Here is a 72089-nt window from a genome sequence, read left to right on the forward strand (position 1 = left end):
GCACTTCTTTATAAACTCCGCAGTCCGCAGGACAAGGGAAGAGAATTCTAACTATCAAAAGGTGTTGATATATGCAGATAACTATTTCATATATAGACGAGGACCTTCCTTTTGAAGAGAGACAGGCATTACTCGCAGACTATGGTTTTAGATGTCGATGCTCCAAGTGTCTAGAGGAAGCCTAATTAAAGATTAAAGGCAGCTTCTTTGAGAGAATTTCGTATAGTCTAAGGGTATTTTTTACCCTTTCCCATTAAACAATTTGTCCTTGATATAACTAGTTAAGCATAAAACTTGATTAACCTATTGTTTGTTTCCTGAGAAAATTGAAAGGGTAGACTGAAGAAAATTTTGTCGAATGAGTTGATTGCAGGAAAGCATATTGGCTAGAAAAATTCCATGAAATTGTAGTAAAACTGTCCGGCTAAAGTTAAGAGAAGATTACAAAGATGTAAGACCCCGGATTTCGTGATTCTTTCTTATGAAATGCATTATTTTTTCGTCACTTGTACTAAATGAATAAAAACTACAGTTTAGAGGCGCAAAATAATAGTTGACCAATTATTTAAGGCACAATAGCTTAGTAGATACTCATACTTGCACCGTTTTGACATCCCGGCCCTCATACTTTACGAGTTTTCATCTAGACACTTTCACTTGATCAAAACCAATTCTTTAAACACCTCTAATCGAGTGTGTTCCTCAATTGCGCCGAGTGTATAACACATTAGCATCCACCTCAGCAAAAAATTATGCCATGTTTAACCCAAAAATAGATTTCTCAGTCAAAGTCAATATCTAGAAGAAATTGGGTTATTGATAACCAAGATTTACTTCACTTTCTCAACAATTTGAAGAATAAATCGAGGAATTGAAATAATTGACAAAGAAAATATGAAATAGATTGGTAATCACTCCCAAAATTACGGTTTAAAACTTTGAGAATAAAGTAAAGAATGATTGCATAAATTTCAATAAATGTCTAATGCCATTACAAATGAGATTTCAGTCCTTATATAGGAGCATACAATTATAACGATTCCCGTACTTAATTCAGGCTCACTAATGGTATTAATTGCCTTGATTGCCCGTTACCATATACAACTGTAACAGAAATATTTATGATTAAAGATTTCTTGTAACCGTACCGATTTTCCTTCCTTATTTATGACAGGTTTGTGTATCTTTCCTTCTTTACAGCCTTATTCATTTCGTTCATGTTTCCCCTTTTACAGCTGTCATGTGGTTTTTTCCTTAGTATAACCCCGTGGGTGTTTCTCCCGTGCCTTTTTCGCATTCTTTAACTTATCTAATTAAGAACGCCACTTGTCATTATATCGATGTTCCATGTACCATGCCCTGTCACCTTGTTGATAGTCCACGCGTCATGTCTTTTTTTCACCAATACAGATAGTCCCCCTACTTTCTGAATATTCAAGAAGTGGTAACTGGTAAGTATTTATGGCGGGAATTCTTTGCTGCCGTTTCTCGAGTATCATTATGCCCTCTTCAGAATCGATGCGATATATGTAACATTCATTTAATTCACATGCCACGTGGCTTCACATGATTGGTTCTGCAGTTTCTCAACGCTTTTTTAGGGTTTTTTCTGCGGCTGCGACTGCGTCAGTCACGAAGTGACGGTTCTATTATGACACTTCATAATGATCAATTTTGATGGCAGTCGCATCTTCTTATAAATAATTCATCCTCTTTGATTTCTTGAAACCTTCTTCCTTCTTCTCTGTATCCATCATCTTAATCTTCCTTTGTAGTTTTGTACCTTTCCTCTGTATTTTCTTTGTTAAACATGTCTTCTTCAACACCAGACCCTCGCAAAGTTGTGATCGTCGATGAGCTTGCTCCTTCTACTGCCCCTACTAGGAGTAGGAAATGTGGTAGACTCCGCAGCCTTGGTTCGTTATCTACTCGTAATTCTACTTCTCAAAGTAGTTCCACTAGGCCATCTTCTTCTAGACCTAGAGCTCCTTTGACCCCCTAGATCTTTCTCTAAAAATAGGGACCAGAATGAACCCATGCGTGAGCCTACGGTTTCTGAGATTGTTCCTCAAGAGTTTTCTTTTGTATCAGATCGTGAAACCATGAAAAATCAAATTTCTTCTATAGCTTCCCTTAACCCTGCTGAACTCAACCCAAGTTTGATCACTCCTGGTCTTCTTTCTTTGGTTCGTCGAGAATGTCACTGGAAACCAAATTTTCCCTTTTTAATTCCTGGTGCCAACCAAAGAATCACTTCTTACCATGCTGGCTTTTCTTTTGTTTATACCTACCCCTTTACTTTAGGGTTTAAACCTCCCAATGACCCAGTGATCATCGAGTTTTGTCGCTATTTTAATATTTGCCTTGGTCAAATTGGTCCCATTGTTTGGAGGGCAATAGCATGCCTTCGCTATTTGTCGGATTTAGTTTTCGCTCCTTTTACCTTTCGTCACTTACTTCATCTTTACTCTCCCAAGTTGTTTCGTGAAGGGGTCTTTTCCCTCTTGGCTAAAAGTAAAAGGGTTTTAGTTAGCCCCGAGGATGACCGTGACCGTGGCTGGTGATAAGTGGGCATTTTGGCTACTTATTAGCACCTTTTTGCTTTTGTTTTAGTCCGAAAGTATTGATTTATATTCCCAAAACTAATGAAAGTGTGCAAATTGCATGAATGTTGGAAGTTTGGTCTTCCATGATGAATTCCGACTCAAAAAAGAGTGTTCTTAATCACAAGGCAAGAAAGGGCGCAAGATTAAAGAAGTGCGGTCCACAGAAGAAAGTGTGGACCGCAGAATTCCATCCGCGGACGCAGATCAAGTGAAAGAACCCAACAGGAATATGGCCAATGTGCGGACCGCAGATGAATTGTGCGGCCGCAGAATAGGGTCTGCACTGACAAATGATTCGAAGTTCAGAGAGTGTGCAAAAGACCAAGTCCTGAAGCCTTGTTGAAGTGCGGACCACACAAGAATTGTGCGGCCGCATAAGATGCTTCGCAGCCGCAATCCAGAATTGTGCGGCTGTGGAATCCAAGATCTTGCAACTGAAGAAATCTGCGGATCGCACATGGAATTGTGCGGTCGCAGAACCTCCCGAGGGGCATTTTTGTTAGCAATTTTGGGCCACTATAAATAGACGAGTTTCACATTTTTAGGTCAAGTTTTGAAATTTGAGCTGCTGTAGCCGTTACATTTTTTCATTTTAGGAAGTTTGTGACTATTTTAGTATTTAAACATTATATTTTATCAATTTAATCTTAGATTATGAGTTTAATTAGCATTTCTTCTTTATTTTCTTCAATTCCACTATGAGTAGCTAGATTTTTACTAGGGTTTTGACCCAACGCTAGTGTGTAACTCTTATGGGTACTTAATTTAATGCTTGTTTATGATTGGGTGTTGATTATTTAGCTTAGTTTATGCTTTAATTTTAGAATTAATGATTGCAAACATTGATTCATTCCTTTTTGACTTAGTTTCTACTTGAAAAAGAGGGACCCAGTCTAGGATAACTTGGCTAATAAGGAATTGGGCTAATTGAGGGTTTGATTAGCCTAATTAAAGGGTTCAAACTAGAGATAGTGAGAACCCGACTTGACCTCATATCAACTATTTTGTTTGATACCCATTTGGACTTAAGAAAGCCAAATTGGGCAAAATCACTTTGACCAAGAGGTATTGAGCGGGTAATGTTGAGTTGAGAGCTATACACCCCAATCAACAAAACAAGTATTAACGTATTTTACCCATTAGGCGAGCACCTAGGTTACGGTCACATCCCTAGGCTTTTTAATTATTTGGAAAAACACCAAAAATACTGATTCGCTTCTAGTTTCTTTTCTTAGTTTATAATTGCTAGAGTAAAATTAGAATTAGAAATCAAAACCTTTTGTGAAAGTGCAATTTAGCTATTCCTTTCTCTTTCGTCAAGTGTATACACCTAACACCCCTAGTAACTCCCTGTGGAAATCGACCCCGACTCTTATTATGTAATATTCCTCCAATGACCGTTTCCACTCATTATTGAGTGCGAATTGGACGTGGATCAGCTGGTACACCCATTTTGTTGCTGCCCCCACTAGTAGATTAATGGGTGAAAAAATATGTCTTTTCCAGAAAAATGAAACTTTGCACGTAAGTCTTTTTTTTTTCTTTGATATCTTGAGTTCCTTTATGTAAACACATATTCATTTTTTCAGCAACTATGAAAGTCTTTGAAGAAATTCCTGATTTTCGTGCTTGGGTAGAAAAAATGTTGACTGTTGCTCCCATGGACAAAGATCTTGGAAATTTCTTTCACAGAAATTTGCTTGGAAAGTGAAGACTCACGGTCCTCTTCATTCTCGCACTTCCTTTCCTTCTTTACTTGTTCATGTATAAGTTTTTTCATCATCCCTTTTTTTGTTAGAGTTTGTTATTCGTGGCATTAGTCCCACATCTGTTCCATCAACCAGGATTTCTTTAAGTCTTGCTCAAGAACGGATTTTGAGTGCTTCTTCCTCCAAGAGAAAGATTGTTGAAGCCAGTGGGTCTGATGACGAAGGAGATGCAGAAGAAGGTTCTTTGGTGAGAAAACCGCGTGTCAGAAGACGCGTGGTTTCAGCTGATGAAACCCATGTCTCTCATGATCCCCCCATCAAGTTCGATTCCCTTCAGACTCATTGATGAGCCAGAGAATGCTCATATAGAAATTTCTGATGAAGATGTTGGTAATTCAGCTAATCCCCTCCCCCCCCAAGTCCTGTTGAAAGGTTATTCGCCCATGGCTTTGAGGGTGAAGAAGGCTTCGAGCCAGTTTCTGAAGAACTGCCACTTGTTTCCCTTCCAATTTTACCTGTTGTTAACCCCCTTGTGTCTTTACCTGGTGTTACCCCAATGTTTTCTCCCGCTACTGCTCCTTATGTAGAAGATGAGCCTTCTAGCAGCAGCCGGGAAATGAAAATAATTGTAATTGAAGTCCCCGAGGGTGGAAATTTGTTGAGGAAGTGTGGACAAATTGATGTGTGGCTGAAGCCGTTGTTAGGATCCGTAGAGAAGAATAAGTTGGAGGGTCACAGTTCCTTGACCTTAATGAATGACATTGTTCATTCTTCTCTTAAGGTATAAATTTACTTACATTTCCTTCCTTACTTTTCCTCATTCATGACTCTTTTTCTTTTGCCTTTTTTGTTGATTAATTTGATAGGCACTGAGCTTATGAAAAGGATCTCTTGGACTGACCAACAACTAATTGAATTGCATACCGAGGCTGTTAACTGGAGAGAAAAATTTGAAGGTCTTCAATTGGAAAAAGACGTTCTTGTAGAGGAGAAAAGAGATTTGGAATAACAAATGAGAATGGTATCCGCTGAGTTAGCGGTTCTAAAAGCTTCTTCTAGTCAAGTTGAGAAGGATAAGGGTAGACTGGAATCCTCTTTTGCTAAACAACTTTCCAAGGCTACTGAAGAGATAAGGAGTTTGAAAGAGCTACTTAATCAAAAAGAGGTTTACGCGGGTGAACTGGTTCAGACGCTTACCCAAGCTCAAGAAGATCTCCGCGCCTCTACAGGTAAAATTCAAATCCTGAAAAGTTCTCTTGCTCCTTTGAAGACAGCTTATGAAGCCTCAGAAGCAGAAAAAGAAGAGTTAAAAGCTGAAATTGAACAGTGGGAGAAGGATTATGAATACATCGAGGATAAGTCATCACTGGATGTTAGTTGGGATTTTTTGAACACTTGCCTCGAGACTTTAACTGAAGCCAGCCATGAAGGTTTTGACCTTAATATTGAGATTGCTAAATCCAGAGAAACAATTGAACAAACTCAGCAACGTCAAAGCTTTTCCACACCCGAAGGCGAAGGTTCTAAGGGTGATGGAGATGGACTTGCTCCTGGTGAAGCTGATGTTCAACCCTCCTCTCCCCAAGTTGATCCTTCTTCTCCCGTTGATGATGTTCCTTAGCTTTTCCCATTTCTAGACTTTATCTGTTGAAAATGTTTGTTTGTTGGTTTTTGTTTGGAACTCCCTTGTGTTTTTTGGACAACTTTTGGAAAGTTTTTCCGCCCATGTCCTTTTTGGGGTTATGATATAAATAGCGTCCATGTTCGTTGGGGTTATAAATATCTTTATTGCTTTTGTCGCATATTATGCTTTCTGCCCTTTTAATATTTGAGCTTATACTTGCACTTAAAGTGCTTTAACAGACCGTGACTTCGATATACATGGGTTTTTATAAAAGAGGGCCCTTTTATATACACTGATGGAGATGACGTCTCATCTTCATATTGGTGCAAATATATGAAACGTGAAGTAGATATGGAAAGAGAAATAATTTGAGGAGGTTTTATTTTTTGAACTCTCAAATGAAAAATTTTGTACATCATTTTCATAATTGTTCATACAACACTTTCATAACTGCTTTCATTATAGCAGGTTTACAAATTCGGGTTTATTTTTCCGCTACTAAATTTATGGACTTAACCTAGAAGCTCGTGGGAATATCTTGCATCCTTTTTGCGAGTTCGAACTCTTTTGAAAACTTTTCAAGGGTTTCTTCAAGGTTTTGATCAGGCTGAACTATGCCCTTGATATACATTTTCCTTCCTTGTGTAACCTTTTATATGCATAGTCCCCCCAGTGTTGGAGTATTGAAGTATGAAATCTCGAACATTGGATCAACTTATTTCTTTTTGTCCTTTCCCAGAAAAGGAAAATACAAACAGAACTCGGAGATAATTTCTTAGATGATGACTGCATAACCCTTTTTCCATCAGAAAAGTTGTAACCTAGACCGGAAATAATTCAGTATTCCGCGTGTCTTTCAGGTCTAATATCATCATTTGGTACGAGCCAGATTTTTTCCTATCATCTAAAATGGTTAGTAAAATTCAAAAGAACAAAATAAAATTGAACTTGCGTGATACCTGACCGTGGGTATTATCCTCGTTTAGAAGTAATACTTCTTCAAATGGACTGTATTCCAGTTCGACGGTAATACCTTGCCATCCATGGTTCTAACTCGTATGCTCCTTTTCCAGTGATGCCTCGAACCCTATATGGGCCTTCCCAATTTGGATTCGATTTTCCTGCATTTGCCGCTTTTGTTGACAATAAAACCTTTTTGAGGACGGAGTCCCCGATCTTGAAATATCTCAAATTCGCTTTATTGTTATAATATCGTTCAATCATCTGTATTTGAGCCGCCATTCGAATTAATGTTGCTTCTCTCCTTTCTTCTAACAAATCCAAATTTACCCCTAGCTCTTCCTCATTTTTCGCTTCAGTGGCATGCGTGTACCTCGTACTTGGTTCACCTATCTCCACCGGAATCAAAGCTTCTGCACCGTATACAAGTGAAAACGGAGTCTCACCCATACTAGTTTTTGCTGTTGTTCGGTAAGCCCATAGCACCCTAATAATACCTCTGGCCATTTGCCTTTGAATCTTCCAATCTCTTCTTTAAGTTATTTATGATAACTTTATTTGTCGATTCGACCTGTCCGTTGGTCGCAGGGTGATAAGGTGTGGATGTAATTCGTTTTACCTGCCAACTTTGGAAGAACTCTGTGATTTTTGCGCCTATGAATTGTGGGCCATTGCCACATACAATCTTCTTTGGAACTCCAAATCAACATATAATATTTCGCCAAATGAAATCCCTAACTTCTTTTTCTCGCACATGTTTAAAAGCACATGTTTCTACCCATTTTGAGAAATAATCTATTAAAACTAACAGAAACCGTACCTTTCCTTTAGCTTGAGGCAACGTACCTACGATGGCCATGCCCCATTTCATGAAGGGCCATGGTGAAATAACTGAATGCAACAGCTCTGCCGGTCGGTGCATATTATTGGCATATTGTTAAAATTTATCGCACATGGCTGCAAAGTTTTCTGCTTCTTCTTCCATTTTTGGTTAATAATATCCTGCCTTTATTAATGTTTTCACCAACGATCTTCCCCAGGCATGATTTCCGCAATGCCCCTCATGTACTTCTCTCATTACATACTCTGTTTGTGATTGATGTCGCCCAAATGCACACCACTGATTGGGATTGTGAAGCGGTCGATGCAATTATAATTACCCAATGTGAGTCGGGGTCGATTCCACAGAGAGCTTATATTGTATCAGGTATATATCTAGACTAGGTGTATGACGTGCCCAAATTGCACTTCCACATAATTGGTTGTTTCTTCCTACTTCTAAAAAGTATACTATTGTTTGTAAATGAAAATCTAAGGAACGATATTTTTGGTATTGTTGTTTTTCAAGTTGATAAAAGATCTAGGGTCGTGACTTCCACCTAGGTGGTTACCTAACGGATTGTGGGCTTTAGGGAAGGTTTGATTGATCGGGGTGTAATATAGCAATCACACGCAATTACCCACTCTATACCTCTTTGTAGTTTGAGTGGTTTTGCCCAATTTAGATTTCTCAAGTCCAAATGGGTAATTCACAAAACTAATGATAGATGTTTAAGTCGGGTCTTACTATCTCTAGATTTGACCCTTTAATTGGGGCTATCAGTTTCTTGAGTTTACCCCAATTCCTTGTTAGCCAAGTTTTCTTAGACTTAGTCTTTCTTTCTCAAGTAGAGACTAGGTCAATTAGGCTTGAATCAATATTTGCAGCCATTAATTCTTAAATTCAAGCAAGAACTAGGCTAAATATCATACACCCAATCACAAACAAGCCCCAAATTAAACACCCATTAGGCACCCATACTAGGGTTGGGTCACAACCCTAGCTAAGAATTTAGCTACTCATAGGCAAAATTGAAGAAACTAAAGAAGAAACTAAGATTAAACTCATAATAGATGATTAAGGGAAGAAAATCTAATGTTAAAATGATAAACTATTACAAAGTTACCCAAAACAGTAAGGAAAAAACAACTATCTACTTTCAGGTGTTCAAACTTGACCTAAATTTGACAAAAAGATCTATTTATACCCAGCTGAAATTATCGGACAAAATTACCCCTGCGGAGATTGTGCGGCCGCACAATTCTATGTGCGGTCCGCACTTTGAAGCTAGCTTGACAAGATGGACTTCTGCGGCCGCACAATTCTGGGGTGCGGCCGCACTTCTTCAGATTTTGCGTACCGCACATTTCTGAGTTCGGCTGCACTCTTGGACTTGAGCTGGACATGGGAGATTTCTTCGGACCGTACACTTATGAGTGCGGCCGCACTTTTGCATTCTGCGGCTGCACAATAATAGTGTGGTCCGTACTTCTTCAGGGTCCCAAAACACTATCTCTCTGAACCTCGTCTTCTGCGGCCGTACAATAATTGTGCGGTCCGCACTTTGCGAAGGGAATTTGTCAGTGATTCTTCATAGTCTGCGGCCACACACAGTATTGTGCGGTCTGCACTTTGCTCTTTTCTGCTTTGTTTTGGTCCTTGTCTAATTTTACTCCTTCTTGAGTTGATTTTCATCTCTTTGGCTCATTTCCCAATATTCCTGCAAGAAAGCACATTTCATTAGTTCTCGGGAATACCTTTAAGCATTTTTTAGCTAAAACGAAAGTAAAAGAGTGCAAATAAGTGGTCAAAATCCCTACTAATCAGTGATGGTCCGAGGCACCATGCTAAAGGTCCACCAAATATTTTACGATATAAATTTCCACGAATTAAGCAGTACCAAGCAGCTTTCTGCCGTAGCAATTGTGATTTCTTCTTATCTTCAGGCAAGATACCATACTGCAAAAAGTTCACAAATTCGTTTCTCCAATCCTAAGTTAAATTATTAAAATTTACCTCACTCTTGGTTTGATCGAGTGCTGAATGAAACAAATGTATCACAATGGCATTTTCTACATTTGTTACATCCACGACAGACGCGAGATTTGCCAACGCGTCTGCTTTTGCATTTTCCTCCCTGGGTATGTGCACGGCTTTCCACATTTGAAATTGTCTAAGCAATGCTCGTACCTTTTCTAGGTATTGCTGCATTCACGTCTCTCTTGCAACGTAAGTCCCCTGCATTTGATTAACCACCAGCTGCGAGTCACTTTTGATCACAATTTGTTAGATACCAAGTTCTCGTGCCAGTTCCAAGCCTGCAATCACAGCTTCATACTCTGACTCATTGTTAGTGATGGGATAATATTTTATTGTTTGTCTTATGACTTCACCTAAGAGTGGAATTAAAATAATTCCTAAACCTGCTCCTTTAATATTTGAGGAACCGTCAGTAAATAGGGTCCAAGTCCCCGGATTAGCTATGGTAAACACCTGCAGTTCCTTCTCTGCCTCAGGAACTAAATTCGTGCTAAAATTCACTACAAAATCTGCTAACACCTGCGATTTTATTGCAGTTCTAGGTTGATATATGATATCATACTCACCGATTTTTATTGCCCATTTAGCTAATCTACCTGATAATTCATGTTTATGCAGTATGTTTCTTAAGGGGGAAAAGCAGTTATAACAGAAGTAGGATGACATTGAAAGTAAGGTCGTAACTTCCTAGATGCCATAATTAACGCTAAAGCAAGCTTTTCTAGGTGCGGATACTATGTCTCAGCATCAAGTAAAGACTTACTAATATAATAAATTGGGGATTGTTTACCTTTATTTTCTCGTACCAACATCGCACTCGTCAGTCCATTCAAACTAATTTTGCATTTTTAGCACTGAAAAGAATTTAAAACTTTTTTCTGATGACTTTGATATAAAGCTCCCCAGAGTTGCTATCATGCATGTTAATCTTTGCACCTCTTTCTTGCTCGTGAGTATATCTGGTATTTCTTCACTAGCTTTGATCTATGCGGGATTCACTTCAATACCTCTGTTAGAAACAAGAAAACCTAAATTCTTACCTGATGCCACACCAAAAGCATATTTCTTTGGGTTTAACTTCATATTGTACTTGCGGAGAATCTCAAAAGTGTCTGACAAGTGTTGAAAATGATCCCCCGTCTGTGTTGACTTGACCAACATATCGTATATGTAGACTTCCATGGTTTTTTCCATATGTTCTTGAAACATTTTAGTCACCAATCTTTGATATGTGGCTCCAGCATTTTTCAAGTCAAATGGCATGACTTTGTAACAATAAGTCCCCATGTCTGTGATAAATAAAGTTTTTCTTCATCTAGAGGGTCCATTTTTATTTGGTTATATCCTGAATATGTATCTAAAAAACTTAAAAGTTCATGACCTGCAGTAGAATCAATTAATTGATCTATATGCGGTAAAGAAAATGAATCTTTAGGACAAGCCTTATTTAAATCAGTATAATCTACGCAAACTCGCCATTTTCCATTCTTTTTTGGAACCACAACGGTATTAGCTAACCAGTCAGGGTACTTTACCTCTCGTATTAAACTAACTTTTAAAAGTTTTTGTACCTTATCCTGGATCACTTGATTTTTGAAGGACCATTGCTTCATTTTCTTCTACTTGACAGGTGGGTGTAATGGATCTTCATTCAGCTTCTGAGTCATCACCTCCGGTGGTATACCTGTCATATCTGAGTGCGACCAAGAAAAGCAATCTATATTAGCACGTAAAATTCAATTAACTTACCTTTCAATTCTGGGCTCAAATTTGCTCCGATGTAAACTTTTTTGTCTGGCTAGTGGACAAATAATATTATAACTTCGAGCTCCTCGGTAGTTGTTTAATATTTTAATTTTATTATGGCTCTTGAATCATATCGGGTCTCGAGTCGACATCAGTTTGTCCTTGCGTGTCTTCAGTTGAGGTTTTCGCAGTAGTGTCCTCAACTAAATTCTGTAATTGTTATTTCGCATCTGCATTATAGGCTACCTTGCTTGCAATCACCATTGAGTTGATACTTCATGAAGCTTCTTGATCTCTACAGATTTGACAGATTCCCCACTATGAAGGAAATTTGATAACTTGATACAATGTGGATGAGACGACTTCCATATCATGAATCCACGGTCTTCCCAGAATTATATTATAGGCCATGTCCGCATCTATCACCTGTTGTATCCTTGATGACCCCTTCTGCAAATGTGGTAAGTACAACTTCCCCTTTTGTAACAACGCTTGAATTATCAAACCCCAAAAAGGACCGTGCTGTGAGACCCCAGGTGTTTCTCTCTTCTCTTACGTAATATACGTAACGTGGCGTGGTTATATTAGGTATATATGATTGGGTATAGCACATTGGGAGAATAAGACTGAAAATGTGTGGTAATATCAAGGAACTAAACTAAAGCTTTAAGTCAAAGGAATCCCTTAAACAAAGGTTCATGGTTAAAGAAATGGCTCGGGTAGCACCCCGCGCGTTCGGAAGGTTTAAGTTAACTTGCACCTATGGGATAAGACTAAGAGTGTATAATATGCTAAGAATAATGTGTTATGAGGTATTATAATATCACACTGGTCACATGTTAAGTTTTGGAGTCAAGCAAGTTGCGAAATAAAGGTCGGCAAAAGTTATCGTAAATTTCTCTAATAAATTTTCTAAACTTTGGGTCAAATGTATCAGATCATTTCTCCCAATATATAAAGATTTATGGGACCCACAACTAACCAAATCGAAGGTCTACGAGTCTAGTTTGCAACCAAAGAAATCTCACATCAAACCGATATTGGAGTAAAAAGTTATGACTGTTTTACCGCGGACTGTCCGGGCTGAAATCGGGTCGCGAACCGGGTGGGGTCAAACAAGTGGTATAAGTCGGAAAATCCGACTTTTAAGACCCCAAAATATTTCATCTTCGTCCCAAAACAGTGAGAAAACTTAAGAGAGGGTTTCATGGTGTTCTTGAGTGATTAAGGTGCGCTTTTAATGATTTCTATTGTTAAAGTTTACCCCCGTGCCTAGAAGCGTAATCTCTACGCTTTGCAATCGTTTTTCCCTTCTATTAGCTGTGTTTGGAGCTATTTTTGGAAGATAGGAAATTGTTGTTCTTTCTGGTTCTTCAGGATTTATACTTGGTTTGCCAAGGTAATCATCTTGGGACTCTTTTATGATTATTTTTACAAAGTTCTACGGGCGTTTCGTCAAGTTAGGGTCATATGGCAAATCTGCCGATTTAAACTCATTTATGAACTGTTTATATGTGCGTATAAGCTGCATATATATATAGTGGTTTCGAAGCTTAGGACGTAAGAAACAACTTTTGTGAAGGATTTACAGGCATTCGGACGTTCGTTGGAGAGGTATGTTAAGGCGAAGCTTCGTCCTTCCTTTTAGCACGAATTTTGGGAAATTCCTAAGACGCCAAATGTGATATTTTACTATTCTGTTGCTAGAAAGACCTTCTGTGAAAGGCATTGGTATCGTAGCTGAAGTATTTTTATGATGCTATTAGGTTGATACTCCACTCGTTCGGTTAAAAAGGGTATTCGACATCTATATATGTCATTTTATCGGCTTTCTTAAATATATGTCCATATATATAAATTCTTATTCGTCTTTGGGTTGTGTGACTTAAAAATAAAGGCATTTAGTATTTGCGATCAGTCCTTCTTCCTTGTTAAAGTGTATTTTAAAATCTCTAAAGTGACACGTCGATTTCAAAATTTTCAAATATAATTTTTATGTTTAAACTACTAAAACATTTGATTTTTTTTTTGAAATACTTTCTTTTACTAATTATCAAGAAATCAGGTATAAGGACTAAGTGAAGCACCTTAAGCTTTTTATGAACATATTCAGAGTTAAGTTATCTTTCTAAAAGTCGAGTTAAATTTTCAAACTTATTAAAAAAGATATGAGGTTCCACGAGACATTTGTATGCGATACGAAGGTGATTATGAGATTATGAGAATAAGAGTACCAATGAGCCAAGGTTGGCTAAGTTCTTGTTATGGCCTATTATGTGAATTCAAAGTTCATATCATACATGACATATTATGCATGGACTTCGAGCTATAATCGGAGGTAAGGGGCCTATTTGCCCGAAAGACTATATATATTGTACAGATGGCCACAGGTTGGCAATATGATACCGGTTAGCTACCGGGAGAGACCGCCATTGCTAGCATTTGGTTGGGTATGTCATGCATTTACATCAATATATATGTATTCACGACATACGATTACACGAGCATACCATGCATATTTTATTACTATGAGGTCGGATGTCGGCCATGGAGGCTATCAGAGTTTCAGTGTCAGGTGGTATCTTTATTACCTTTTTATATCAGCTATGTATGATTCTACTTTCTGCCTTACATACTAGTACATTTTTATTCGTACTGATGTTCCGTTGCCTGGGGACACTGCATTTTTGTTTCGTGCATGCAGGTCCAGGTAAGGACTCTGATCGACCCCTCCACTAGGATTTCGGGGTTCAGCTGTGAGTTGGTAAGCTCCACCTCTTCCTGGAGCTTTCATAGGATGGTTACTTTTGTTGTACAGTTTGGGTATAGTTGGGGCCTTATCCCGACAGTGCTTATGACACTCTTAGAGGCTATTGTGGACACAATATTCTGGGTTTCTTTTTTTGCTGCTTTCAGTCTCCAGCCCATAGGCTTGGCATGTATATATAGGTGTGTAGGCATGTATGTCTTCAGTCGCGGCCTCGTCGGCCAGCTAGTATTTTATTATTTTGGCTTGTCTACCTATGTTTATATGGCTTATTGTTATTCATGTCATAAGCTTACGGTCCAGGCTTAGTATTTCAGATGTTGTGCTGCCCGATCTGTTGGGCCCCCAGTCTAGTTAGCTAGTATATTTAGTGGCTAACTCGATCGAATACAGTATCGAGTGCCAGTCGTGCCTCCCCTAGTTTGGGGCGTGACAATCATTGCTGTGCCCGGAAACCTTGTTTCATTCAACACCCTCATTAAAATGATGTTCATTGAGCTACCTGGATCAATCAAAACTCATTTTACATTCATATCATGTACAAGTAAAGATATTACTAGTGTATTATTGTGAGGAATCATCAAGCCGTCCGCGTCTTCATCGTCGAATGTTATACTGTCGCCATCCAAGACTTGGCGAACTCGATTTCCATGAGTGACTATGATTTTTGATGTCTTTTTCGCGGTTGTATATGTTACTCCATTGACCTTATCTCCTCCAGTTATAACGTTGATTGTTCTTTTTGGTGATGGAGGTTTTGGGGGTTCCTGTCTGTTCTTCATGTATGATTGTCTCCGTTTCTCACTGAACAGATCAGTAAGATAGCCCTGCTTCAATAAATGTTCGACCTCTCCTTGCAAAAGCCTACAATCTGTTGTTCTATGGCCATGATTATTATGAAACTCGCACCAGAAATATGGGTTTCTTTTGTTCGGATCTGATTTCATTTCTTTTGGCCATCGCACCTTATTTCCCATACCTCTTCAAACAACCACTAATTCAGAGGTGTTGATGTTAAAGTTGTAATCCCCTATTCTTGCTTGCGTATTGGAATCATTGCTTCGGGCATCCCGCTCCTTTTTGAATCTGGATGAAGAACTCGCGTCTTTTTGCCTTGATCTTGAATTAAATCATACATTCTCTTGTTTAGATCAAGAGTCTCGCCCTGCAGGTCCCATGTATGGCTCGTACCTATTTTTACCGGACCTCCTTTCTAATTCTGAACGTCTCAAACCTGGTCTTTTATCGACCCTTAGCTGTGCGACTGTATCTTCTTCTATTCGCAGCTTCGTACTGTACCTATTGTACACATCGTTCTAAGTTATTGTAGGAAATTCTCGCAAAATTTCTTTCAACCTCCTTGTGGCTTCTGAACGTTTCTCGTTCAAGTTGTTTGCGAATGCCATAGCCGCCCAGTTATCAGGTACTCGAGGCAATATCATCCTCTCCCGGTGGAATCTATCTACGAATTCCCTGAGCAATTCTGTACTTCCTTGTTTAACCTTAAAGATGTCTTCCACCCTTTATTCAACTTTTTGAGCTCCCGAATGTGCTTTTATAAATGAATCCGCAATCTTAACAAAAGAATCAATAGAATTTTTAGGTAAAAGATAAAACCACGCTAACACTCCTTTTGTGAGTGTTTCACCATACTTTTTAACCAAAACCGATTTGGTTTCCTACTTGATTAAATCATTGCTTTTCACGCTTGTAGTGAACGCAGTTATGTGATCTCGAGGGTCAGTTGTTCCATCATATTTGGGAATATCAGGCATTTTAACTTTTTGGGAATTGATAAAGGTGATGCACTTGGCTTCCAGGGTTGTTGTGAATACTTGTCAATATCTACCCCTTTGAACATCAGGGGCACACCAGGTATTTGCTCTATACGATCGTTTTGCTCCTTCAAATGTTTCTGCAAAGTTAGCACTAAACTTTGTAAATTAGAATTATTTGGTGTACCTGACCCTCCATCACAAGATTCATTAGGAGTTTCTCCACTTCCAGAATTATCAAGCCCTGAACGCAGGTTCTCTAAAGTTGTTGTATTAACTGGTGGAGGAGTTTGCGCTGCATTGGGTAATCCTCTGACAAAAGACTGTAGTGCAATCAATTGCTTTAGAGAATCCTACTCCAAGATTTGGCTGTCTCCCTACTGATCATCAGCGCACGAAGCAGACCTTTTAGGTGAACTCCCACGGGACTGCTGAGGGGATCCCGTAGATGTGTGGTGTGGTGGAGTTCCACCTTGTTGGTTCAGCTGGTTGTTGTCGTTAACGGTTGACATACTTGGTTGTTAAAAATAGAGTTTGAAAAGTGAACAGATTATCAGATTCCCGATAACAGAACCAATTTGTTTAACCAAAAATAGATTTCTCGGTCAAAGTCAATATCTAGAAGAAATCAGATTATTGATAACCAAGATTTACTTCACTTTCTCAATAATTTGAAGAATAAATCGAGGAATGGAAATAATTGACAAAGAAAATATGAAATAGATTGGTAATCACTCCCAAAATTACGGTTTAGAACTTTGAGAATAAAATAAAGAATGATTGCATAAATTTCAATAAATGTCTGATGCCATTACAAATGAGATTTCAGTCCTTATATAGGAGCATACAATTATAACGGTTCCCTTACTTAATCCAGGCTCACTAATGGTATTAATTGCCTTGATTGCCCATTACTGTCACGACCCAAAAATCACACCTGTCGTGATGGCACCTATCTCAGTACTAGGCAAGCCGACAACAACAATAACCCACATTTTTCTTTAAGTTTGGAAAACATAATATTGAATTTCATAGAAAATCTCACAATTACTGACATAGAAATTCACTCCCAAAACCCAGTGTCACTGAGTACATGGGCATCTAAATGAATACAAAGTCTGACATATTAAAAACACTGTCTGAAAATATAGAACAGTACAATATCTGCGAGGAAGAGAGGCAAGGTCAGCGGACGCCAAGCAGCTACTTTGATAGTCTCCAACTGGTAACACACTGAGGTCCAACAGTCGGTGTGTCCGAAAGCACCTGGATCTGCACACGAGATGCAGAGTGTAATATGACTACAACCAACTCAATAAGTAACAAGACTAACCTTTAGGCTGAAAGTAGTGACGGGCTCAGCAGGTACAATTCAATATAGAAATGACAGTACAAAAACGTAGGCATGCTTTCAAGTTCACAGTTAAACTCAGTACAAATAAAATAAATCAATTCTGAATGATATGAGGAATATGACATCTTTGTATCTACATGCCCATACACATATCGTATGTGATGCACCTTAGTGAAAACTTCATGTACTCATAATCTAAAAATACTCACTCACTCAGTACTGTATATGGTCAATCCAACACAGGGAAGATCCATCCCAAGTATGTATGTATATCCATCAACTGACAGTCAGTCACTCAGTACTGTATAAGGTCAATCCAGTCCAGGGAAAGATCCATCCCCGAATATCAATGATTCAGACAAGATCCATGTCTAGAGAAGATCCATCCCTCATATATATATATATATATATATATATATATATATATATATATATATATATATATATATATATATATATATATATATATATATATTCAACTGCGCTCACTGTGGGGGTGCAAACTCCGGAGGGGCTCCTTCAGCCCAAGCACTATAATAGCCAGATCCGGGCATAAATAAATAAACGTAAATATCACTCAGAATCTCTAGTCTCTCGGGCTCTCAATGATATAAAAATTTACTCGATATGGTGATATGATGTATCAATAAATGACAACAGGGACTGAGATATGATATGCAAGTGACAGATGTGACTGAGTACAAAATTATATTTCAAACAAATAATAGTTCAACAACAATACGACCCATATGGGTCCCAAAATATCTGCACGTAGCCAAATCATGATCTTTAATACGAGTCTCAGCTCAATTTCCTAACACGTGGAGAATATGCGAATAATAACATGATTCTTTAATTTTACAACTTCATAGAATTTATTCAAGTCACAATTTCTACGGTGCACGTCCACACGCTCGTCACCTATCGTGTGCGTCACCTCCAAACAATTTATATAACACTAAATTCGGGGATTCATACCCTCAAAACCAAGTTTAGAAGTGTTACTTACCTCAAACCGTGTAATTCTTTATTCCGCTATGCCTTTGCCTCACGAATTGGCCTCTGAACGCCTCGAATCTAGTCACAATTAATTCGATTCAGTCAATACAAATAATTGAAATTAATTCCATATGAAAATACTAATTTTTCAACAAAATTTGAAATTTAACTCAAAAATCGCCCGTGGGACCCACGTCTTGGAACTCGACAAAAGTTATAAAATATGAATACCCATTCAACCACGAGTCCAACCATATAAATTTTACCAAATTCCGACATCAACTTGACCCTCAAATCTTCGAATTAAACTAAGAGGGTTTTCTAAATTTTCCAACTTAATTAACCAATTAAATGTTAAAAACAACCATGGATTCGGGTAATTTGACCAATATTGAGTTAAGAATACTTACCCCAATATTTTTCTTGAAAATCTCCAGAAAATCGGCTCTCCCCGAGCTCCAAATCGGTAAAAATGGAAAATTTCAGAACTTAAACATTCTGTCCAGACTTTTCTTTTTCGCGAACGCGACAGGTCCCTCGCATTCGCGAAGCACAAAATTGTGCTGCCCAAAAATTGCTCTTCGCGGACGCGAGACCACAGTCGCGAACGCGATGCTTTACCAGGCGAACCTTCGGGAACACAGCCTACACTTCGCGAACGCGAAGGCAAAAATCTTCACCAGCCATTTGCCCTTTTGCCAACGCGATGCGCAATCGCGAACGCATAGCCTCACCTCCTTGCCTTACGCGAACGCGAGCCCCATGTTGCGAATACAATGAACAACCTCGCCTACCTCCAGTTCCTCTTCGCGAATACAAGACCTCTTTCGCGAATGCGAAGAAGGAAACCAGGTGCAGACATCAGAAAAATTCCAGCAGCATTCCAAGTCTAAAAATTGATCTGTTAACCCTCCAAAACTCACCCGAGGCCCCCGGGACCTCAACCAAATACACAAACAAGTCCTAAAATATCATACGAACTTAGTTGAAACCTTAAATCACATCAAATAATGCTAAAATAATAAATCACAAATCACACCCCAATTCAAGCTTAACGAAAATAACGAATCCTAAATTCTTCATTCGATGCCGAAACCTATCAATTCAATTCCGATTGACCTCAAATTTTGCACACAAGTCATAAATGACATAACAAAGCTATGAAAATTTTCAGAACTGGATTCCGACTCCGATACCAAAATTCTCGGTCAAACTTCCAAACTTAAATTTCTATTTTAGCCATTTCAAGCCTAATTTAGCTACGGGCTTCCAAATAATTTTTTGGACACGCTCCTAAGTCCAAAATCACCATACAGAGCTATTGGAATCATCAAAACTTTATTTCGAGGTCGTTTACACATAAGTCGACATCCGGTCACTATTTTAACTTAAGCTTTAAACCTTGGAACTAAGTGTTACAATTCATTCCAAAACCTCACCGGACCTGAACCAATTACCCCGGCAAGTCACATAACAACTGTAAAGCATAAATTGAGTAATAAATAGGGAAAATGAGTTGTAATACTCAAAACGACTGGCCGCGTCGTTATAGTTACCATATACAACTGTAACGGAAATATTTATAAAAAACAATTCTTGTAACCGTACCGATTTCCTTTCCTTATTTATGACATATTCGTGTATCTTCCCTTCTTTACAACCTTTATTCATTTCGTTCATGTTTCCCCTTTTTACACTTGTCAGGTCCGGCTTTTTCCTCAGTATAACCTCGTGGGTGTTTCTCTCGTACTTTTTTCGCATTCTTTAACTCATCTAATTAAGAATACCACTTGTCACTATATTAATGTTCCACGTACCATACCCTGTCACCTTGTTGATAGTCCACGTGTCATGTCTTTTTTTCACCAATATATGCCACATCATTTATTTTCTCACCAAGTATTTTCTTGTACCGTGAACCATCCATAACCCCACCAAAGATCATCCTTCATATCTCCCCAGGCAGAACTCTTCTTCATTCATAAGTACACCCTCACCCATTAACTTCTCCCCAATGTTACGACTGGTAACCAAACAAAAACAAATTAGCCGCCGCAAAAGTATTTCTTCATTGTAACCAAATAACAGGCAACCACCACCTCCCTGTATAAATCACCAATCGGAATCACCATAAAATCCTCCATCTCATCTTAATCCCTTGAAAAAAAGGAAAAAGAAAAATCCAGATTGGACTTCCAATATCTCAAAATCACCTGAAAAACTTATTAGTTGGAATTTCGTTGCCTCCGTCATTATTTTTAGTAAAGAACTGATCAATTGGTTTGAGTTAACAGAAAAAGGAAGAAGAAACAAAGGTACTTCTAGAAGTTAAGTGGAGAAATCAATTGGGTTTTCATTTTATAGAAAATGAAATAAGAAATAAAAGATTATTTTATTAAAAACAGAGAAAGTCAATATATTTCTATTTGATTTTGAAATTTTGAAGCCTTAGCCATTATTTTTGGTGGTGTCGAGGAAAAAAGAGGGAGGAGGGCAAGGGGTTTGGAACGACATGGAGGGGGGAGAAACTGAGGAAGAGTAGAAAATGGGGGGGGGGGGGGGAGGAAATTGGTTAACTTTATCTTAACTTTATTGCTTTTCATTTTTTTTTCCTGATTTAATCCTTCAAAATTAGTAGTATCACTTTCTTTGCATGCGTGAATTACACGCAATTTGTCCATCTCAAGCTCTTATTGACGATACGTGCGGCGGGGTTAATGTTAAGCTGGAGGTGTGGCGACAAACCCTGGAATCTAAAGGTTTCAAGTTGAGCTGGACAAAAACAGAATATGTGGAGTGTAAGTTTAGTATTGGGACGCATGAATCAGAAGTGGAAATGAAGCTTGATACCCAAGTCATCCCCAAGAGAGATAGTTTTAAATATATTGGGTCGATTATACAGAGTAACGGGGAGATCGACGAGGATGTCACACACCGTATAGGAGCGGGTGGTTGAAATGGAGGCTTGCTTCTGGTATTTTGTTTGACAGGAATGTGCCACCTAGACTTAAGGGCAAGTTCTATAAAGAAGTAGTTAGACCGACCATATTGTATGGAGTCGAGTGTTGGCCAGTCAAGAAATCCCATGCCCAGAAGATGAAAGTAGAAGAAATGAGGATGTTGCGATGGATGTATGGGCATACCAGAAAAGATAAGATTAGGAATGAATATATTAGGGACAAAGTGGGTTTGGCCCCTGTGGAAGAGAAGTTGAGGGAATCGAGGCTGAGATGGTTTGGTCATGTGAAGAGGAGAGACGTTGATGCCTCAGTTAGGAGATGCGAGAGGTTGCTAGTGGCGAGTCAGATGAGGGGTAGAGGGAGGCCTAAGAAGAACTGGGGTGAGGTGATTAGGCAGGACATGGCTCTACTCCAGCTTACCGAGGACATGACCTCGATAGAAAGGTGCGGAGGTCGAAAATTAGGGTGGTGGGTTGATAGACAGTCTATAGTTTGCCTTGTCTTACGAGTAGTAGTTGTACTAGTCGGGTACCTTTCTATTCCTAATCCCTTGTTTATATACGATATGTCAGTATTAGCAGTGAGATTGACATTATTCTTGTTGTTTCATTTCCTTGGATCTCTGTCATTATCCGTTGTATTATTTGCTTATACTGTCTTATTACATTGTTGTTGCTATTATTTCTCTATTGCTCTATTTTTTTATATATTTTTTTTACGTTCTTGAGTCGGGGGTCTTTCGAAAATAATTTTTCTACCTTCATAGGTAGGGGTAAGATCTGCGTACACACTATCCTCCCCAGACCCACTTATGGGATTCCACTGAATTGTTGTTGTTGTTGTTGTTGTCCATCTCAAGCTCGGTCAACCGTCAGAGGGGTTTAAAAAATTGGTTTTGATCAAGTGGAGATGTCTAGATGAAAACTCATAAAGTATAAGGACTGGGATGTGAAAACGGTGCAAGTAGAAATGTCTATTAGGCTATTCTGTCATTATTTAAACGAAAAATACTATAATAAATTAGAAATACCTTGAAAATCAAAACTGACGACATACGGAACCAAAATTGACATTAATAAATAGAAATCATGATTCATGGTTTATAACAAATTGCAAGGGGGAAAAGTATGTCATTTAACATTTTTATATTGGCAAAGTTAGCTTTCCTTGATCGGAATAAATCATAGGTGAAATGGTAAAAATACCTGCCTTTGTTAGTGGAAATGATACAATTGAGTTTTTTTTTATTTATTTATTTATTTATTTTTTTTTATTTTATTTTTTTAACAATAGGGTCAGATTAGATCCAAAGCTTCAAAAGTAAGTTGCTCGTTTTTCAAATGACTAGATGGGATTGGCCAGTGCAAGCATGGGCCCAACTATTTGCATTATACTGGGATAATATTCAGCTGAACATGAATTATACATCTTAACAAAATAAAACAAAGGTGCTCTCACAAGTCTTCTTCTGCAACTAAGAGCGAAAGCGAAGACTAACACCTATATAACTCAATCCACCACAGAATTACAACAAGGTGGTTTACTTTCTTGATGGCGCAAAGAGCAGCACCATAGCCACCAACACCAGCTTGAATAATAACCAAATCATAATCAAAAGCCTTTGAAGAAGCTCTAACATGCATAAAAAATGAAGTAAAAAGCTGCACAAAGTACTCATCCCATTTTACCTGTCAAGGTAACATAAACACTATGAAAAAATTTGGTGAACTTCACTATTTTTATGTCTTTAACATCATATGCAAAAGGAAAAATCTACATGTTTTTGACATTCATACCTCTTAGTTTTCTAACAAAATTTTAGATAGCACTATAACAAGTTAGAATTTATTTGAGAACATTTTCATGATAAGGAGTTTGTTTACTACTTTACTATCCTTAGCACTGCTAAGAAACTCTAGTAATTTGAAAAAAGTACATGTCAAATAGTAGAACAAAATTGCAGTTCCTGATAAGTACGTCATACTTATATTTTATCAGCAGAAACACTTAGATTTCTGTCGTGCTCGTGCCATGAATTGTATTTTACATAAAAAATTTTGGAGATAAGGGGTTAAGCAAGAATCGACTTGACAAAGATAATTTTCAGCAAGCACTAAAGTTTTTAATCACATCAACATCAACAAGCAAATGAACTTCATCGAGAAGAGAAGCACATGAAGAACTGGGAAGCAATCAGGGATTAAATGACTCCATTATCTATATAATGTAAATGCACTTGCACCTTGAGGTCCAAAATCTATATCAAGTATTCTAACAATGTATACCATAGAGTAGTATGAACCAAGTAAACATATAATGGAATTCCTTAAGGTCATAAAATAATACTTGTTTGTAGCCTAAACTCATATTAGCTACCATTAAATTACTTTCTAATGGGTTTTCTGGAAAGAGTTGTCATTTTTGATAAGTTTTGGTAGATAAGCAGTATGACTAACTATACAGTGACAAATTTAAGGGAGGTTGTATGACTTGGCTTTTTAGGCGGTAGCTGATGATGATGCAGTTGCTTTTGAGGTGTTGAAGCATTTTTGCAACTTCAACTATATCATTAAGATAGTATTAGGCCATACTTGGTTTCTGATCAACATTGGATGCAAACACTTGTACTTTATCAAGCAAAAAGAGGTTTGGTAGATGACTTGCAATTCTCTCAAACATGTCTTTGTCGAATATGCCATCGCTTATGCATAGAAAAAAAAGTGGTGGCTACCTTCTACTCTTCATTGACGCCATTAGACTCCGAACAACTATGCCTCAGCTTAATCCTGCAATAAATGAATAAGGTTAGTATCCACTTTAGTTCATCGAGTTTGAAATATTATTCAACCATCATCCTTTTTCTCATACATGTGGTTTCACCTCAACCATGTGTTGACAAGCTCATTATCCAGTACACTCTCCAAATGATGAAGAAGCTCTTTTGCTTGCCATATACCAAAGTCAGAATCGGGTTCTTGATGATGTTATGCCAGAGCACTTTCCTTTTGATCTATTGACTAACCATCTCTTGCTTCTGTATAATGCTCCATAATAGGTAATGTTGCTTTTTTCAGTCCATGTCTGCAGCTGTTGGGCGTGATTCCCATTGTAAATCATATTCCACATATATAAAGGATTAAATTAAAGAGATACAAACAGTTAGTTGAAAAAGACAAAAGAAGATAATAATCTAATTTGTGTTAATGAAACCAAAGTAGCAACAATATCAAACCTTTTAAAATAACCATGTTCAGTTGATAGCCGAGTCTTGGACATGGAGATAACCAGTGGCTCAAAGAATCCTTACCCCTGCGACTCATTGTAAAATCCCTACTCACATCCACCAAATTATATGAAAACTATCTATTGTAGAAGCTATAGGACCCATGGTACTGTACCAATTCCAATTTCTTTTTTGCTTACTTTCGTGTTCTTTCAATAGTATACATTCCTCTTTAAGTATTGTAAACCCAGTTGTATTTGTTTTACATTTTTCAACACTACAAAAACATAGCATGCTTTTGAAATTTTTTCTGGAATCGAAATTAAACAAAATGACATCAAATTTGGAACTAATGGTAGAACGTTATATTGTGTATAATAACCATTTAAAACTGAGATGACTTCTTTACCAAGGGATTTGTTCACCTTATCCTCAGGCATCTTAGTACCATCGTAGTCAAGCAAGATAGGCCTTCTATTTGTCTTGTTATAAGCAAAGTAATGTGTTACACCCGAAAGCTTCCAAAAATTTGGACAAAAGGCAACAAGTATTTCTTAAATCTATCCCTTTCTAGAATTAATTCATTTCAAGATTCCTACATAAGTTCAAGTGGATTAGCTTAATCCCTTCCTAGCATAATGCTAAATATTTTGCGAATTGGCAGCGTCTTCCAAGTTGTTCTTCCTCTTAGAAGTCTCATTCTTTGGTTAATTTGCCCTTTCATTTGAAGCACATCATTTATATAGCTAAATACTTGTTGCTTTACTGACAAAGCAGTCCATCCAAGGGAAGACAGGTAAAACATAATCCATAATGATGTGAACCATTTGGAGAAGGTATTTCAATAAGAAGATCTGAAGACAGTTAAGGCATATGTGGAACACCACCAACAACAAAATATAATTCTTTTATAGCATGATTAGCGAAAACCATCTCTTTCCCTGGCCCTATCAGATTTACTATTATGTTAACATGTGTCAATGTGCAATAACCAACAAAAAGTGTCCATCACAGTAATCCAATTTTCCCTGTCTTGGAAATGAGTGCATTCTAAAGCTTCATTATTTAAAACTTAGATTTAGAGGTTTGCCCTACCAGTTTATTACCAATAAAGTTGAAAAAATTGTACCAAAAATTAGAGATTGAAACACACAGTTTTAATGCAAATACCAGAAAATCTTCAACACATAGAGTCCTAAGTACGTAACTAACCTCCCCTCCTGACACAAAGAATTATAAAAATAATTTCTACATACCAATTTTCACAATAAAATTTCTGTAAAAATCCTTAAATCCACACCAATATTCACAATAAATTTCCGTAAAAATACTAAAATTCAAAGCAAGCACAGTTCCAACGAAGCAGCAAAAACCCATTTATTCAGAGTTTTGGCAACTATGCAAATTCAAAATAGGGGAAAGTCAAACAGATTTTTTCTCTAAAATGAAAATTCCTACCAGATGAAGAGCGGAGATGAAATAGTACAGATCAGTGAAGTAAATTGAAACGAAGTGATTACCTTGATGCAACAAAGTTAGAGCAGCGAAGAAGTCCAAACCCCAATTTATCTTGTGAAGAAGATGGTAGAGCATCCACAAATGGAAGTATTTTTTGAGTTTCAAAAAATCAAGATAAAATTAGAAAGACATTTCGAACACAAAAGAAAATAAAACAATCACAGTACTGATAAAAGAAAATAAAATAGAACAGTAAAAACTAACCGTTCGACTATACGATCTTAATGAAACTGTGAAAAGAAGCAGTAGAAACCCTAATTTAAGTATCACTTTATATTTTCAGTTGTAGACACAGAGTTTAAACGATGAAGAAGGAGAAGCCAAGGTAATTCTAGACAAGCGAAGAGCGAGAAAAGCAAATTATTAAGAGGTTGCCGTAAGAGATGGAGCGGAAATTACCTATTTAGAACTTCACCGAACAACACAAAAGAGTAGACATAGGGGCATAACAGAAATTCTACCTAGCATAGAATTGTAAAAAGACCAAGCTGCCCTCTGTCGGCAAGCAGGGATTTCCTAATAATTCAAATTTAAATTTTTTATTTTATCCGTTTTACACTTTTATAACTCAAAAAATATCATGATATCATAAAATTTTTATTGTTAAGCGTTTAAGACCACAGTTTCAAAACTATTTTTTTTTTCTTAAATTTCGTACCGACTCACGGCCAATATTTTGACCTTAACTTTTTTTTTTTTCCTAAAGAAAACTTTCTTTAATTTTCGATTCAAAAGAAAACTTGAGACTCTGGTAAGGTATGAGAGCACATGATCCAATCAGAATCGGTTGCCACGTGTCGTGAAAATCCAATCGTACAACGGTACAAGTAAGGCACAATAAGATCCCATCGACGGTTAATTTCATTTTAGCTACGCAACTAAAAAACCTCCATATGCATCGATTGACTCGTTATACACTCACCTATCTCAACTCGTCCGAGTCACAACGATTCTACTCATTCATCGGCGATTCCCGCCTTCGCTTTTCAACCGTCAAATATCTCGCCGCTCCATTCTCCGTCACAAACCCCGGCCACAAATCCTTATCAATTGCCTCAAATTCCAAAACTTTCTCTGCCGTACCCGGCCGCTTTACGCCGGCGGGAATGGATTCGGATCGGCTTGCGGCGTCCGGATTCGAGGATTTTGTTCGAGTCGATGGAGAAATTGTTAATTCTACAAATTCAGAAGGTTCTGATGAGAGCGTAGTGGAAGAACGAGGGGTTGATGAGGTTTCTTCGGTGAATGAAGAAGGTGAAGGTCAAAGTCAACCATACGAAAGGAGGGTTTTGCCGGAGGAACTTTCGAGGAATGTAATGACACTCACTTGTGAATCTTCTGCCGATGGAGGCATTTGCGATGTGTATGTTGTTGGCACAGCTCACGTTTCTGCGGTAAATTTCGCGTTTTTCTTCCCTATGTTTGAGTAAGAGAAAGTTATCTTGAAGCTTGAATTTAATTTATTGTATTTATGCGAATTTCTTCTTGAGAAAAGAATTCTCAGAAGTTAGTAATTTTGAACTAATATCGATCAACTTATATTTCTCGAATAGTTTGTTCATATTATTATTACTTGGCTCATATTGGCAATTTATTGTATTCATCGAATTATAGAATAGAATGAGCTTATGGAGGGTTGTATAATCACATAAGTTTTCAATGCATGGTCACAGGAATCCTGCCAAGAAGTCGAAGCCGTGATCAATTTTCTGAAACCGCAGGTGCTTCTTTTGACTTTGTATTGACTTTAGCTGCCAACTTTCTCCTCTTTTAGGCTTCCATATTATAGTTTTTGTTGATTCTGGTTTATTGATGATAGGTCGTTTTCTTGGAGTTATGCTCGGGTCGAGTGGCTGTACTTACACCTCATAATTTAAAGGTTGAACTTCCATCTCTAACTTATATACTTATCCCTCTCCAGATAAGTAAGAGTTTCTCTTGGGCCGAGCCAAACATGAAGTTTCTATTTTTTGAGTTTCTTTTACCATGTATGGAAGTTTTCTCTGTTATTTGTTTTTCTTCTCGGAATTTTTACTAGTTTTCGGTTTGATACAGACTGTTAGTGTGCTTTTGGTACCTTTTGCCTTCTCTTTATAATTCAGTCCAATTGTTTGCTTTCTGATTGCAAGGAACCTACATTGGTTGTCTATATTTTTATTGTGCTTTGGCGCTTCAAGATCTACAAGTTAGTCATAATTGAGGATCTGTTTCATATTTTTGAATAGAAAGAAAAAATCTGTTATAAAAGTAATCAAGGTCCAAAATACAAAATTCCTTGAATGCGGAAGAGGAGTTTTCTCGGTGCACTACTAATACTGGGAATGGGAGGAGATTGTGGAATTTCTTCACACATCGTTAAATGGGGCGCCTATAAATGATGAAGTGGAAGATAAGATGGCATGGAGGGGGAGAAGGGCAAAGTCATTTATGGTATGTTTTTATTCTAAGGAGCTAATTGGTATTTAGGATATGAAGGAGCGTTTGAAGATAGCATGGGGTAATAAAGCACCAGGAAAAATAGCTTTCTATAATTGGTGCATATGTAAAAATGCAATGTTAACTATGATAGTGTAAGACAGAGGAGGAGAACTATGGTGATTCGGTGTTGTTTGTTAAAGGAATGGAGGAGGACACTCTAGACTTATTATAATCATTGCAAGTATGCGACACAGTCCTGGAATCTTGCACCACCTTTTTTGTTATTGCTTAGGTGATGCGAGAGGCATATCCATGATTTCAAGAGGATGAATGCACTATTACGAAAAGGTGGATCCGGGATTTACATTTGATAGGTTTAATCTTTAGAATTTTTTTTTTTCATGAACTCATTACACTTTTGAAATTATAAGTTCAAAATTATAATTTTTACATTCTATAAAAGTTATTGAGATCAATTGAACCCATTGACTCTATGCTACATCCATCACTGTTGCCAAATTTAATATTCCGTTCCAATTTATGTGAACCTATTTGACTGGGCACAAAGTTTAAGAAAAAAATGAAAACTTTTGGAATTTGTGGTCCTAAATAAGTCAGAATATTTGTATGGCTATAAGTTTTTTAGAACTTGTGGTGGTAAACATGCCAGAGTATATGTGTGGTTATAAAAGCTTCTCATTAAGGGTAGAATTGGAAGTTTAAGCTAAATTGTTTCTAAATTTAGAAAGGGGTCATTCTTTTTGGAACGGACCAAAAAGGAAATAGGTTCATATAAACTGGAACGGAGGGAGTATAGACATACGGTTTAAAAAATATAAAATTTAGTGATGATGATAGAAGAAGAACAAGGATTTCAATGTGTCAGGCATGGGGATTTTGAAAGAAAAAACCAAACAAAGAAAGAAAGAAAAAGAAAAAAGTACCTCTTTTTCAAAAACAAAACAAAAAGTACTTAATTAAAACGCAAAAGGGGGACACAAGACATGCCCATCCCTCATGAGTGGTAGAAAAAGAAAAGAAAAAGAACAAGATATACATGAGATTTAAACCTTCAGGCTCAATTTTAGAAAAGAAAGGAATAAAGTAACAAGATAGACGTGGGATTTAATTTTCCGACTTCACTTGTAAACAGGGGCGGATCCAGCCCTTTAGGAAGGGTGGCATGGCACCCGCTGAGATGATAAAAATTTTATACACATATGTTGAATTTATTTTTAAACTAGGTTAAATATCTGATCCTGCCACCCGCAGTTGAAACTAGACAACGGTACCATGGCTGGTAGCCCTTTTTGAAAGCTTTTCTCGTGCGTAAAATTCAAGTTGGAATTTATCTTGAACCTTGTCCGACTTCTCCTTTTTGTTGTGCTTTTTATTTCCTTTTGTCCCAGTTATTTCCCTTTTCGGCTGCCTCTCCTAATTTTCTATTTGTCGTTTATTATTTTTTATATTTTTTTCTCTATTCTATTATTTTATATATGGTCTCTAGCAAGAATACTCAAAAAAGAGACTCCAAAACTTTTAAAATATATAAAATAAACATTCCTCTTAATCTTAAATTTATGAGTTTTCTTCTTTCAAATTTGAAAAACTTGGGTCTTAATGGAAATTTTGGATTGAGATCAATTTTTTTCCATTTTTTTATTATATCATAAAAAATTGTGTTATTATATGGTTTTTAAATATAATTTAAATCTCTTTACTCTTAAATTACAATGAAAATTTCGTAAACATTACTTAAAAATATGAGATTTATGGTTTTGATTTTTGGGAACTTATAGTTTATTTAATTTTATACTTATGGGGTATAATTTACCTATTGAAGATATTTTTTAAAAAATATTTCTTATTCTGATCGATATAATTCTCTTATTGAAGATGTTATCTTACTTGTGTAAATTTATTTTTAGTATACAGAAAAAGATGTAATTTCCTAGTGAAAATATTGATTTTACTTGTGTTGTTAAAATAAAGGTGTTATTCCTTATTTAAAATACTAATTTTGATATCTGAGATGTAATTTTTATATTTGCGAATAAAAATACCTATTAGGTTGACCCAAATACACTCAAAAAATCCGTATAAATATTCCTAATAAATTCTGTATTAGTCGTTACATGATATATATTAAAGGAAATTATGGCACCTGCCACCTTCAAATCCTAGATCCGCCTCTGCTTGTAAAGGTGCGCCCAATAGTTATTGCACCATAGGACTTTTTGAGCTTGAGTGCACCCATATATATATTTAAGTAATTTTGACAAAAAATATAGCATAGTTATACATGGTCTAGGGAGAGGAACATGGGTTCACGTGAACCCATACTCATACCTATAGATACACCTCTGTGTGAGAATGATGACAAAGACACCCAGTTAGAGATCGCATGGAATTAGCAAAGAGAAGACCGTTTATGCATTTTTTCATAGGTTATTCATTTAATGTATATTTTTTCAGGTGTAAAGAGAGAATACTAGTATGTATGGATTTGTTTCATGTATTTTTAGTCGGTGTAAAGAGAGGATAGTGGTGTGTATGGATTTGATTGTTGTGGTTGAGCCAATCAAACCCCCGTTCGAACTGGAGGAGTACGCCATTGTGTCTTGGGTGGTCCAAATCTCAGGGTTAGGTGTCGATTAATACATTTGAACTATCCATGTGGCTGAGAGCCTTCACAGCCCAGGCATAACGCGCAATTATTAGGGGCAGTCGTATGCAGTACATGTTTTGGTATAATGATGGTGTCTGGGCAGGTTATGTACCTCGACTATTCGATTGGTTACTTCCTATCTCTCACTAGCACAGGTAACGGGTAACTCTGTCCCCAAGGCTTAGATGGGAAGAAGTCACCTAGTATTTTTTGTCTTTACTAGGATTTGAACATTGGTCTCTGAGGTTCTCACCCACTTCATTGACCATTAGGCCACGCTCTTTGATCAGTTGAATATAGTATCTTTGATACAATTTTGGTATTTTATTAACTAAATGAACTTCATTTATCAAAGTAATAAAGCTACTCTTGTAATTCCCTGTGTAAGAGAGTTAAAGAAGTGGAATAAGTCAAGTTTAGCATTTTATACATGTCCTAATTATTTGGTTATGCCCCACTATAAGAATGAACAGGAACTTGGAATTAGTAATCTAAATGCCCACAACAAATCCTTCTGTTCAAGTGGTTGTGTCGATGGTGATATACAGAGGAAGAATGTTATGGAGAAGAGTGGTACATGCAAAATAGGATCATAATCATGGTGCACAAAGTCAATATCATGTTCCCATAGGATAGGTGTGTGGAAACAAAATTGATCAGTGGCAAAATAGAATCCTTTGGGTGAGCTTTCCTGCAAAACTCGTTTTATTGTTTGGAATGCGGAAGGATTTATGGATGGGATCATGGGACATACTCATATAAAAGATAAATTTCCTGATTTGGGTAAATAAAGTAAAAAATAAATATACTGCCTAGAAGAATTAAGAGGTCCTACATCTATCAGTAAAATATACTATAATTTAATAAAGCTAAAAATGATTTATGTAAATGCCAGTGGACACTAAGAAGAATTTTATCATCTGGTCACTAAAGTAAAGAGCATCTTCTTCTTTTTTAAGTTCTTATATGTTGGTACTCTTATCCTGGGATTTTTAATATGAATTCCCTTGGAATATAGTCCCGTATATTAGGGTAACAGAAAGCATAGGACGACTGTTGCTGGTCGTCGTTCACTTCTTTGGATTAATTTCTAATACTCCCGCTCCTAATTGTGCCAGGTACCAACTATGGTGGAAATGATGGATATGTGGAAGAAGAATCAAAATCCATTTGGGATACTCTATAGCTGGTTTCTTGCTAAGGTATCCTTAACCTCTAAATGTGTTGTACATGGTTTGAAAATTTTACTTTACTTCCTATATAGTGCCTTTCATCTTGTATCCCCCCCCCCCCCCCGAACCTCTCTCTCTCTCTCCCCCTTGTTTCCCCTCTTGGGTTGGCATAGGGATCGTTAGTTTGACTTTCTTCATGTTTTAGGTTGCTAACAAGCTTGAGGTTGTGCCTGGGGCTGAGTTCCGTGTAGCCTATGAAGAAGCAATGAAGTATGGGGGAAAGGTGATACTTGGTGACCGTCCTGTACAAGTAAGATGCTTTGCATAATTCGAATGTTTGAAGATATTGTTAAAAATTCTGGTTCGTTCTATAATATCTTAAGTTTGTCAAGTGTATGACATTCTCTGGCGAACAAATGACTTTGCATCAAATCTTAAAATATATCCCTAGTAATCATGATCTAAATTGGTTGCTGTCCTTTTCATTTTAGTGATATCAGAACTAAAATAAAATACGAAATGCTCCATTCATGTCTTTCGGTCTCTTTCTGTGGATAATACAATTGAAAACCAAGTAATTTAGTTTCATATAATTATTTGATTTTATACTAGATTGATTAAGGGCAAAACTTAATTTACATTAAGAGGTTTTGGCTTTCACCGGAAGAATGCTGTGTGGGCTTTTTGGCATTGTTGCTTCATTGGGGATTATTAATTTCGGGGGATTACTGTTATGAAAGTCTTTCAAATGGTTATTGATGTTTGGCAAACTTATGGATCTATCTCAAAATAACATTCTTGATTGATTTCCTAGCAGTATGGTATCTTTTAGACGGTATTATCTGCTAGGGTCATAGTTATTCATCATAAACTTAAGTAGTACTAATGCCTGACACCAACTGATAGTACTTTTTCATCAACAAATATCAAAACATTCTTCCTTTGATTGAAAAAGTAAAAGGAAGCTATTCCTTCCATCCCATAATTGTTGTCCTTTTCATTTCCCAAGAGTCTGGCAAGAAAATTAACTGGAAACAATTGTAACAACAACAACAACATACCCAGTATTATCCCCCACTGTGGGGTCTGGGGAGGTTAGTGTGTACGCAGACCTTACCCCTACCTTGTGAGGATAGAGAGGCTATTTCCAATAGTCCCTCGGCTCAGGAAAGCATAAGCACCACATTGTTGAAAATATAGACAATAAGGGACAGTACCAAAAAGCCATATAAAAGCAGAATAAAAACAATAAGATAGTAAGGTGATCAACAATTAAAGAAAACGGGGTTAGTCATAAAAGCCTACTACCAACAGAAAGCGAGACTGCGTGTCAATACTACTGTTATGAACACTTTAGACTACCTACTCTACTACCCTAATCCTCGACCTCCATACCTTCCTATCAAGGGTCATGTCCTCGGTCAGCTGAAGCTGCGCCATGTCTTGCCTAATCACCTCTCCCCACCTCTTCTTTGGCCTACCTCTACCTCTCCGTAGGCCCTCCAATGTCAACCTCTCACACCTCCTCACCGGGGCGTCTGTGCTCCTCCTCGTCACATGACCAAACCACCTAAGCCGCGCTTCCTGCATCTTGTCCTCAATAGGGGCCACACCCACCTTGTCGCGAATAATCTCATTTCTGATCCTATCTAACCTGGTGTGCCCGCACATCCATCTCAACATACTCATCTCTGCTACCTTCATCTTCTGGACATGAGCGATCTTGACTGGCCAACACTCAGCCCCATACAATATCGTTGGTCTGACCACCACTCAACTTACCCTTAAGTTTCGGTGGCACCTTCTTGTCACACAAAACACCAGAAGCGAGTCTCCTTTTCATCCATCCCACCCCAATACGATGTGTGACATCTTCATCAATCTCCCCATCCCCCTGAATAATAGACCCAAGTTACTTAAAATTGCCTCTCCTAGGGATGACCTGCGAGTCCAGCCTCACCTCCCCTTCCCCTCCTTGAGTCTCGCCACTGAACTTACACTCCAAGTATTCTGTCTTGGTCCTGCTCAATTTGAAACCTTTAGATTCCAGAGTCTGCCTTCATACCTCTAATTGCGCGTTGACACCATCTCGCGTCTTATCAATCAATACAATATCATCTGCAAATAGCATGCACCACGGCACCTCCCCTTGGATGTGGCGCGTCAGTACGTCCATCGTCAGAGCAAACAAAAAACGGCTGAGTGCCGACCCTTGATGCAACCCCATCAGTGTCGACCCCTGATGCAACCCCATCATAACCGGAAAATGGTCTGAATCCCCACCCACCGTCCTCACTCGGGTCTTTACTCCATCATACATGTCCTTAATCAACCTAAGGTAGGCAACAGGAACACCTCTAGCCTCCAAACATCTAGAGAGTATAAACCTCGGGAAATGTAGGTACATAATCTTTTCAATAGTTAAAGCCCCAGTACCCTTAATAACTACCACGGTCTCTCCTAATTGGTTTCTCCAACTATTAATTTGTGCCACAAAGTCTAGTTAATGTTAAGTTTAATGGAATGAGTACTATCCAACTCAATAACTAACCTTCTGATAATTTGTTTTTTCCAAAGACTGCAGGACCTGTTTGTTATTATTTACTATTATTTATTGCTTCTTGACCATCCTTACTATTTGGCGAGTCTAATTGTTTCTTAGATATTGCTTCTTGACCATCCTTACTAGTTGGGGAGTCTAACATTTTCTCTAACCAAGACTTGATAAAATTACTTTTCTTGGTCATTATATTCTAAGCATTGTTTTGGAAGTATTTTTTATGTAATTTCTTAAGTCTATAATTTTGTTTCCAAAAAATAAATCAAATACCAAAAGGAAAGAAAAAAGAAAAAAAGGATGTATGACTTATCTAATGGAATTGGAGCTATAAAAAGATAAAGCTTCCTGATACTTTAGTGCTCTTGCAGGACTACAATTACATTCTGTTTGATCGAGTTTTGCCATTTATAGTTCCTGTTCAATGTCTTTTTTTCTTGCAAATGTGAAACCCAGTTTTCATCTTCAGTTTTATTGAAGTAGTTTATCATATATTGAGTAGATTTCTCTTCTTGATAGTTCTGAATATCAGTTTGAAACCTAATCCTTAATCCTTGTCTGCTGCTATGACCTTGGAGTGACTCAATATGCAGTTCAGTGTTTTATTAACCTGTCAAATGTTACCAATTTTATGAATAGATAACATTGCGAAGAACTTGGGCAAAACTGCCGCTTTGGCACAAAACAAAATTCTTGTTCTCCTTATTTTTCCAAGCAATATTTTTACCAAATCCGGAAGATCTCAACAAGATGGTAGGTTTCCTCGCATAATATTTTATAGTGTTTCCCCTCTCTGCATGTTGGATTTGTGAAGAATATCTTATGTTACTTACATGATATTGAACTTATGCTGTTGAGCAGCTGAAGGAAATGGATGATGTCGACATGCTGACTCTTGTAATTCAGGAAATGAGCAAGCACTTCCCCACTCTTTGGACTACCCTAGTTCATGAGCGAGATCTGTAAGCACCTCTAACTTGCAAGAAAACTCACTGCTTGTGATTAAAATGCTCTTCTGCCCCTAGCTCTCTACCCCCACTCCATCTCCTTTTTGTCTGTACGGTCAAAATTTGTTGCTGCCTGCCTTAGGCTTATGCTATTTTCTTGTTTCTTTAACTGGCGTGGGTCTAAAATCAGGTACTTGTCATTAAGTCCTGGCCAGTGTTACATCAGATTTAGAGAGCTTGTTGCATTTGTCATTCAAAACACAAATTTTCCAAATTTGAATCTGATTAGTTACTCCACGTACTCGGAAGTAAGTTATGTCTCTAGCTATCTGGCTTTCTACATGTAGTTTGACACTGATAGAAGTTGCAATATGTGTTTGGAGGTGGCCTATTTCTGTTTAGTAATCTATGGAACAATGATGATACATTTAATTATAGGCTTTTGGGAAAAGTAGCTTCACATATATTGGTGTTAGTCACTTTGTAAAGGTCGAAGAGAAAAGGAAGTTTTAAATAGGAGTAAGGGATACCCTAATATAAGCTCTGTTAATTTTCTGGTGAGTAGAAGTTTCTCAAGCAGTTCCTGATCTCAATATAGGTATAATCATCAGTTATTGCATATTATATCCTTTGTTCACTTTCAGTTTTCCTAAATAAATGCAAGCATTTAATATTACTCCCTCAGGCTTAAACAGAATTTCTGCTTTTGGTGGCTAGCTAGAGTAGAAATTAGCGTGAGAAGGTACGCTAAGTTAGTCAAATAAATTAACATGCTGGTTTAATTAAAATAGAAACTCCGTCCTATGTTGTTGTTAAGTGTAAAAATGTCTGGTCAATAATTAGCCAAGTGAAAAAAATGACTCCTTGTATCAAAAGTTTCATCACATAATGTTGGATTCAATATTGTCAAAAGCGCGCTTAAGTCCGGGCTCAAAACATATTGAGCGCTTCGCCTTTCTTAGCGGGCGCTTCAGTGCCAGCAATGTTTTAAGACATACTTTTCCTTGCCAATGAGCATAATCTTGAAGAGGCGGCACTAAATAATTGATATTTCACTTTATCGTAATTTTTTTTGAATTTCTTTGTCCATGTATTTCTTATTCATGCTTATAATTGGTCCTGAACCACACATACATATTTGTACCTTTTTTCTCCATTTACGCCTTTCTTCGTTAAAGCTCACGCTTTATTTGTGCTTTGTGCTTAAAGGCCTAACGGACCTTGGAGCTTTTATGCGCTTTTCATTTTTAATAACACTAGTTGGATTATGTGTACCAACTGCGGGAGTTTTTGTAATTGCATTTAAGCTCAGACGCTGTACTGTTCATATGATTCAAACAGTAATTGTCTAGTCAAAATCTAGAGATCTGAGGTAATTTTAGTCTTCCTGGCATTTAAGTAAAATATTTGAAGGATGACATTGAACCTGACACTTTATTTTGTCTTTTGATGATCATTATAAATACTGTTTTACAAATCTGTTTTTCCACAGGTACATGTCATCGACATTACTAAGAGTTGCTGGTGAACACAACTCTGTTGTAGCAGTTGTTGGGAAGGGTCACCTGCCTGGAATCAAGAAGAACTGGAAACAACACATTGAGGTGATAGAAGTTGATAGTGTAGTTAGATTGAACTTATGCTTCCTCCTGTACATTGCAAAGCATCTGGAAGCAAAAACAAATTGGCTTTCCTCGTCGCATATTTAAAGTTCACACGCCGAATTTGAACCTCTTGCCTATTTATTGACATTCTTTATTTATAATTCGCTGCCACAGGTTAAGGAACTACTCACAATTCCTTCACAGAAACCTGCCATCTCTGTCACGAGAATCTTGTCAATATTCGGAGTTGCAGTCGCAGGAGTGGCCATAATATCTGGCATTTATACTTCAACCAAGAAATAACATCATTGGTTTCGGATCTAAGTGTCTCTATTTTCGTGTACTTTAGAGGTCATACAAGTTTCTTACGTTTTTAGGTGCTGAGGTCATAGATTCAATTCTGATATATCCTGCTGCAGGAAATGTAAAATATTGTTTTTGAAAATTTTCCTGGGCAGAGGGTGGTAAGCCACATTTAACTTTGAGAAAGATTATTCAAATTCTTGAACAGCAACAGGAATAATGATGCTAAAATTTGCCATCTCTTTTATCTCTCTCTAGCTTCACTCGATCTATCGTCTCTCTCTTGTAACACACCTAACTTCTTTACGCATTTCCTGCTGTATATATTTTAAGTTCCGCAAAAGGACAAATATACCCCTGTATTTTCGAAAATGGTTTAAGAATACCCCTCTATATTATTGGGTTATCTATACCCTGCAGTCATACTTTGGGTTCAAATATAATCATCATTTTCTAACGGAGTGGCACGTGTCATCATCACGTTGGCCAATTCTAAATATCTCTTAATTAATTAAAAAGACTTACGCATACCCGAAAAATAATTTTCTAAAACAATTTTTTTTTATAAAAACTGGAAAAAACTGATTTTTTTTTTACTAAACACTGAAAAAAATGTTAAAAAAAACAGATTTAAAAAAACTGAAAAATATTTTCTAAAACAATGTTTTTGTAAAAACTGAAAAACAATTTTCTAAAGCAATGTTATTGTAAAAACTGAAAAAAACTAATGTTTTTTAACTAAAAACTGAAAATCGAAAATATGTTTTTCCATTTTAAAAAAAATATTGCTTTAAAAATAACTGAAAAATAATTTCTAAAACAATTTTATTTGTAAAAAAAATGAAAATCAATTTTCTAAAGCAATATTTTTGTAAAAACTGAAAAAAACAAATATTTCCTTTTTTTTTTTTTTTAAGTTTTTGGTTTAAAAAATTTAGTTTTTCCAGATTTTAATTGCTTTAGAAAATTGATTTTCAGTTTTTAGAAAAACATTGTTTTAGAAAATATTTTTCAGTTTTATTTAAAGCAGGCTTTTTTTGTAAAAACTTGAAAAAAAAATATTTTCGTTTTTTCAGTTTCCAGTAAAAAAAATTCAGTTTTTCCAGTTTTTACAAAAAATAATTACTTTAGCAAATTATTTTTCGGGTATGGTAATAGGTCTTTTTAATTAATTATGAGACTTTTAAAATTGGCCAACATAACGATCACACATGTTCCTTCATTTAAATAAGGAGTATATTTGAACCCAAAATATAACTGCATATTATAAATAACCGAATAGTATAACGAAAGATATTTTTATACCATTTTAAAAAGTATATAAGTATATTTGGACCTTTGCCATTTTAAGTTTGATTTTAGTTGTATTCCCATTGTTTAGCCACTGGTTATCAGGCGTTTCCAATCTCATTACGCAGTTTTATCAGTCTTTGAAAGACATGGTGTTATAGGAGTTTCTTTTGATATAGTTAGTCGACTTATTTTGCATGGAGGTTTAGCTGGTTGGGTACTCAAAAGGACTCGTAAAATAAAGATAGTTAAAAGCTTATTATCCAATAGAGATTGTTGAGGTTTTATTTTTAAGATGAAATAGTCTTAAAATGAGGGTGAATGGGAAATGGAAGGAAAATAAAATTTTTGAATAAAATTTTAAGTTTCCCCCTCTTGACAATGAGACATTATCCCATATTGGAAGAGGAAAAGATTTTTGGTGGATATATATATAATTGCTCTTCTTATAGCTCTTAAAGAGTTAAGAAGAAAGCAAGTCTCGCGCCGTCATCGTCGTCGCTCGGCTTCGGTCAAATGATTGATTGATTAATTTTTTGGACCAAATTTATTTGTTGCTCTTCCCACCATGATTGTGAATTCAGTGGGCTCGAATTAATTACTGTTTCATTACGTTAGTTTATATTTTGCAAAATTATTATTTATAAATACAGCAATATTGACAACAGAATTTGCTAGTCATCTAACTTGCTTGCTCGGGAAACTTGAGATCTATAGTTCAAAGCGAGACTATACAATGACTACAGTACCATTATATGACAGAAGCAACCCAAAAAGGTTCGTTTACACAAGAGGATACACCAAGTCACAAAGAACACAACGCGCGATTATACATTTTACGTATTTTTTATAATAATATTGGGAAAAGATTTACAGTTTCAGAACCTACTGTTATTTTAGTATGGATAGACTTAAATTAAATGTGACAAAGAAGCCTTTTACCTTTTTACATATTTATTTTTAAATCATGTATTGGAAATTCATGTTTTACCTTTTTTCTCACAAATTTTTATCAGTTAGATTTTCCTTAAGTTGCGAGATAATTCTTCTATTCTTGCGCAGTTGTTCCACCATATTCTCTAGCAGCTTCAGCATTAATATATACTAGTTTTTATGAGCTTGTTAGAGCTCCCGATTTTTAAATTATAACCTATTTCTTGTTAAATTTAGGAATATTCTTAAATTAAATTTTTGGTAAAAATAGGATTTTGGAAACTGTATAAGTGATTTGCATGTTCGTCAAGTTTTTAGCTTTAAAGTTTTGAAAATTGCTTATCAACAGCAGTCATTTGTACAAATAGCAATCCAATAGTAGGTAGAAGAAATGTAAGTGGCGTTTCCAGGATAGTATGGCACAGGTAAAAGAGTCCATCAATCAGGATATAACCACTCTCATAATATGGCGTCTAAGCCATTATGCCTGAGAGGAATTGTTCATCCCCCAGAATTGGTAATAGACGCATTTTATATTCTTCTAATAATTCCAAAAACAATATGATTTTGGAAATAAAGTTATGCTCAGTGGAAGGAGAAGTCGTTAATTAAATGAGCTCACGGAGAAGGCTTTTAAACCTTCTTCCACTGCCCTATTACACCCCTACGGTGCTTTGTCTCATCACTGCATAATTATTCCCATTCAATCTCTTAATTCAACAAATAATGATTTAATACTTGAAACTCTAAACAGATATTGTTAAATATTTTCAAGGGCTTCAGTGTGTGTAACAATCAGATCATTGATAATTAAATCTCACTGAAATCCGCTAAGATAATTTAATTTATCATCATAAGCCCCTACTCAATTAAAACAATTACCATATCAGAAGATGAATCAACTAATACAGGTTTTAAAACAAAATCTTCGAATCGTTGCAAATTTAACATAAACATAAAAATATATTTCAAAAAATACATTTTTTTGTTAAAAAAAACAAATAAGGATGAAAAAAGAGTGTGCTCAGACAGCCAAGGATTTGTCTTCAACCAAAAGGGATTGAATCCCCAGGATCAGAAACTCTAGTCCACATAATTTGCTTCCTCACCACACACATATTTAAGTAAAAAAATAAATTATAAAAAGAGATGAATAAAGGAAAAACGAAGTTGAAAATACAAAATCACATGACAGAGGAACTGAATCGAGAATTAATCTTAGCTAGAAGGAAGAAGGAGACCAAGCAAACACCAATACCAGAGAAAGGCCAATGAAAGATGTATAGGAGAGGATATGTATATATAGGAGGAATCAGTATTAGACGCAGCTAGGGTTTTGTCTAATTTGGGGCTGGGTGGACTTTCGCTAGGGTTTTGAGGGAATTCAGATGGGCCTGTGGAAATACGAGCTGCGTCTGGAGTTTGGATTGCCATTTAGTTGTTGGGTCAATTGGCTTCGCAGCACTGGGCCAACAAATTGCAGAAATGTGACATCGTCTTTAACTTTTGACTCTCGCTTGCCCATAAGCAGAACTTCAATGTTAAAAGTGAAAAGTACTGCCCATGAAGCAAGGGAGAGACGACGACGACAACAACAACAATAACGACGACCTAGTAAAATTTCACAGGTGGAGTCTGGGAAGGGTAGTGTGTACACATACCTTACCTCTGCCCTGAGGGTGTAGAGACGATGTTTCCGATAAACCCTCGACTCAAGAAAACGAAAAGAGACAATATATCAGTACCATCAACAAAAATCATATAGAAAATAATAACAACATCACAAGAACCAGTAAATAGATGGAAAGCAAAAATAAAAACCAGTAAATAAGGCCCGACACTAAAAAAAACGGAAGAGTAGTATGAACACAACATTGACCACTAGCAGTCCAAGACAAAATCCTATTAGACTAGCCTCACACTGATACGGGTTAGAAATATGCTCAACTACCTTCTAACCTACAACCTTAATGTTCGACCACCACAGCTTCCTATCGATGGCCACGTCCTCGGAGATCTGAAGCCTCGCCATATCCCGCCTGATCACCTCTCCCCAATACTTCTTAAGCCGTCTTCTACCTCTCCTCAGACCCACAAACGCCAACCGCTCGCACCTCCTTAACAGAGTATATGGGCTTCTCCTCTGTACGTGCCCGAACCATCTGAGCTCCGCTTCCCGCATCTTGTCATCCATGGGAGCCACACCCATTTTCTCTCGAATATCTTCATTCCTAATCTTATCCATCCTAGTATGCCCGCACCTCCACCTAAACTTCCTCATTTATGCTACTTTCATCTTTTGGATAAGTGAGTTCTTAACTGGCCAACACTCAACCCCATACAATATAGCCGGTCTAACCATTGCTCTATAAAACTTACCTATAGAGCGGTGGTTAGACCACTCAAGTGAGAGACAATACTTGTTAAACTTGAAGTTCTACCTATGAGGCAAGCGTGGAGCAAAAATACAAGATCATCCTCTTTGAGGGTTATTTGTATACTTTACCTACACTAGACGGCCTATCATTCAAGTATATTTTGGATTAAAAAAATTGCGGAAATTTGATACTTTTTGGGGTGGTTTTTAAATTTTTACACTCGCTTGGCCCATGAGCAGAACTTCATGATCAAAAGTTAAAAGTGTTGCTCATGGGGCAAGCGAGGGCAACACTTATTAAATTTGAAGTTTTATCCATCGGGCAAGAGGGAACAAAAGTTAAAAGATCATCCACTTTTGAGGGTTATTTGTGTACTTCACCCTATTTTTGACTTACCATTCATATTTTGACCCCGTTAAGAAAAGATTTGATAAAATAGTCCCCATCAGAATTTTAAAGCTCAGTGCTAGGATTTTAAAGCATGCTGCCAGATTTTTCAATTTTAGCAAGATGCTTCAAAATTGAGATTTTTACCTTCTTATACACTATTTGAAACCTTATTACCCTCCCTACTCAAGTTTTAATTTAATTACATGGTCATATACAATTTATCAATTATATACAAATAAGTTTTAAATGAGTATCTCTTTATATTAGAAATTGAATAAGGAATATCAGTTATTTCCTTATCCCTTTATTATTGCACATCCTCTCTTTCCGTCTCCCTCTCTTCATCTTTCTTTCTCTCCCTCTCTTGCAAAGCTTGAAGATTCACTTCGCTTTAGTTGGTCATATGCTCTCTCTCTCTCTCTCTCTCTCTCTCTCTCTCTCTCTCTCTCTCTATATATATATATATATATATATATATATATATATATATATATATATATATATATATATATCTTGCAAAGCCTGAAGACTCATAAGGAATATCAATTTATGATTTGAAAAGACGAATGCTCAAGGAAGTTAAAATTGCAAAGCCTGAAGATTCACTTCGCTTTTGTTGGGCTATAATATATGCGGAGACTTTAATCTCTCCTAATTCTTTGTAGGATTATAAATTTTGAATATGTTTGACTCTCCACCGTTGACAACCATTAAAAAATTTTGAAGTTTTGAAATCGAATTTGGGTTTTCAAAAGCCAATATTTGTTTGGATTGGGTATTGTTGCAAACAATTGGGAATATTATTTGGAGTTTATATCTCAATTTTGAGGGTATTTTGGTAAAGATTAGACTTGATTTTGGCTGAAGAACACATGACATACAATATACTTACGAAATTGTAGTAAAGTTGTATTATAATTGTATGTAAGTTTTATTCTGTTGTAGTTATACATATTTTTTAATTTAAATGTTGTATGAAAATTGAAAAATAGTTGTATAATGTATGAATCGTTGTATAAAATTTTTATTTAAATTATCAAAACTATCTTTTTACATAAAGTTATTGATATGTATCAAAATTATATTAAGAGAGTAAGACTTGAATGGAATTTAGAGAGGAAGAAGCACACACCACAGACAAAATATATACGAATCAGATATAAAATATATACAAAAGATATATTGTATAAAATTTGTATAAAAATTGTATTTAAATTATATGATAGTGTAGCTGTATTTAACTATGTAGAAATAATGTATGAAAGTTGTAGATAAGTTGTAAATAAATTGTATGAAATTTATTTTTACTATGTATAATGTCACGACCCAAAATTCATTAAAGTTCGTGATGGCGTCAGACACCGCCGTCAGGCAAGCCAAAAATAAATACTTGATTTTTTTCTCATTTTAATATTTTTAAAATTATATTTTCCTTCGATTAAATAGTAAAATATGGAATTCATAGTGTAAATAATAATATTCTTAATAATTTCAATACATAACAACCCATAATCACCCCAAAACCCGGTGTCACAAGTACATGAGCATCAACTAGGAATGTAAAATAAAATACAGCATCTGTCCGGAATACAAATTTGGACAGGAGAAATATAAATAATCTGAAGGAGATTCTGCCGGCTGCGGGTCGTAATATGGAATGCAGCTCACGTAAGTCCCCGCATGCATACACGCTTCTGCTTTCACAAGACCACTAGTCACATATGTACCTGCACAAAAATGTACAGCAAGTGTAGTTTGAGTGCGTAATCAACGTATACCACTAAGTATCTAGCCTAACCCCGGAGGAGTAGTGACGAGGGTCGACATCGACACTCACTAGTGGTCCAATAACATCATGTACAGTAAAGAGGTAAGTAAATATGAGGCAGAGTAAATAAATGAGATAAACAAGTATAAATCACGTGGTACAAATTCCCCTCTTTACGAGGAACTCAAGATCTCCATTAGAAACTCCCTCCTTAACCGGAGCATATATATATAGATTTCCCTCCTTAACCGGAGCATATATATAGATATAGTGGATCTCATCAGATAGATTTTCATAACTCAAATCGGGAAAACTCACAGATACACTGGCTTCTTGCCAAATATTACACACGATTCCATGAGGATGTGATATAGGAAATGCCAAGGCGTACGGCCCGATCCAACATAAATATTTAAATTGTGCATTGCCGAGGGTCAAACGGCACGAACCATAGATGTATCTATCAAACTGCCGAGGCGAACGGCCTGCTCGCATGAGAGTATGGTACATAAATCTTGCCGAGGCAATCGGCCCGATCCCTTAAGAGTTAAATACATAATCCAGCCGAGGCGAACGGCCCGATCCCATAAGAATAAGAAGCTTTGACGGATCCTTGACCCCACTCACGAATAAACGTGCCAGTTGTAATTTCTTTAACAAAAAACTTTCAATAAAATATATATATCATGGAAACATATCGTAAGAGGAGTAAAACTATTCAGTTACTAATCATGAACTCGTGAAGTCTCTACAATAGCAATTCTAGTCTCAAGTAGTAATGTAAAATTAAGGAATTTAATAGGCGAGAGACTGCTCAAATAGTATATCTATAGCATGACGTGAACCTAAGCCTACCCGAACAATAATATGAATGTAGCTATGTACGGGCTCTCGTCACCTCGCGCGTATGTAGCCCCCACAACAAGTAGCACACATCAATATACAACACCTAGGGGTAATTTTTCCCTCACAGAGTTAGACAGGAGACTTACCTCGCTCCGAAATTTCATAACCAGCTCCAAATCCCTCTAACACATCAAACCGTTTCCGTCGCTCCAAAACTAGTCAAACAATGTGCAAACCAATAAAAATATACTATAATACTCATAACAATTCAATTTAGACAAATTCCCAAATCCGCTCGAAAAGCTGATAAAGCAACCCTCGGGCATGCGTGCCCGGATTGCGAAAATTTTTGAAGATAAACATTACCCATAACATTACGAACTCAAATATATGATTTATTCTCAATTCTATGCCCAAAATACGTGGTCAAAATCCAAAAATACCAATTTCTAGGTTTTTCTTCAAAGTCCCAAATTTCTACTAATTTTCATGCTTGAATTCCTTGTATAAATCTTGTATTTAACTCACAACACACGGGAATCACTTACCTTGACATATATTATGAAAATCCCTCCTTGAAGCTCTCCAAAATCGCCCCAACCAAGTGAAAAATGAGAGAAGAAGAGCCAAATCTCGCTCATTAAAACGATTCTGCCCAGCAATTTTTCGCACCTGCGGTGCCTTGGCCGCATGTGCGGTCCCGCACCTGCGACAAAATCCTCGCAGGTGCGCATTTCCCTTACCTGGCCAAGCTCTGCATCTGCGGACAAAAGGGACCGCTTCTGCGAGCCCATTCGCTCCTGCGACTACTGCTCTCGCACATGCGGTGGCTGGGCTGCCCTCACTCTTTCGCTTCTGCGGCTCGTGGCTCGCACCTGCGGCTGGCCAAGCGCAGGTGCGATTATGACGGCAACTGGGAGCTTCAGTTGTTGCTCCCAATTTCCAACTTGGTCCGAGCCTTGTCTGATTGCCACTCGGGCCCCCGAGGCCCCGTCCGAACATACCAACAAGTTTGGAATCATAAAACAGACTCGCTCGAACCCTCAAATCACGCCAAACAACATCGAAATCATGAATCGCACCCCAATTCAATCTTAATAAATTTTAGAACTTCAAACTTCTACATTCGATGTCAAAACCTTTCATGTCACGTCTGATTGACCTCAAATTTCGCACAAATGTCACATTCGACATTACGGACCTACTCCAACTTACGAAATCAGAATCCGACCCCGCTATCACAAAGTCCACTCCCGGTCAAACTTTCCAAAAACCTTCAAATTTCTAACTTTCGCCAAACGACCCCGAAATGACCTATGGACCTCCAAATCCACTTTCGGACGCGCTCTCAATACCAAAATCACCATACAAAGCTATTCCCAAACTCGGAACCCCAAACGGACATCAATAACATTGAAATGTACTTCAAACCGAATTTATGAAATTCTTCCAAAACTCCAACCTTCCGCAATAGGCGCCGAAACGCTCCCGGATCATCCAAAACTCGATCCGGACATACGCCTAAGTCCAAAATTATACGAACTTGTTGGAACCTTCCAATCCCGATTCCGAGGTCGTTTACTTAAAAAATACACTTTAGTCAATTTCTCCAATTTAAGGCTTCCGAAATTAGAATTGTCTTTCCAAATCAACTCTGAACTTCCCGAAATTAAATTCCGACCACGCGTACAAGTCATAATACCTGAAGTGAAACTACTCAAGGTCTCAAACCGTCGAACGACATGCTAGAGCTCAAAACACGGGTCAGGTCATTACATTCTCTCCCACTTAAACATATGTCCGTCCTCGAACGTGCTAAGAAGTGCTCTTGAGTTATCCAAAATTATTGTTTAACACCTCGTGCACCAACCCGTGCTACCACAACCTAGTTGAGCACATTAGCTCGAGCAAATCTGAAGATTCTCCCTTTTATTTAGTTAAATAAGCCTTAGTGCCGAATTCCAACATCCGGAATTCTCTACCAGGCCTGTTTCCAACATACAAACACCGTATCAATCACTACACACTGCACCAAACACGATTGTATACCCTTACTGAATTCTTACCATGCACCGCGTAACTCATTTGCCTAAGGTAATATTTCCAAGGCACAACAACTAAAATTTCCACTGACCCGAAGCCCGTAGTGTCCCTCACGACCAATTAAGCCTTGCTTTAATTCTCGTAATACTGCCACGACAGAGAAGACGTGTAGAACTCATAACCACCTGTCAAATTACAATTTGTGGTGTCTCTCCTCCCGACAAGAACCATTACCTCATTTTGGACTGAATAACAATATTTACTCTTTAATATGCTTCATATAAATCTGATCGCACTGATCCCAGGTCCAATAATCTCGTCTCACCCAATACAAGTTGCTCAGGCAATATGCCACCTCAGACACTGCCAAAAGTCTCATATAATGCCACCATGTAACAACAATCTAAAACTCAAATGTGATACAGAAGGAAACGAACTCTGGGAAGATCTACTCAACCCACGTAACTAATTTATACAACGGAAAAGATGTTATGAACCTTCCTTAGGAAATGAGAAGCAAAACACACAATAATAGATATGGGAAACTGTACTCAATGCCACACTATTACGGCGTGCAACCCGATCCACACATGATACCGTTGCGGCGTGCAACCTGATCCAACCATGATACCCGTGGAGGCATGCCACACGATCCAAACAACATATCTGTGGCGGCGTGCCACCCGATCCAACCATATACCCATGGCGGCGTGCCACTCGATCCATATATAATAATCTAAAGAAAACACGCACCGAGCCATAACGTTTATACTCACGAAATGCCCGAATATCAATCATAAGCACGCCAAATGCATAATACAAATCCTGGGGAGACGGGTAGCGTCACGTGCTATAAAACTCAAGCACAACTAAGGTGCGATATATGATCTGCATCTGGAGAGCCATCTTGCTCACATAACACCACAAACTATACGGGTTCTCAATACAAATGCGAATAATCAAACCGCCTCATAACCCACATGGCACAATAAAGACTACATGGAAGGGCCGATAAAAGAAATATCATCCAAGGCCTGAAGACCCTTCCGAAAATAACGCTATGCTGAAATGAACACATCTGGCATGATATAGAGCCCACATTCACATTTAGATCCATCCATGGACCCCAAGTCGATTCTGATCGTACCACATTAGGCTAATAACCTTTCAAGGATCCAGAATAAACTTTTTTTCCCATGACACACAAAAACAACCGTCAAATCCGGAACAGACTTCCACAATGCACAACCAAATGAACCGAGCGCCCTTCAGGCATAAATTCTCACATTAGCGATAGTACCACAATCTCCATACTTGGTTTTAAATCTTTAATCAATCAAGTGACTACATGTCACACTTATACAATCTTCCCATGGGATACACTCCCACGACCTTCCGCACCAGGTAACAAGTTTGCACGTCCATACCACCGGCCACACTAGTGCTGTAAAGCAAATCAAGAATCCGCGATCAGTACGTAAAGCCTCTTATACATAACACCAATCTCGGGTAACTCTAAAGACAATACCAACTTACTCTAACCATTTGAATCCCTTCCTACTCATCTGAGATCTTGACATTCTTGTCGACACCAAACTGTAACCTTGATCCTCAGCTTCCAATTCCCATGCCGCTCACTGCACTTAACGTGCCACTACGCGAGAGTACAAGAATTTCATTATAACTCCTAAACCACTAATAGAATAAACACTTCATCATATAGAAACCTTTCACTTAACTCATTTCAGTAGGACCATTGCATCACATGACTGAATTCCCATAACCGCAGAAAATACAATCCTCAAGTAGTGGTCTAAAGCACCATAACTCTTTCGGGACCCATCTACACAAAACATGCCATAATACTCGAATGCCTCCAAATAAAATCAATTACGGTGGTCGTCAAGCCTCGCACGTACCGCCACAAATCATATGTATAACTTAACACGCTGAAGGAACTGATCATTGCCACCATCATGCCAATTCAACCATTGCTAACCGATCCGACTTCTTCTAATTTACTCTGGACTTGCCTTAGGAATACTAATAGCTATATTCAAAACATCATGAACCCAAATCCGCACTTATCCTAAGTGACCTTATTTCACGAGACCACATTGTCTCCAAAACCCACGAACCATCTCATACCCTCCTTATGCGCACATTCACATCTTCAACTGGTACACCCATTCTGATATTTCCTTCTATGAATCCGAAGTTATTATCTCCCATTTCTCCAGTGCTACACCGCAGACCGATGATAACGTAGAACACTCCAAGCCCATTTCATAATCCACTGCAAAAGCTCGATACTTGACCATACCACAGACTCGAAATCCTTAGGCATCACACTTAAATTTTGAACCTACCAGGACCATTGTTGAGAGTCACCCACTCTTACTTGTTCCCGAATACAATCAAACTCCAAGGCCTTGCTAGCACATGAACACCCTCTCGAAGAAGCAACCGATTGAATTCCTTTCCTTGTACATCACATCCATACGAAGCATAGGCTCCGAGTCTTCCCAAAACCTGAACATGAACCGATAAGGCCAAATTTAGCATACATTCCTCAAATCCTTTTGCTCAAATTCCCACTGATGTTTTCTTTCCTTAGTCATAATAACTCACCAATATATCGATAACCAGAAACCGCACAAGTAGACAACCACGCAATCCAATCATAGACGGTGGGCTCTCCAACTTAGCTTGAAGCTATAATTACATAACCCTGGGACCCACCGAGATTCCTTCTTCCCCATCGACATCAGCTAAAAGTCCAACAATGCATCCCAATCTCGAAGTCATGTTGTATCCAAATAAAATCCGTGGACCTAGTCTCTGCCTACCATGAATTTCCAAATGGCTCCAAACTTTCCTCAAGGCATGTGGCCATCCTACCGCAAAACCCATATGTTACTCTGCCACTCTTCCACTTTGGTTATGACCTTCTAGCAATTCAACCATCCCAAAACGCCTCCCACATGACCTTTCTCGTCCTTCGCTGCCCAATTGTTGCCTCAAATCCGAATCCATCTCTGTAACGCTTGAGCTAATAAATTGCCACCAACTCCAAGCCTCTTAGAATATCATCCTTCTCGAGCCATCAACATTAGAAATACCCTTTCGATTCCGAAATCGCTACACCCCGCTATCTCTGACAACCGCTCCTCCGATACCATTTCGCACTACCCTACCCCAAAGGCAAATTGATGAAGACTATAACACCGGTGAACCTTAACGTGTTCAACAAGGACGATGACACCACATCCCAATTAAGAATTCTATCACACTCGAAAATACCAAGTCTCATCATTTCATCAACCAAGGCCTGAACATCCATAGTCTAATTGCCTTTCCTCCGTCGGAACTAAATGCCGAACCTCTAGGTCGTGAACTTAGAAATCCTTCTTTCAAGTTATTCACTACCACTATCTATAAATAAGCACCCTACCATTACACCCACACTGTGCGATAGCAACGCACGAATCATCATAACAATCAATGCTCAAATTCAAACCATGGCAATACTAATACTGAGGTGAAATGACAGAGCATCCTTCCGCCAGGCAATGACAATAGCCCAATCAAATACGCAGGGAGAAATATCTTGGACCACATCTGCAGTACCATTACAATTGCTCGATTCCCAATTGATAACCAGCGTTGAACATCGCATAAGATTGAGTAGAAGGAAATAAAGGCATAAACCTCAAAGGAATCAAATCGCACGATGAGGAATCAAGAAGGGAAGTGCTCCTAACAGCCATGTAGCCTCTCGAAGATAAGTACAGACGTATCCGTACCGATCCGTAAGATTCTACTAGACTTGCTCATGACTCGAGAGACCTAAGTGAACCTAGTGCTCTGATACCATGTTGTCACATTCCAAAATCCATTAAAGGTCATGATGGCACCGGACACCGCTGTCACGCAAGCCAAAAATAAATACTTGATTTGGTTCTCATTTAAAAAAAATTTAAATCATATTTTCCTTCGATTAAATAGTAAAAGATGGAATTCACAATGTAAATAATAATAATCTTAACAATTTCAATACAGAACAACCCATAATCACCCCAAAACCTGGTGTCACAAGTACATGAGCATCAACTAGGAATGTAAAATAAAATACTGCATCTGTCCGGAATACAAATTTGGACAGGAGAAATATAAATACTCTGAAGGAGACTCTGCCGGCTGCGGATCGTAATATGGAATGTAGCTCACGTAAGTCCCTGCATGCATACACGCCTCTGCTCTCACAATGCCACTAGTCACATATGTACCTGCACAAAAATATACAGCAAGTGTAGTATGAGTACGTATTCAACGTGTACCTAGTAAGTATCTAGCCTAACCCCGGAGGAGTAGTGATGAGGGGTCGACATCGACACTCACTAGTGGTCTAATAATATCAGGTACAATAAATAGGTAAGTAAATATGAGGCAGAGTAAATAAATGAGATAAACAAGTATAAATCACATGGTACGAATCCCTCTCTTTTCGAGGAACTCAAGCTCTCCATTAGAAATTCCCTCCTTAATCAGAGCATATATATAGATATAGTAGATCTCATCAGATAGATTTTCATAACTCAAATCGGGAAAACTCACAGATATATTGGCATTCTTGCCAAATATTATGCACGATTCCATGAGGATATGATATAGGAAATGTCGAGGCATACAGACCGATCCAACATAAATATTTAAAATGTGCATTGTCGAGGGTCGAACGACACAAACTATAGATGCATTCATCAAACTGCCGAGGCGAACGACCCGCTCCCATGAGAGTGTGGTACATAAATCCTGCCGAGACGATCGACCCGATTCCATAAGAGTGAAATACATAATCCTCCCGAGGCGAATGGCCCGATCCCATAAGAATAATAAGCTTTGACTGGTCCTTGACCCCACTCACGAATAAACGTGTGAGTTGTAATTTCTTTAACAAAAACCTTTAAATGAAACATATATATATCACGAAAACATGTGGTAAGAGGAGCAAAATTATTCGGTGACTAATGATGAAATCATGAAGTCTCTACAATAGCAAGTCTAGACTCAAGTAGTTATATAAAACGGAGGAATTTAATAGGCGAGAGACTGTTCAAATAGTACAACTATAGCATGATGTGAACTTAAGCCTACCCGGACAATAACATAAATGTAGCTACGTACGGGCTCTCGTCACCTCGCGCGTACGTAGCCCCCACAACAAGTAGCATAAATCAATAAACAACACCTAGGGGTAATTTCCCCACTCACAAAGTTAGAGAGGAGACTTACCTCGCTCCGAAATTTCATAACCGGCTCCAAATCCCTCTAACACCTCAAACTGATGCCCATCGCCCCAAAACTAGTCAAACAATGTGCAAACCAATAAAAATATACTCTAATACTCATAACAATTCAATTTAGACAAATTTCCAACTTCGCTCGAAAAGCCGATAAAGCAACCCTCGGGCCTACATGCCCGAATTCCGAAACTTTTCAAATATAAATATTACCCATAACATTGCGAACTCAAATATATGATTTATTCTCAATTTCATGCCCAAATTCGTGGTCAAAATCCAAAAATATCAATATTTAGGTTTTTCTTGAAAATCACAAATTTCTACAAATTTTCATGCTTGATTCCATGTATTAATCTTGTATTTAACTCACAATACGCGAGAATCACTTACCTTGACATAGATGATAGAAATCCCTCCTTGAAGCTCGCCAAAATCTCCCCAACCAAGTGAAAAATGAGAGAAGAAGAGCCAAATCGCAGGTGTGCATTTCCCTTACCTAACCAAGCTCCGCATTTGCGGACAAAAGGGACCGCTTCTGCGAGCCTATCCGCTCCTGCGACTACTGCTCTCGCACCTGCGGTGGCTGGGCTGCCCTCACTCTTTCGCTTCTGCGGCTCGTGGCTCGCACCTGCGGCTGGCCAAGCGCAGGTGCGATTATGACGGCAACTGGGAGCTTCAGTTGTTGCTTCCAAATTCCAACTTGGTCCGAGCCTTGTCCGATTGCCACTCGGGCCCCCGGGGCCCCGCCCGAACATACCAACAAGTTTGGAATTATAAAACGGACTTGCTCGAACCCTCAAATCTTGCCAAACAACATCGAAATCACGAATCACATCCCAATTCAAGCTTAATGAACTTTAGAACTTCAAACTTCTACATTCGACGTCAAAACCTTTCAAATCACCTCCGATTGACCTCAAATTTCGCACACAAGTCACATTCGACATTACGGACCTACTCCAACTTTCGTAATTGGAATTCGACCTTAATATCACAAAGTCCACTCGCGATCAAACTTTCCAAAATCTTCAAATTTTTAACTTTCGCCAAATGACCCCGAAATGACCTACGAACCTCCAAGTCCACTTCCGGGTACGCTCCCAATACCAGAATCTTCATACTGATCTATTCCCAGATTCGGAACCCGAAACGGACATCAATAACATTGAAATGCACTTCAACCCAAATTTATGAAATTCTTCCAAAATGCCAACCTTCCAAAATAGGCACTGAAACGCTCCTGGTTCATCCAAAATCCGATCCGGACATATGCCCAAGTTCAAAATCATCATACGAACCTGTTGGAATCTTCCAATCTTGATTCCGAGGTCATTTACTCAAAAATCACACTTTAGTCAATTCCTCCAATTTAAGGCTTCTGAAATTAGAATTTTCTTTCCAAATCAACTTCGAACTTCCCGAAATTAAATTCCGACCACGCGTACAAGTATCATAATACCTGAAGTGAAATTACTTAAGTCCTCGAACCGCCGAACTCTGCGCTAGAGCTCAAAATGACGGGTCGGGTCGTTACATAAAAATCAGATGCAAAATATACAAAAGACATATTGTATAAAATTTATATAAAAATTGTATTAAGTTGTATGATATTGTAGTTGTATTTAACTATGTAGAAATAATGTATAAAAATTATAGATAAGTTGTAAATAAGTTGTATAATATATAATTAGTTGTATGAAAATTATTTTACTATGTATGTTGTTGTATATATCCAAATTTGTACGAAATTTATTTTTAACTTGTATGCTGATGTACCATACATTGTTATTTCTCTTAATTGATTTATTAAGGAAATAAAAGTAGAGAATGAATTCCATATCGACTTATGTGCACTGATTCATATTTGTTTGAACGAAAAAACTTGAATATTAATGGGAACTGAATGATTTGGGTGGAGAAATTTCGAGTTTCATATTAAAAGCGCCCCAACTAAATTGAAATATTGCCATAAGTTTGTAAAGGAAGGGGAAAAAAGCATGCCCCAACTAGTCTACCAAGTATGTGTACCCCCAATAAAATCCTCTAGTTCTTTATAGAGCATGAAAGCTAATACTCTAAAATCTATACTATTACTACTACTAATGTAGCATGCTAATGTATATACAAAATATTTTGTATGAGTATGGAACATTAAGGTACTGAAATCTACCATACTACAATTATATGCATAAAACCAACCTACCTATTTTGTTTATGAATGATCCAACTGTAATACTAATGTATGAATGTATTATTACTTGCTGGCTGCTGCTATAAAAAAACAAAACTCTGCAGGTAGAAGACTAGTCCTCAGCAGCATGTTAAATAAATCCATAAACCCTTTAATTTACTTATTTAATCACTTTGCTCTCTTTCTCTATTATGATATCATACTTAGTACGAAGGACCTCGATTTTGCCTAATTCTTCTGGCTTTTTTCGAGCACTGCTGTTGTTTCCTATGTTTGGAGAAATATCCAATACTTGATTCATTACTAGTGTCCTTTGAATTATGATGGTATCCTCAATTTTCAATTTGTGGCGAGCTGCATACTTCTTCCATCCCCTTTTAAGATATATTCCCTTCTTATTTTCTACAAGTTCCATCACCCATACTTCTCCAAACTGATTATTTAGAGTTAGTGTTGCATGTAATGCAATATAAGGTTTGAGTCTCATAAAGGATTTTTCGAATACACGTAAGCCATCCCCACCGTAAAGATCAGATTTTTAAAAAATCTTTTGATACATATCAACTCAATCTATTTTGATACATATCAACAACTTTATGTAAAAAGATAGTATTGATAACTTAAATATAAATTTTATACAACGATTCAAATATTATACAACTATTTTTCAACTTTCATATAACATTCGAATAAAAAAAAACATATAACTACAATACAATTTACATACAATTATACTACAACTTTACTACAATTTCATAAGTATATTATATGTCATGTGTTCTTTTTCTTCTTCTTCGAGTTTCAATCTAAAATTCAGCCAAAATCAAGTCTAATCTTCACCAAACACCCACAAAATTGAGATATAAACTTCAAACAATATTTTTAATTATTTGCAACAACACTCAATCCAAACAAATAATGGTTTTTGAAAACTCAAATTCGAATTCAAAGATTCAAAGCTTTTTAATGGATGTCAATGGTAGAGAGTCAAACACCTTCAAAATTTATTGAGTCGACATCTATACCAGTCCTTGTTGTCTCACTGCGACACAATGCAAAAGGCTTCAATTTCCATAAAACGTATGACAATGCAACTTATCTAGAACCTCTTATATTGAAGTTGGGGTAGTCTGGGTAAGAATTCAAAAACGGTTAAAGTGACGTAATGGAGCCTTAAATACTGCTGCGCTCTATTTTCTCGCGAAATCGGGTTTCGACATGTGACAACTCTTTTAAGGAGGTATTAAAAGAGGAGAGTCGTCACCTAACGGTTTAAGGTACGTTAGGGCACCTATTCTACAAATGACTCTGTTTTACTAATCAACGTCATCGAAGATCGGGTAAGGGCTCAAGTTACCTCAAAGAGAAGGTGTTAGGCACTCCTCGAGGTCCACAACTGTGGGTCCCGGGCGAACTTAAGATTATGTGGATTACGATTAAGCTAAGTGATCAAATAAACAAAGGGAATTCAGAAGTCAAAGAACTTTATTACAACATCAGATCTTAGTGCGAGTATATGGATATAACTATTTAGATCTAATAACAACATACAAAGAGGAGGGGGGTCCTACATTTTTTAGCCTTAAGGATCACCCGTGCAACATAAATAATACTTCGTAACTCCCTTAAGATGGGGTCTTACTCGCATTATTCAGTGGGCACAGACTATCATCTCCTACTACCCAATTACTATGTTAAAGTTGTTACCTAAAGCGCACTAATTCAATTATAAGTCGTACCTTATGCATGCACTACCCATCCTATACCTATGGTCCAGGTGGGAATTGGACCTCTATTTAGGGTGGTTTTAGACTTAAACTTAAGCTGATCAAAATGATAAAACTAGGCGACATACAAAACATATTGGACTTTCAATATGACAATAAAGGGGGTTCATTGCCTCCGCACTTAAGCAGTAAATGCACGCAAACATATATGCCAATCAGGAATCTGCAGAATTCTATAGACATGCTTTCTAGGCGATTAAAGCATACAAGTAATTTCGGATGTAGGATATAGCTTATAGATAGAATCACGCGGGTATCATAAGTTAATTGTTGAGAGTTTTAAGTTACCAATCCTATATGTGCGATGCCTAAGTGATCTACGCGGTTGGGTACAATAGAATCTGCTAGGGAAAGAGTCCCAGAATTATTCATACGACGTGCATGAAGCAGTGTTTGAATGGTCTAGCATTAACCAATTATAACGAGCAATTATTTCCTATAGGCAGGATCTCTAATGCATAGTACTTCAGAGCTTGTTTTATTTATACTTAGTCCCATAAACAAGATTTCTAATGATCAATGTGGTACAATAGCAAATGAAGTGATCAAAAATCCTATATACATAATTTCTAGTGCATAACTGAAGCGAATTGAAGGAAAATTCATCTGTTCCTATAGACAGATTTCTAGTATATTCGAAAGTAATCATGCAAGTTGAAGGGGTGCTCACTTCCTATAGGCATGCTGTCTATAAACACGTAGCAGTAGACATAACATTTGAACTCATGTTTAATGGTAAACAGGTAGTGTGTGTGTAACGACCCGACCGGTCATTTTGAGCTCTAGCACATCGTTCGGCAGTTTGAGGCCATGAGTAGCTTCACTTCAGGTATTATGACTTGTGCGTATGGTCGGAATTGAATTTTGGAAAGTTCGGAGTTGATTTGGAGAGAACATTCTAAGTTCGGAAGCCTTAAGTTTGAGGAATTAGCTAAGGTATGAATTTTGAGTAAACGACCTCGAAATTTGGGATTTGAAGGTTCCAACAGGTTCGTATGATGAATTCAGACTTGGGCGTATGTTCGGATCGGGTTTTGGATGACCCGGGAGCGTTTCAGCGCCTATTGTGGAAGTTGGCATTTTGGAAGAATTTCATAAATTTGGGTTGAAGTGCATTTCAATGTTATCAATGTCTGTTTCAGATTCTGAGTCTAGGAATAGCTTTGTATGGTGATTCCGGTATTGGGAGCGCGTTCGGAAGTGGATTCAGAGGTCTGTAGGTCATTTGGAGACATTTGGCTAAAGCTAGAAATTTGAAGGGTTTTGAGAAGTTTGACTGTAAGTGGACTTTTGATATAAGGGTCAGAATCCAATTCCGGAAGTTGGAGTATGTCCGTAATGTCAAATGTGACGTGTGCAAAATTTGAGGTCAATCGGACGTGATTTGATAGGTTTCGGCATCGAATGTAGAAGTTTAAAATTCTAAAGTTTATTAAGCTTAGAATGGGGTGCGATTCATGAATTCGACGTTGTTTGATGTGATTTGAAGGATCGACTAAGTTTGTAACATGTTTTGGGATGTGTTGGTATATTTGGTTGAGGTCCCGAGGGTCTCGGGTGGGTTCCGGAAGGTTAACAGATCGATTTTCGGACTTAAGAATTTCTGAAGCTTAATGCTTCTGGTGTAATCGCACCTGCGTGACTTTGGCCGCAGGTGCGAGATCACGGGTGCAGCAAATTGCTCGCATAAGAGAGAAGGGACTGGAGCTGGGGGATCCGTAGAAGCGGACTGGAGAAGTGCACCTGCGTGTGCGCAGGCGCGAGGAAGCTACCACTGGTGCGTAAACTTTGCGCAGATGCGCATAGCATGTCGCACCTGCGAAGCTCGCAGAAGCGAAGAAACTTCTGCAGGTGCAAGGTCTTGGCTGGGCATTGAGGACCGCATGAGCGGAATTTGGACCGCACCTGCGGAGCCGCAGGTGCGAAGGTCGAGCTGGGCAGTGTGTTTCTTTAAAACGGGACTTGGCCCATTTTTCTCCCATTTTCATTTGGTTTGGGCGAATTTGAAGAGCTTCAAGGGGAGATTCTCAGCAAGCAACTCAAGTAAGTTATCCCACGTAGTATAAGTTAAATACATGGTTTGTATAAGGATTTAAACATGGGAATTTGTAGAAATTTGGAATTTTGAAGAAAAACCTAGAATTTGGTATTTTGGGTTTTGACAACGAATTTGGACATAGAATTGGGAATAAATCATATATTTGAGTTTATATGGTTATGGGTAATGATTATCTTCAAATATTTGCGGAATCCGGGCACGTGGGCCCGAGGGTGATTTTATCGACTTTTCGAACGGAGTTGGGAATGATTGTAAATTGAATTGTTATGAGTATTAGATTATATTTTCATTGGTTTGCACATTGTTTGGCTAGTTTTGGAGTATTGGCCATCGGTTTAAGTTATTTGAAGGGCTCGGAAGCCGGTTATGGAACTTCGGAGCGAGGTAAGTCTCCTTTCTAACCTTATAAGAAGGAATTTACCCCATAGGTGAAATAAATCACTGTGTGCTCCTATCTGTGGGGGCTACGTACGCACGAGGTGACGAGAGTCCGTGCGTAGCTACTATTATGCCTAAGTTCGGGTAGTCTAGGACCCAAAAACATGCTTTACTTATAATATTTGAAATCTTGTTGTCAATTTAAAATGCTTAAATCATATCGAACTGTGTTAATAAATTTCTAAAAGGCTAGACATCATTTTCTTGATTTTTAAAAGAGAAATTGCCTTTCCCATGGATAATTGCCTCTTGATGAATTCTTGATTGATTATTTGAATGTGTTGTCTTTTGTGGAACGGGCCTAATGCCTCGGTAGATTAAATAGATGCATCTATGATTCGCGCCATTCGACCCTCTGGCAGTGCACATTTTAAATAATTGTTGGATCGGGCCGTACGACCTCGGCATGATTTGCGCATGCTTGTATTGCTTGCCTTAAAATTTATAAATAAAGATATTGCCTCCCTGGTCTGAGATAAACTGATAATTTGATATGGCCTCATTGGCCGGAGATATAATTGTTAAATAATGGGAAATCAATTTGGAGAGTTTTTAATTATAAAAGAACTGTTTACTTACTTCAGAATAATGGGCTCGCAACTGTATTAATTAATCCATGTCTAATTTAATGATATTATTCCAATTATTTATAGCCCAAAGTAAGTGTCGAAGTCGACCCTCGTCACTACTTCTTCGGGGTTAGGCATGATACTTACTAGGTACGCGTTGATTTACGTACTCATACTACACTTGCTACACATTTTTGTGCAGGTACATATGTTTAGCGGCCTTGTGGGTGCAGATGCGCGATTATGGAGGGGACTTAGGTGAGCTGCATTCTATACGACGCACCACAGCCAACAAAGCTTTAGAGTATTGTGTTTTCTTTCCTGTCCAAATTTGTATTTCGGACAGTTATTGTATTTTATTTTGCCTTCCTAGTTGATGCTCATGCACTTGTGACACCGGGTTCTGGGATGATTATGGGATGTTCAGTATTGAAATGGGAATTTTTTTTTATTCTGTAAATTCATCTTTTACTAGATAAATAGAAGTAAATTTATGATTTCAAAAATATTAAAATGAGAACTTAATTAACTATTTAGTGCTGGCTTGCCTGACAGTGGTGTACGGCGCCATCACGACCTTTAACGGATTTTGGGTCGTGATAGTATGTGTGCTTCTCCTAATGTCATGACCTCTATAGTGCCCATGCAATTGAACAACACATATGTCAAACACATTATCAAGTCCTATAGGCATGTCATCTACCCATCTTGCATATTGAATTCTACCCATTCCCTTTTTACTAACCCCCCAATTGTTTATACAAAGGTTATTACATGCCCAATAATGAGTAAAAGTGACAGTGTTACATAACAATGATAAGAGTCCCAACACATGCCTAATAAATACCCAGCATTGCTTGGGCTTTTAATAGCTCTTACACAGCATACCCAGGCCTTCAACAAAGAGCCATATTTAATATACGACTCAAGGATCCATAGAGGAGTCTAGAACTAGTTTACTCAACCATGGCACCAAGTGTTGCACCATTTAAATCAGCCAATTCAAGTACACATCACATAACAGGGGGAAGTAGAGTGAATATGAACAGTTTGAGATTGAGGGAGTGACTAAAGACCAAGCCCTAGTGTGTCAGAGTTCACAAGGGTCTCAATTGGACCTCGAGCAGTGCTCACACTAGGGAGGCCAACAATAGAACCTAGATAGCCTTGGATTTCAGCCTGCTAAGAATGAGAATTCAGAATAGCATGAGTGGCAAGTAAGGAGAGTGGATAGTGATAGAGGGACAGAAATCAAGTAATACACCAAGTTGAGCATATAGAACAACTAGTCAAGCAGGCCAGCAGGTTCAGCAGGATTTCACACATAGCAAAGTATTACATAGAGAACCTCATATTGAAAGAATTAGGGGAAGAACAGGTTTACAGGCATACATAGATTGTCATGTACAAATGCATGAAGTCAAACTAGTTGGGACCTAAATATCCAAATTAAGTTAAGTATACATCCTAGTGTCATGTTAATCCGTATGTAGACATGATGGGGGCACATTGTGATGTTTACTGAAAAGATAGGGTAGCAAATGATCCAAAGGCATACTGGGGAAACATATTAGCATAGAAGCAAGGTCATAGTTGATAAAAATGGAGTATTTATCTTAAAATCAGGATAGTAAGGAAACATATTTAGAGCAAACTTTGAAGCAATATTCCATATAGTTGGGACTAATACACAAAGAGTAGTCAAGCAGACACATGACTTAGCACTAAACGATCCATTCAAGTGGGGGTGGCTTCCATAGAGTTGGGGTGGTATCCAAAACAAAATATGCAGAAAATTTGTAACTAACATCATATGGTCACAATAGTCAGATTCATATCAAAATGGATTTGCATTGAAACTCAAAACTGAACATATTCAGATGCTAGAGGTACTGAACTCATTCCAGAAAAACAAAGGATCAACATAGAAGTGCAAACCGTAGTGAAGATTACAGATTAGCCTAATACAAACTAAGGACAAAGCAGTAAACTATCTCACGCATTCAACCAACACAAAATGACAAAGAGTATTGAGCATTATCACAGTAGTGCGATATTAGGGACTCGCAATTAAATCATGCTTATGTAATTCAAACACATATAGACAAGCAGAAGGAAAGAAGGAAATTTAACATTGTGAGGGTTAAAAGCACTAACCAGTAACAAAATCAAAAGAGTAATAAAGAGCGTAATAGCAAGTACCCCAGATCTCTGATGCTTCAAAGTTCACAAGAGCCTCGAGAATGGGCTCCGAGCAGTGCTTGCATCGGAGGGGGTCATTTAATGGCCTTGGCTTTCAGCCGGCCAAGAATCAGAGTATAGAATAAGAGAATAAGAGAGAACAATAGAGTAATAGCTTCAATTTTTAGTGAATCCGGGTGAAAAAATCTGTCTTAAAGGGGAATGTGGAGGGGTTTATATAGTAGTAGGAATTGAACGAACAAACATGGAAAATAGTCAATCAAGCGCAAATAAGGAAATAAACTATCACATGCAATCACTAATAGAACGGGTAAAAGGAAAAGTATAAAATTTCGAACCCTAATTCGACATAAATCAAGGAATCGACCAAAGGTTTCGGTGAACCGACCTCATATCGCCTTTCCATGAATGTATATAGACGGAATAACATCTAGATCTTGAAGATTGAAGTCGGTTTTCACCTGATTCAGGCATAGTACTTGCCAAAAATAGGCAAGTACTAAGTGATACCAAAAATTATATAAGTAACACGGAGATGGAGCAGATATGGTAGGTAAATTGTGGAGAGATTCCGTATTAGAACTGGAGTTGGGAGATTTAGAAGAGGCGACTGCTAGGGTTTGAGAGGAGAAGAGAACACAGATGGAGGGAAATGGGGCGACGGTCTTTAGGGAAATGGGGATTAAGGTTAGAGGGTGAGAGGTAATATAAAACGGGTGGGTTAATTATGGGTCGTTGATCATTTGAGATCAACGACCAGGATCACAAGGGAAACGGGGCTGGTTATTTGAGATGGGTTCCGTCCGGGTTTGAGACTAAGTGTCGTTTGGCTTTGGGCTGGGATAGACTGGGCTAAGGTTTGGGTAGTTTTGGGCCACCAATGTGGTCCAAAATTGGTTAGAATTGTTTATTATTTAAATACCCAAAATTGTATCAAAATAATTTATAAAAAATACTTAATAAATAAATAAAAATACTATTTATGCACCGAAATGCTTAAAATAATAACTTAGTATTATAAAAATATAAAATATTCTATTTTGACATATATAATATAAAATAAAGAGCCTTATGTATGAATATAGGCCATTATTACAAAAATGGATAAATTGCTTAAAAATGCTACTGTAATTATATGGAATGAAATAAAATATTTGAAACATATATCATAGGTGCAAAAATAATTATTTTAGGTAACTAAGTCATCACAAAATAATTAAAAAGTATAATTTAAATACAAGAAAAAATTAATTTAAAGCTCTAACAATTATGCAAAATTATAGAAAATACTTGTATAGGTTTGTATACTAAATAATGATGCAAATATGCAATTTTGAAGGTGTATATATATATATATATATATATATATATATATATATATATATATATATATATATATATTGGAAAATATGAGGGCAAAATTGGATATCAATAGCTGCCCCTCTTTTCTTGAGAATGATGAAAGAGTTGTCGGGTAAAGAAAAATGATGACCGATTTTGACCGAATGAGGTGATTTAAAAATGGAGCTCGAGCCCTGGTTCCTGAGTTGCCTACATATCCCTGGTGTTACAGGAATCAATCAGTGTGTAGTTATGGATCCAACGGTGAATTGAATCGATGTAGTTGTTATAGGAATGGTCGTGTGTTTCGGAAAAGGGTTCCTTTGGGTTGGACAATATCGGATGAGTTTACACGAAATCGCGAATGCGAATATGAAACGTTATGGATGTGTCTCAAAACGAGTATCTGAATAGTTATCAAGTAAGAGTGGGCAACTGATGGTGATTGGTTGCGTTTTAAGTAATTGCAAGATATGAACGTTGAACGGAAACCGGAGCAAAAATTTCTCCCATTAGGAGAACGGTTACTTCCTCAATTACATGCAAAACTTAAAACACGATGCATGCAAATATATATGGGTTATTGCGAAAATTCAAACTTGATGCAAATTCCCTTTGGACCATGAAGATTGTCTTCGGATGGTGAGGATGATATCCTTAGACCATGGCGTCCTGGGCTATGAAGTGTATGATAAGGGATTTGCAGGCCATGAAATGATGTCCCCGGGCCATGAGAATGGTGCCTTTGGACTATACCTGTTAATCGGGTCGGGCTGACCCGTTTACAACCTGGTTCAGCCCGGTAATGTAGCGTGGGGGGCGGGCTGGGACGAGTTGGGCAGGGAGTGGGTTTCAAACGAATAGTTTTTTGATACCGGTGCACCGGAACCCGCTAAGCCCGTTAACGAATTTTTAATGGGCTACAGCCCGGTTCAGCTCGATTTTTAACGGTTTTTTTTATATAATTTTTTTTTGAACGTTGCCAAGGGTCAAATTCAAATATGACCGTTGGCCAACGACCCTTCTTTGCAAAAATAGCCATTTTGGCCTACCCCTTAAGAAAATAGCCCCCCCACCCCTAATATTTGATAAATTATAATTTTAACCTTTTAAAAACTATAAATAGCCCCCCTTCTTCTTCATTTTTCCTCACAATTCACTCTCTTACTATAATTCTCTCTCAATTCTCTCTTGATATTATTGATTATTGTTCTTAAATTCTCAATTACTTATTATTTCAAGTTTCATCAAATATTTAGTTTAGCTATTACAAAATTATTATTATTATCAAATATCAAGTATTCAAGTGAAGTGTGGTATCAACTATCAAGTATCGATCTATCAATTGAAGTTTGATTTTTGATATCAAATTTAGTGCGGCATTCGGAATCCCGGTACACTCGTTCCATATCTTTCTCTTCTTTGGTGTACACTTATTTTATTATTTAGAATTATTAATTTAATTTACATAATGGATATATTTAGAGAAGCCAAAAAAGTGTGCATTAGTAGAGGTGGTAGTAAGAAAACTTTCAAAAGATCAAGAGGTGGTGCTTGTTCTTCTAGTAGCTTTACACATATTTCTGAAAGTTCACCTAAAAATTTAAATATAGATTATGAGCGACTTCAAGAAAATTATGGTATAGATGATGATTTAGATGATAATTTAGATGATATTCCATCATCTGATAATCTTGAAACACCACCAGCTATACTTGATAATGCTAGTCAAACTCAAAATATTAGAGGTGGAAGTCATGGCAATACAAGTAGATCTTCCCTCCCTATTAAGAAGAATCGAAGATTAAGAAGTAAGTGTTGGAATTTTTTTGACAGACTAGAAGAAGATAAAAATTATGTAAGATGTAGAATTTATAAGGATATTTATAAACATGAGACCGGTAAGGGAGGGGGAACGGGTCAACTTCGTAGGCACATAGTAGACAACTACCCTCTTGATTGGGGAGTAGATGAGAAAGATAGGCAACAAAAATTTAACCCGGGTACTGGAGGGTTAATGGATAAATACGATATTAAGAAAGATCGGGAAGAATTAGCTAAAATGATTATTTTAGGTTGTTTACCTTTTAGTTTTGCTGCTTCACCATATCTTGTTACTTATATTCAAAGAATTTATAACCCTTTGTTTAAAGGTATTCCTAGAAATACTTGTAGAGCTGATATCTTTAGGCTTTTTGGACAATATCAAACATATATACGTTATTTGTTCGCCAGTCTTTCTTGTAGAATTTCTCTTACTTCTGATATTGGTCGTGCTGTAAATGGTAATGATTATTTGACTGTTATATGCCATTGGATAGATGATAATTTTTGTATGCAAAAACGTATTATTGCTTTTAAATATAATGAAGATCAAAGTCATACTGTTGCATTTATAAGTAATATTATCCATGAAGTTGCTATATTTTATAATCTTACAGAAAAGATTTTGTATGTGTCATTTGATAATGCTTCTAACAATAATGTTGCTATTACAATATTAAAATTGCATCTACACCCACCATTTCCTGAAATATTTCATGTTAGATGTGCATGTCATATTTATAATTTGATTGTGAAGAGTGGTCTTGAATTATTTAGAGATGATATCACTTTAGTTAGAAGAGATGTTGGTGTAATTCAAGGAAATAATAGAAGTGCTAGATTAAATGAATTTAAAGAAAAATGTGTACACTATGGACTAAAACCAAGACTCGTGCCTGAAGAAATAGTTACTAGGTGAATTATACTTATTTATTCTTAAAATGTTGTTATAAATATAGAATGCCTATAACTGAAGTTGCTAATTCTCATTCCACCGATCTTAGCCGTTTGTTAACATCTAGAACTTGGGATGTCATTGAAGATGTTGTAAAGTTTTTACAAAAATTTTATGTGGCTACACTTGAGTTTTTTGGAGCTTATTATCCTACTATTGCAAATAGTTTAGTTCATATTGCTGAAATTTCTCTTTTACTACATAATTTGAAGAAGAAAGAAGGATATACTTCTGTTGTTGAATCTATGCTAGATAAGTTTAAAAAATATTTCTACCCAATTCCCCTATTTACCTAATTGGTGCTATTTTAAACCCTTCTATCAAGATGGCCACTTATCGCCAATTAATCACTGCTTTATATTCTTATATGGATATTGGACTAATTGAAACTCCTGATATTGACACTTGTATTTCTGATCTACACAAACATTTAGAAATATTATATAATTATTATGCTAACATTGTTGATGCTTCTTCTGCTGTAGATGCAAATATTCTTTCAAGTTCAGTTTCAACATCTGGGACCAGTGCTTTGGATGATAATGATGGTGTTGAAGATTATTTGATTTGGTCTACACTGGGGGAGCATCAACAAACAAGTAGCAGGAATATTGATGAACTTTAATTCTACTTGCAAAAGTCAGCAGAGCTCTGCACGAAGGAATTTCTACCACTGGGTTGGTGGAGGAGCAACTCAAATCAATTTCCTGTTCTTTCGGCCATGGCTCGAGACGTGCTAAAGGTGCCGATTTCAACAGTCGCATCAGAGAGCGTATTTAGCCAAGCAAGGCAGTAACTAGGAGATACTAGTCATTCATTGGGCAGCAACACTTTGGAAATTCTAGTGTGCTTCAGAGATTGGATAAGATCAGAACGGCAAAATCAAGGGCGTGACGAGGTAGATGAAGCGGAGGACCAAGAAATTGGAGATATAATGGTTTATGGTACTGATTCAACCAATGCCGGAAATCAAGAACCTCATATTGTAAACTTTTAATTTGCATGTTGAAAAATAACAAAATTAAAAAAGAACTTGCAACTTAATTTGAAGTATTATATATTATTCAATAAAAATATCAAATGAAAGTCTTCGGAGCTTGATTCTTACATATTGCCTATTGGTCTTATTAAATAATTTTTTGTAGCCACTTACTTTCAAATTTCAATTTTAAAATTGTAAAATTGTAAAATTCAAATTTCAAATTTAAAACTTTAAACTTCAAAGTTTAATTCTAAGCCTTAAAAGTTTGCAAACACTTAAGTATCAATAATATTGAATAAGAAAAATAAAATTTACTTTAAAAAAATAATAATAATTGCACGGCCCGGTCCAGCCCGCTAAGCCCGAACTCAGACGGACAAAAAAACCCTGAAAAAGTACAACTCACTAACTCAGCCCGCTAACAGCCCGCAACGTTAAACGGACGGGCTGGGTTTTTTTTGTGTCCAGCCCGTCCGTTAAACACCCATACTTTGGACTATGACGCCTTTGAATAATGATGTACAATTTCGAGAGGTCCTCAGGCCATGGAATAGTGTCTCCCGGCTATGAGGATGATGTCTGCGTACTATGACGCCTTCGGACAAAATGGCGATATTTCAGCCTATGAAGTGCAAAGATGTGACGCTTGGTCACATGCGAAGATGAGACAAGACAAGGCTTAGTCTTGTGTAATATGAGGGCAGTGCTTAGCCCTAGGTGAATAGAGGATAATGCTAGGTCTTAGATGGCGTAGCAGAGATAGTATTTAATCTTGAGGAAAAGGCAGTGCTTAGCCATATGCAAGAGGGGGAGGCAGGGCTTAGCCTCATGCAAAATAAGAGACAGTTCTTAGTCTCATGCAAGTAAGGGAAGCGATGCTTAGCTTCATGCAAAATAGGATACAATGCTTAGTCTCATGCAAAGAAGGCAGTGCTTAGCCTTGTGTAGTTAATGAGGCAATGCTTAGCCTTATACAGTTAAGGAGGCGATGCTTAGCCTTGTGCAAATAGGAGATGATGCTTAGTATCATGCAAGGAAAGGCAGTGCTTAGCCTTATGCAATTAGGGAGGCAGGGCTTAGCCTCATGCAAAATAGGAGACAATGCTTAGTCTCGTTGTAAGGAAAGGAGACAAGGCTTAGTCTCATGCAAGAAAATGCAGTGCTTAGCCTTATGCAATTAGGGAGGCAATGCTTAACCTCATGTAAAGAATTAAAGGCAATTTGAAAAGTATTTCTTAGCTGAAGATATTTGTGCTAGATAATCTGAAGGCAGTGTCTTGATGTATCTGCGAGTATCGTTATCCTATTGTACCTGCATTAAAAGAAAATTTGTGAGTTCTGTGGGGGAAGGTTGGTTTGCGTTTTTGTCTTCTGCCTTGCCTGTGCTCCTGTCTTTAGATCCTGTTTGAGTTACCCCGGGTAACATCTGGTTGTTTATAGAAATAAAGTTTTTCGAAAGAAATGCGTGCATTTGATGAATGTAATTATTTAAATTATAGTAGTATGGAATATCAACTAAGTTAGATGAACCAATGACTGTGACATATTTTAGAGACGTTGCAACTTCATTGCTCTAGAATTTTGGGGGTCCTCCTCAAAATTCTATCCCAGTTTAAAAGCAATTCTTTGATTGTTCTGCGTATGACGAAACTGGCTGGACTTGCTTTAGAATTTTGAGGGTCCTCCTCAAAATTCTGCCCCAGTTTCTAACCATGGCAAAAATGAAGATTTTATTGAGATGTGACCGAACTCACAGGACTGCCTACGTATCCCCTCTTAAATGGGAATCAGGTCAAACGTAGTTCAGTTACATGAAAAAATGTAAACAATCTAAATATAGTATCTCTTGATTGCATCTGAGTTGTTAGGTTTTGGCCAAACTTCTCCGTCCATCTTTGTGAGCATGAGCGCTCCTCCTGTTAGTACTCTGTGAACCATGTAGGGTCCTTGCTAATTGGGTGAAAAATTCCCTTTGGCTTCATCTTGATGCGGGAAGATCTGCTCAGCACCAACTGCCCCAATGTGAATTGTCTAGGCCTGACCTTTTTGTTGAAAGCTCTGGACATTCTATTCTGGTAAAGTTTACCGTGACATACTGCGTTCATTCTTTTTCTGTCAATGAGAGCTAGTTGTTTATAACGACTTTGTATCTATTATGCATCACTGAGTTCAGCCTCTTGTATGATTCTCAAAGAAGGAATTTCTGCTTCAGCGGGAATGACGGCTTCAGTGCCATAGACCAGCAAATAAGGAGTTGCCCTAGTTGATGTGCAAACCGTGGTACGATATCCAAGTAGGGCAAATGGTAACTTCTCATGCCATTGTTTGTGATTATCTACCATCTTCCTTAATATCTTCTTGATGTTCTTATTGACGGCTTCCACATCTCCATTCATTTGTGGTCTGTATGCTGTGGAATTCTTATGCTTGATCTTGAAGGTTTCACGCATGGATTTCATCAAATCACTGTTAAGGTTGGTAGCATTGTCGGTGATGATTGATTCTGGTGCCCCGAATCGACAGACAATACGATCCTTAACAAAATCTGCGACGACCTTTTTTAGTTACAACCTTGTAAGATGCGACTTCAACCCATTTTGTGAAATAGTATATGGCCACTAGAATAAACCTGTGCTCATTTGAAGCGGCGGGTACGATTGGACCGATGATATCCATCCCCCAAGCAGAGAAAGGCTAAGGTACACTTGTTGCATTGAGTTCATTGGGTGGCACTCGTATCATATCAGTATGTACTTGGCATTGATGACACTTTTGGACATACCTGATGCAGTCTGTTTCCATAGTCATCCAAAAATATCCTGCTCTTAATATCTTCTTAGCTAAGACAAAGCCATTCATGTGCGGTCCGCAAGTTCCGGCATGTATCTCTTCGAGCAATTTGGATGCTTCCTTAGCGTCGACATACCGTAATAATCCTAGATCTGTAGTCCTTCTGTACAGAATTCCTCCATTTTGGAAGAAATGGTTGGACAATCTTCGGAGTGTGCATTTCTGAGTATGATTTGCGTGCTCCGGGTACTCTCCTTTTGCCAAGTATTCTTTGATGTCATGAAACCATGGATTCCCATAAGTTTCTTCTTCAATATGAGCACACTAAGCTGGTTGATTATGGATTCCTACTGGAATAGGATCGATGAAATTCTTGTCTGGGTGTTGTATCATGGAAGATAGAGTGGCCAACGCATCTGCGAACTCATGTTGGATTCTCAGAACATGTTTGAACTCTATTTTTGTGAATATCTTACTCAATTCTTGCACATAGTACAAATACGGCAATATTTTGGTATTCTTTATAGCCCATTCTCCTAGAACCTGGTGTACCAATAGGCCTGAGTCACTAATTACCAGCAATTCTTGAATGTTCATGTCAATGGCCAACTTGAGCCCCAAGATGCAAGCCTCGTATTCTTCCATATTATTGGTACACGGAAATCTAAGTTTTGCGGATACCGAATAGTGTTGACCCATCTCTTATACCAAAACTGCTCCAATACCTACTCCTTTGAAGTTTGCATCTCCATCGAATAACATTCTCCAACCGTCATAGGTTTCGGTGATATCTTCTCCTACGAATGATACCTCTTCATCGGGAAAATACGTTTTCAATGGTTCGTATTCTCCACCCACAGGATTTTCTGCCAAGTGATCTGCCAATGCTTGTCCCTTGACCGATTACTGAGTTACATAGATGATGTCGAACTCACTCAGTAGTATCTACCATTTTGCCAACTTTCCCGTAGGCATGGGTTTCTGGATGATGTATTTTAACGGATCCATTCTTGATATGAGATATGTGGTGTAGGCACAGAAGTAGTGCATCAACGTCTGAGCTATCCACGTTAAAGCGCAGCAGGTGCGCTCCAACAAAACATACAGTGCTTCGTAGGGTGTGAACTTCTTACTTAGATAGTATATGGCCTGTTCCTTTCTTCCCATCTCGTCGTGTTGTCCCAAGACACAACTGAAAGCCCCATCCAGTATAGATAAATAGAGTAGCAGAGGTCTCCCAGGTTCTGGTGGGACCAGAATAGGTGGTTAGGATAAATATTCCTTGATCTTGTCAAAGGCTTTCTGGCATTCTTCAGTCCAACTTGTTGCATCATTTTTTTTAACATTTTGAAAATCAGTTCACAGATCATAGTTGATTGTGCTATGAAACGGCTGATGTAATTGAGACGCCCCAAGAAACTCATCACATCTTTCTTATTCTTCGGAGGCTACAAATCTTAGATAGCCTTGACCTTTGACGGGTCTAGCTCAATTCCTTGATGGCTAACGATGAACCCTAGCAGCTTTCCAGCAGGGACCCCGAAGGCACACTTTGTGGGATTCAGTTTCAGATTGTATCTTCGAAGTCGATCAAAGAATTTCCTCAAATCTGCTATATTATCTGTACTTCTCTTTGATTTGATGATGACGTCATCCACGTACACCTCTATCTCCTTGTGTATCATGTCGTGAAAAATGGTTGTCATGGCCCGCCGTCATATAGGTGGCTCCAACATTCTTTAGGCCAAACGGCATCATTTTGTAACAATATACTCCCCATAGTGTAATAAGGGTTGTCTTTTCGGCATCCTCTTCATCCATCCAGATCTGATGATATCCCGCGAAGCAATCCACAAAGGATTGGAGTTCATGCTTGGCATAGTTGTCAATCAATATGTGTATATTGGGTAAAGGGAAATCATCTTTGGGACTTGCTCTGTTTAAATCCCGATAGTCGACACACACTCTGACATTTCCATCTTTTTTTTGAACCAGCACAATGTTAGCCAACCAGGTCATATATTCAACCACTCTGAGAACCTTGGCTTTGATCTGCTTGGTGACTTCCTCCTTTATTTTCAGACTCATATCTAGTTTGAACTTTTTGAGCTTCTACTTTACAGGTGGATACATAGGGTTGGTAGGTAGTTTATGAGCCACTATGGATGTGCTCAAACCGGTCATATTATCATAGGACCATGCAAAAATATCCTCATAATCCTTCAAG

The 72089-nt window shown here is 37.6% G+C and overlaps 3 protein-coding genes, 4 non-coding genes and 1 pseudogene across 8 annotated transcripts in view; 2 read left to right on the forward strand and 6 right to left on the reverse strand.

Annotated features, from left to right (window-relative positions):
* LOC107829237 (histone-lysine N-methyltransferase ATXR2) overlaps window positions 1-450 on the forward strand; it is a 13185-nt gene extending 12735 nt beyond the window's left edge. For both annotated transcript variants that reach the window (XM_016656713.2, XM_016656714.2), the window contains exon 15: window positions 78-450. In XM_016656713.2, the coding sequence (XP_016512199.2) occupies window positions 78-185 (108 nt within the window). In that variant the 3' untranslated portion in view covers window positions 186-450. The remainder of the gene's footprint in view (window positions 1-77) is intronic.
* A 6488-nt stretch (window positions 451-6938) lies between these two features.
* LOC142167852 (uncharacterized) lies at window positions 6939-7406 on the reverse strand. The gene has a single exon (XM_075228051.1). The coding sequence runs from the start codon at window positions 7404-7406 to the stop codon at window positions 6939-6941; it is 468 nt and encodes a 155-aa protein (XP_075084152.1).
* Window positions 7407-23550: 16144 nt separating this feature from the next.
* On the reverse strand, window positions 23551-26097 carry LOC107820612 (putative alpha,alpha-trehalose-phosphate synthase [UDP-forming] 11; annotated as a pseudogene).
* Window positions 26098-26923: 826 nt separating this feature from the next.
* LOC107820613 (uncharacterized) lies at window positions 26924-38008 on the forward strand. Its single transcript, XM_075237583.1, has 9 exons — window positions 26924-27495; window positions 27775-27822; window positions 27921-27980; window positions 32306-32389; window positions 32565-32669; window positions 35556-35669; window positions 35778-35878; window positions 37356-37467; window positions 37642-38008. Exons 1-9 carry the CDS (start codon window positions 26995-26997, stop codon window positions 37768-37770), a joined length of 1254 nt encoding a protein of 417 aa, XP_075093684.1. The 5' UTR covers window positions 26924-26994; the 3' UTR covers window positions 37771-38008.
* Window positions 38009-40382: 2374 nt separating this feature from the next.
* Window positions 40383-40512, reverse strand: LOC142174176 (small nucleolar RNA snoR80). Its single transcript, XR_012703522.1, has one exon. It is a non-coding gene; the product is annotated as a small nucleolar RNA snoR80 (small nucleolar RNA).
* A 61-nt stretch (window positions 40513-40573) lies between these two features.
* Window positions 40574-40685, reverse strand: LOC142174158 (small nucleolar RNA Z152/R70/R12). The gene has a single exon (XR_012703501.1). It is a non-coding gene; the product is annotated as a small nucleolar RNA Z152/R70/R12 (small nucleolar RNA).
* Window positions 40686-40767: 82 nt separating this feature from the next.
* Window positions 40768-40854, reverse strand: LOC142174155 (small nucleolar RNA R11/Z151). Its single transcript, XR_012703496.1, has one exon. It is a non-coding gene; the product is annotated as a small nucleolar RNA R11/Z151 (small nucleolar RNA).
* Window positions 40855-41009: 155 nt separating this feature from the next.
* LOC142174154 (small nucleolar RNA Z157/R69/R10) lies at window positions 41010-41111 on the reverse strand. The gene has a single exon (XR_012703493.1). It is a non-coding gene; the product is annotated as a small nucleolar RNA Z157/R69/R10 (small nucleolar RNA).
* Between the last annotated feature and the right edge of the window lie 30978 nt (window positions 41112-72089).

Source organism: Nicotiana tabacum, chromosome 2 (genome assembly GCF_000715075.1).
Source record: "Nicotiana tabacum cultivar K326 chromosome 2, ASM71507v2, whole genome shotgun sequence".
In the NCBI taxonomy this organism is placed as follows: domain Eukaryota; kingdom Viridiplantae; phylum Streptophyta; class Magnoliopsida; order Solanales; family Solanaceae; genus Nicotiana; species Nicotiana tabacum.

What these genes read in the sequence shown, in the direction of transcription:
- LOC107820613 (XM_075237583.1), top strand. Translation starts at nt 26,995, where the DNA reads ATGCATCGATTGACTCGTTATACACTCACCTATCTCAACTCGTCCGAG. An exon ending in TTACACCTCATAATTTAAAG is followed by an intron (nt 27,981 to 32,305) that starts GTTGAACTTCCA and finishes TAATTGTGCCAG; the next exon opens with GTACCAACTATGGTGGAAAT. An exon ending in ACTGGAAACAACACATTGAG is followed by an intron (nt 37,468 to 37,641) that starts GTGATAGAAGTT and finishes TCGCTGCCACAG; the next exon opens with GTTAAGGAACTACTCACAAT.
- LOC142167852 (XM_075228051.1), bottom strand. Translation starts at nt 7,406, where the DNA reads ATGGCCAGAGGTATTATTAGGGTGCTATGGGCTTACCGAACAACAGCA.